The 71,018-nt window shown below is 48.0% G+C and overlaps 1 protein-coding gene and 1 long non-coding RNA gene across 5 annotated transcripts; both read left to right on the plus strand.

The window, feature by feature from the left end:
- Positions 1-5,685: 5,685 nt before the first annotated feature.
- Positions 5,686-30,860, plus strand: Gm51489. The gene is made up of 3 exons (XR_003946804.1): positions 5,686-5,771; positions 19,358-19,406; positions 30,748-30,860. It is a non-coding gene; the product is annotated as a predicted gene, 51489 (long non-coding RNA).
- A 625-nt stretch (positions 30,861-31,485) lies between these two features.
- Positions 31,486-57,281, plus strand: Klhl25 (kelch-like 25). 4 transcript variants are annotated; one of them, XM_011250832.3, is made up of 4 exons: positions 31,509-31,621; positions 46,065-46,177; positions 48,485-50,289; positions 55,846-57,281. In XM_011250832.3, exon 3 carries the CDS (start codon positions 48,496-48,498, stop codon positions 50,263-50,265), a length of 1,770 nt encoding a protein of 589 aa, XP_011249134.1. In that variant the 5' UTR covers positions 31,509-31,621; positions 46,065-46,177; positions 48,485-48,495; the 3' UTR covers positions 50,266-50,289; positions 55,846-57,281. The 4 variants fall into 4 exon arrangements, with proteins under 4 accessions (NP_083928.1, NP_001116252.1, NP_877583.1 ...); NM_029652.1 differs by lacking the exon at positions 46,065-46,177 and having other exon boundaries at positions 31,486-31,632; positions 55,846-57,278; NM_001122780.1 differs by lacking the exon at positions 46,065-46,177 and having other exon boundaries at positions 31,486-31,621; positions 55,846-57,278.
- The last annotated feature ends 13,737 nt before the right edge of the window (positions 57,282-71,018 follow it).

The raw sequence follows: 71,018 nt of genomic DNA on the forward strand, positions 1-71,018 counted from the left end.
CCAGGCGCTTGCAGGACTAGAACATGGAGCTTCCCCTGATATATCTATGCTTAGGCAATAGGTCGCTGGCCACTCAGCTCTTATATCCCATGAGGCTAGTCTCATTGCACGGGATAGAGTGAGTGTGCTTCAGCAGCCCGAGAGAGTTGCACGGCTAAGCACTGCAGTAGAAAGGCTCTGCGGCATATATGAGCCTATTCTAGGGAGACATGTCATCTTTCAAGAAGGTTGAGTGTCCAAGTGTCCTTCTCTCCAGGCAAAACGACACGGGAGCAGGTCAGGGTTGCTCTGGGTAAAAGCCTGTGAGCCTAAGAGCTAATCCTGTACATGGCTCCTTTACCTACACACTGGGGATTTGACCTCTATCTCCACTCTCATTAATATGGGTGGCCTATTTGCTCTTATTAAAAGGAAAGGGGGAGATGTTGGGAGCCGCGCCCACATTCGCCGTTACAAGATGGCGCTGACAGCTGTGTTCTAAGTGGTAAACAAATAATCTGCGCATGTGCCGAGGGTGGTTCTCCACTCCATGTGCTCTGCCTTCCCCGTGACGTCAACTCGGCCGATGGGCTGCAGCCAATCAGGGAGTGACACGTCCTAGGCGAAGGATAATTCTCCTTAATAGGGACGGGGTTTCGTTTTCTCGCTCTCTTGCTTCTTACACTCTTGCTCCTGAAGATGTAAGCAATAAAGTTTTGCCGCAGAAGATTCTGGTCTGTGGTGTTCTTCCTGGCCGGGCGTGAGAACGCGTCTAATAACATGTAACCACTTTCATTATCCTGGAACTCACTCTGTTCCCCCAGGTTGGCCTCAGACTCTGAGATCCACCCGGTTCTACCTCCCGAGTGCTGGAGGTGTGTGCCCTGACCACCCTGCTCAGCCTGCTTTCTTAAAGAATCAAAGGCCTGGTCTACAAAGTGAAGCCTGGTCTACAAAGTGAGTGCCAGGACAGCCAGGGCTATACAGAGAAACCCTGTCTCGAAAAACCAAAAAAAAAAAAAAGAATCAAAGACAGGGCTGAAGAGATGGCTCAGCTGGTAAGAGCTCTGACTACTCTTCCAAAGGTCATGAGTTCAAATCCCAGCAACCACATGGTGGCTTAAAACCATCTGTAATGAGATCTGATGCCCTCTTCTGGGGTGTCTGAAGACAGCTACAGTGTACTTAGATATAATAATAAATCTTAAAAAAAAAAGAATCAAAGACCACCAGGCCAGGGGTTACCTCACCCACAATGAACCAGACACTCACAAATCAGTCAGTAAGTAATAAATGCCCTACCGCTGAGTCTTATGGAGGCACTCCCTCACTCTTCTCCAACACGACTTTGGCTTGTGTCATAAAACTAGACATATAGACATAAAGCTATCCAGCACAGTGGGTGCTTGCACTCAGGACTTAAGAGTACTAGTTACAGGATTAAGCCAGCTATTCTATTGGAGCATCCTAGTTCTTTCCCCTGGCTGAGGAGGTGGTGAGGGAATTCATTGCCTTGGTCCTCTATGGACCTGATTGGCCCACCAGCTACTAAGTCCTCCTGAGGTGGCATCTCAGAGCTTGGTCTGTGGCATCATAGCAGTGAGGCATGTCTGTTCCATTCCTCTACTCGGTTCTTACAGCCTGATTTCCAGATCACTCCAAGGACCAGTGATCCCAAGGAAATCTGACTACACTGATTTCTACCGTTTAGTAAGGACTTCTGAGGCGTCCTGGGCAGGGTCGAGCATCCATGAGATGCTGCTACATCCGGGAAATTCTGCCAAAGGTCGCCTCCAGCATGGTAAAAGGTTGTAGGGCTGAGCAGTGGTGGCCCAAGCCTTTAATCCCAGCACTTGGGAGGCAAAGGCAGGCATACAAACATTTCCTACCCTTCTTTCTTCCTCTGATTGGCATCTGCCATCATACACTTATGTGTCAAGTGTGTTAATCTTTTATACTAGATCTCAGAGATCTGCTTGATTCTGCCTCCAAAATGGGATTACTGCCTGTACCAACACACCCAGAAAAAAAGAGGGTTAATATTAACCCCAAAATGACAGATATGGGTTCAATCCAGGCATGGGTTGGCTTCTCTTCATTGGTGATGAGCTTAAATATGGCCATGTGGCATATTTAGGACCAATAAGATATGAGGGGAGTTGGCTGAGGGGCTGTTGAAGGAGATTTCCATGTTCTTTTTGTTTTTTCTTCGGTTGGTTTTGGTGTTTGGGCTGGCCTTGAACAGAGTGTTGGGAAGAAAGTCATGTACCACCGTACCTGGCTGATTCCCATATTATTATTATTTAAAGATTTATTTATTTATTATATATGAGTACACTGTAGCTGTCTTCAGACACACTAAAAGAGGGCATCAGATCCCATTACAGATGATTGTGAGCTACCATGTGGGTGCTGGGAATTGAACTCAGGACCTCTGGAAGAGCAGTCAGTGCTCTTAACCGCTGAGCCATGTCTCCAGCCCAATTCCCATATTCTTTAAAAGGCCCTTTTTTGGCTGGACAGATGGCTCAGCGCTGACTGCTCTTCCGAAGGTCTTGACTTCAAATCCCAGCAACCACATGGTGGCTCACAACCACCCATAATGAGATCTGATGCCCTCTTCTGGTGCGTCTGAAGACAGCTACAGTGTACTTATTTATAATAATAAATAAATCTTTGGACCAGAGAGAGCAGAGACTGAGCGAGCGGGGCTGACTGGAGGGAGCGATGGAGTTTATTGGAGCAAGCAGAGGTCCTAAATTCAATTCCCAAACAGCCACATGAAGGCTCACAACTACAATGTACTCATATACATAAAATAACTATATAGTTTTTTTTTCTTTTTTTTGAGACAAGGTTTCTTTGTGTAGCCATGGCTGTCCTGGAACTCACTCTGTAGACCAGGCTGGCCTCGAACTCAGAAATCCCCCTGCCTCTGCCTCCTAAATGTTGGGAGTAAAGGCATGTGCCACCACTGTCTAGCAATAAATAAATCTTAAAAAAAAAAGTAAATAAAAATGCCCCTTTCTAGAATGCTCTGGAGATCTCAACCTTAAGTAACAAAGAAGTGCAAGCAACTAAGGAGAGCTGAAAGTGGGAGAAAGTCTGTACACACATATGCTGGGGATACACACACATATGGTGGTGATATACGCATATGTGCCAGGGACTGGGAAGGGACTGGGGGAAGGTACATTGGATGGCTTGGAGGAAAGAAAAGAAAGGGAGAGATGATATAATCTCAAAAAAAATTTTTTTTGTTTTTGTTTTTTTTTTTGAGATAGGGTTTCTCTGGGTAGCCCTGGCTGTCCTGGAACTCACTCTGTAGACCAGGCTGGCCTCAAACTCAGAAATCTGCCTGCCTCTGCCTCCTGAGTGCTGGGATTAAAGGCGTGTGCCGCCATACCCGGCCTTTTTTTTTTTTTTTTCCAGGAAAAAAAGCCTCTCCCTGCCTCAGGACCTTGGTTCAGAATGTGATGTCTGGGCCTGCTCCAGTTACCTCATAACAATTCAGGAGACTCTGGTCTCTGGGAATGCTTCAGATCTACAGGAGCCTTTAATGCTAGTACTCAGGAGGCAGAGGCAGGTAGATCCCTGTACATTCAAAGCTTGCCTGCTCAACAGAGAGAGAGTTCCTGGACAGCCAGAGCTACATAGAGATTGTGTGACAAAAACCAAACCAACCAGCCAACAACAACATAAAGCAAATCAACCAACCAACCAACCAACCAACCAAAAAAAGACATGCAGGAGTGTAGAGGGAAGAGACCGTGGAGAACAGGAGCCCAGGCCTGCGGTGGTAGCTCAAATCACGAAAGTGCTTGTATTGCAAACAAAAAGACCTGAGCTGAATCCCCAGAATCCTTGTAAAAGTGTCAAGTGTGGTGGTGCACACCTGCACTCCAGAACCGGGACAAGAGAGACGGGAGGACCCTCTGAGCTGGTTGGCAGCCAATGGAGCCTAACAGATGAGCTCTAGACCAATGAGAAAGTCAGCCTGCCTCAAAAGAGGCGGGTGGATGACAGTCCTAAGGACGGTGGCCACGGTTGTTCTCTGGCCTTTATGTATTTGTCAGGTGCACTTGTGGGTATACAGACACACATTAAACAGTAAAGAAGTAAACTCGGAGCTCAGAGCCTGCCCACACCCACTCTGCTTACTGTAGTTATAGCCTTCCTGTTAAACTGATAGACGATGCCACACAGGCTTTGTATATTAAGTCAAGCCTCCCTGCCTTGTTTTCTATTTATATTGAATAAAAATGTTAGCTTTCCTCCAGCTACCTAGAAGGGTCGCCTTCATAGGCTGATAAATAGGGTATACCAAACCAAGTAACAGTTGATAGGATTATCACAACAGAGTTCTGTATTATTTTATATGTTTTGAAAATTCTTTTGGGGGGCTGGAGAGATGGCTCAGCTGGTTAAGAGCACTGACTGCTGCCGGGGCGTGGTGGCACACACCTTTAATCCCTTTAAGCACTTGGGAGGCAGAGGCAGTTGGATTTCTGAGTTTGAGGCCAGCCTGGTCTACAAAGTGAGTTCCAGGACAGCCAGGGCTACACAGAAAATCCCTGTCTCGAAAAAAAAAAAAAAAAGAAAAGAAAAGAAAATTGCAAGAAGGCAGCCCATCTCAAGGTAAGCCCCTCAAGGTTAGGGTGTGGTTGGGGTTTTGAGAACCCCTGTTACAGCTCAAACCGGCTCCTGACCTCTTATCTGATAAGTAAAGGTGCCAGTCTACAGGACCGCTGAAGTTTAAGCTCTCCTGCCTATACCACATAAGCTCTCCTGCCTATACCACACACCCGAGAGAACGAGAGAAAGGCTCTTTTCCTCACTTTCCTGCCTGGGGTTCTCTTTGTTCTCTGAACCTGCTACACAGCAGGATGCAGATGAACCTGGAAACTCCAGATTTATGCCATATAAACTAAAGCCTCCTTGGTTTCACTTTCTGCCACTCGGAGAGCTCTAACTTTCCACACCCAAGCGCCCAAGCGCCCAAGCGCCCAAACGGCTTCTTTCTGCAACTGTGGAAAGGAACAGCCGAGCTTCAGTCTTCAAGACAATCTCTCGTACCTTTGTCTTCTCCAAAGCCAAACAAACTCAGCCTACACCGAGGATCCCTCTGGGCCCGGACAGAGCATACAGCCTTAGCAACTCCACCCTAGGCCCATGGCAGGTATGGTTCTCCGGTATGACTCCTGGGATACAAAGTGGGTCCAAGGATCTGCAGGGCAAATCTACTCCTGTATGGCAGGGGCTAGCGCGTCTCATAGAGGGAGAGTGGTAAGGTTTAGATCTCTCACCTGCCACCCTTCTAGATGATAAGGCAGAGGCTCTTCAGTGGTCTGGAATCATCCCAGAGTCTAAGCTCTGTGAGACCTCCTTTAGGAAGGCTATTCTGAATGAATCCCCGCATCTCCTCTGCATTTATGGCGGTCACAGTGAGCCCCTTAACGTAACACCATGCTCCCTTTGTCCTCTCTAGTGACAACCCCTGGTCACAGCTGTTTCTCTCACGCATATCACCCTAAACCATCTCTGTAACCCCCAAACCATCTCCTCCTCCTCCTCCTTCTTATCACTGAGTGAGAAAAAGAAATAAAGAGGAAAGGCCATGTCTGCTCTGAGGTTTGGTGGAGGAGATTTGTCATAGACAGGCACGTGGGAGAGCAGAGGCAGAGGCAGACACATCCAACAGTGTGCCGAGTGGTCATGACACTGAGTCATGTGGGGAGAAGCAAAGAGGAAGGGAGAGAGAGGAGCCAAGTACAGCAGCCAGGAGGCAAAAGGTACAAAGGGTGTGGTACCCAAAATGTCTGGATTACATAGGGAAGAGCCTCTGTGGGAAGAGTCCAGGGTAGAGGGTGGGGTATGCCAGCCACACCCTGTCATGGGTAGGGACTGAGAGATGCTAGGAGAACCTGAAGGCCAGGTCTGCTTTGAGCCTCTTGTCTGGGTGCCTGTTTACTCTCTGGAGACACCAGGTAACTGCCTCTTCAGTATCTATTCTCATCCTATCTGCCCCTCATCAGCACACTTTCAGGAGCCTTACTAGCCCAGTAACAAACCCTATTCTGGTGCCAATTCAAGCTTTACCAGTGTACAGACAAATGCATTCATGGTCTCTGCTTCCCACTCTGCTATTTCCCCAACTCACCCTCTTCACAGAAGGAGAATTCTATACTCCTCTAAGTTTCACCCAGAGATCCATGGGCCCTAGCCCTCCTGGTAGTGGCTGGGATTCCTCTGGCAGCCTCCGTGGCTCTTCAGGGTTGGCCACAGGTGGCTTGGGTCACAGTCTATATCTATCACATCAGTAAATACCATCCAGGAATCAACCCTTGGCGCTACAATAACTTTAAAGCCTTCTCTGGCTTTGTTGGGCCTACAGAATTGAAGGGCCCTTGGTTGACTAATTGCTGAAAGGGGAAGCACCTGCTTCTTTCTTGAAGAAGAATGCTGTGACTATGTAAACCAGTCTGGCCAAGGGGAAGAAATGTATTGGAGCTGGAAAAGACTCCAGGGCCACCAGAGGCCAATTCCTTTGCAGAACTCTCATTTTGGTCTCCTATGGGCCCTTGGCTCTCACACCTCATTGGCCCACTGATTTCCATATTTCTTGTAATAATGATTGTTTCCCATAGCAGATGCCTCTAATGGAATTTCCCCAGATCTCCTGCCATCGCCCACCAGTCTGAGTCCTTGCTTTGGAGCAGCATTCCAGACTACTTGAAAGTGGCTTGTACTTTTCTAGCCTCAGATAGCCCCACAGAACCAGATGTTTCTGGCTATTGCTTGATCTTCCCAGGTTCTTGACCAATATTCCAGCCATCCTGAGCCCTGACAACTCCCCCCAGTTCCGCAGGAATTATTATTATTATTTTCTTTCTTTCTTTCTTTTTTTTTTTTTTTTTTTTTTTTTTTTGAGACAGGGTTTCTCTGTATAGCCCTGGCTGTCTTGGAACTCACTTTGTAGACCAGGCTGGCCTCAAACTCAGAAATCTGCCTGCCTCTGCCTCCCTGCCTCCCTAGTGCTGGGATTAAAGGCGTGAGCCACCACGCCCAGCTTCAGCAGGAATTATTTACAGAAGAGACTATATCACTCCTGCCCCTCATCATCAACAAAAGTTTGGGATGTCTGATTCCCCAAGAAAGTCCCTTTCCCAAGGGAAAATTAAACATTTAGACAAATGTCCCTATTCCTGCAGGGACTTGAAGAAAGCTCCTGCTTGCTAAAAAGAGAGTTATTCTCCTTTTATCTGGCAAGAGAAGCTTGTGCCTTTCAATTAACACATGACTGTGGTGGCTATTAACTTGTCTTAAAGTCAATGCTAGCCTCTAGGCTCCCTCCCCTGCTCACAAACTCCCCATTTCCCCCTGTCCAATTTAACCCTGAAAAATCTTTCCCCTGGCCTTGGCAGTGTGACTGTTTGGTTCTTTACTGAGTCCAACTTCTTTCTTTCATATATATATATATATATATTTAAAGATCTACTTATTTTATGTATCTAAGTACACTGTCACTGTCTTCAGACACACCAGAAGAGGGCATCAGACCCCATTACAGATGGTTGTGAGCCACCATGTGGTTGTTGGGGTTTGAACTCAGGACCTCTGGAAGAGCAGTCAGTGCTCTTAACCACTGAGCCCATGCTTCATCTTTGGATGAGGAAATCTTATTGAATACCAGGGTCTTCCCTAGAGGCTTCCGTGGGCTCCATTAATAGATCTCCAGTGTTACAGCTCCATTGTCAGAAGGGAATGCAGGGATATATTCAAAGCTGATTTTGGACAAGACTGCCAATACTCTAGCGGTCAGGCTGTGTTAATGGTCCTTAAATAAATCCCCACCCCAAGTAGAACTTGGTAGTGTGAAACCTTGACTATCTTGCGTACACCATCTGTGCTCTTATTTTGAAGGAGGAGTAGGGAAAGGGGCGGCTCAGTGAGGCTGTTCCAGACAGCAGGTTACAAGGTGGCCATCTAGTCTCTTGGCTTCAGAACTGAAGAACAATGCCATTGCTCTTAAACTTGTCAGGATTATTTTCCCCAAAAAGTTGCTTCTGGATCCAGCATTCACACCTAAGACCCTCTTTGGCTACTTTGGAATCACTTAGCCCAGCTGTGCAGGGACAGCACAGCAGCCTGCCAGCTTCCCATCAGACAACAACTGCAGTTCACCCCACGTAGTCTTCTGTCTGGACTGGCCTCTGCAATCATCTCAAAGTTCCCTCTCTGCTATTAAAAGCAAAGAACTGAGGTCCAGAGTTAGAAGACTTGCTTAATGCAAGCAGAGTAGATAGAGATGGGGATCAAACCCAGGCTTTTCTGAGGCCAAATGCCCACACATTATGACTACGACATGTTGCCTCACAAAAATAGAAAGTGCTCGTGAGTTTCTGTCATCTCTGCTCAGGGACCACACATGCCAAGTTTTTTCTTGCATTGCTTCAATTTGAATGTATGCATCATCAAACAAGTACATATAAAAATGTACATTCTTGACTATGGTAACCTAATCCTTTACTAATGAAATCTGTACAATTCACTATAATCAAAAGCTGGTCCGATTCTCCTATATCATCCCTATCAGGCTGTCATTCCCTGACAAGGACTGGTCAGCCTGTTTTCATTCCAGGACAATATCTGACAGAAATAAGGGATGGATATATGGTAGTTAGATCACTGGTTATGCAAAATGTGCCCTCTGGGAGGACATGAATTTATTTAATAGCTTAGTCTTGTAGGATTTAAAATACCAGAGAACACAGAGGGTATGGTCGTTGGGAACTGAATTTGTAGGACCTCTGCTCGCTCTGGTCATTCCTGCTCGCTCTGGGCCCAAAGATTTATTATTATACATAAGTATACTGTAGCTGTCTTTAGATGCGCCAGAAGAGGGCATCAGATCTCATTACGGATGGTTGTCAGCCACCATGTGGTTGCTGGGATTTGAACTCAGGACCTTCGGAATAGCAGACGGTGCTCTTACCCTCTGAGCCATCTCACCAGCCCCTTTTTAGCTTTTCTTACCTTTAGGGATTTTGTTGTTTTATATATGTCTGGTTGTTGGTGGATTTAATAAAGTCAAAGCTTCAAAAATATGTCATGGGCTGATGAGATGGCTCAGCGGTTAAGAGTACTGACTTCTCTTCCAGAGGTCCTGAGGTCAAATCAGCTACAGTATACTTAACATATAATAATAAATAAATCTTCGGGCTGGAACGAGTGGGGACGAAGTGAGCAGAGGTCCTGAGTTCAATTCCCAGCAACCACATGATGGCTCACAACCATCTGTACAGCTACTCATATACATAAAATAAATAAATCAGTCTTAAAAAAAAGTATGTCAGTCCAGCACTCAAGAGGTGGAAGCAAGAAGATCAGATATATCACATTTAGGTTTGGCTGGGCAGTGGTGGCGCACGCCTTTAATCCCAGCACTTGGGAGGCAGAGGCAGGCGGATTTCTGAGTTCGAGCCCAGCCTGGTCTACAGAGTGTGTTCCAGGATAGCCAGGGCTACACAGAGAATTCCTGTCTCAAAAACAAAACAAAAAACAAAACAACAAACAAACAAAAACCTAAACAACCCCCAACCCCCAAATCAGAAAACAGGTATCTAAATTGTTATGCCCAGTTCATGAGAATCTCAGGAGACTGCCAGGAATTGCAAGTCCAAGAGAGAGTCTTTAGTATATGAGTCTGACCCAGATTGCAAGCCTTTCCTGGTTAGGAGTGTGATGATCCAGTCTAGGGGCTTGAGAAGCTTGATAAACACACACACACACACACACACACACACACACACACACACACACAACATACACACACACACACACACACACACACACACCGTACACACACACCATACACACACACACACACACACACACACACACACACACACACACACACACACATATATGTATGCATAAGCTGGGATTATCAAGCTTTGGTGTTACATGACATGATTGGGGAGGCGGTGAAGGAATGCTATCTTTCAAACCTGATAACATTTGTTTAGACAGCAGGGTGGACTGCGCAGCTGGACAGGGGCCTTCCTGACCTGGGAAAAAGAAACTCACTCCATTATCAGAGGCTGGTGCATTTTTGCAAACTGGTCTCAGCTGTCTGGGAACACTTAATTGCCTCTTTCTCATAGTCCAAGAGTGGGCTTTTTATCACTTCAAGGATATTGGCTCCTGCTTCCTTCAAGGGCAGGAGCCATCTGTACCACAGAAATGCTGATTTTTACTCACGGGAGGGAAGGGGGTGCTGTCATGAAAGAGGGATTGTAATATTCGGGGACCAGGCCGTGCTCCCATTTGTCGGCCCTCTCCAAGGGCCCGAGGCATCTATGCTGGGAAAAAGGTGTGTTTGTGTGTGTGTGTGTGTGTGTGTGTGTGTGTGTGTTTGTGTGGAGGGGAAGTAGTGCTAACTGCTCTGTCTCCATGCAGGGACAGGAGAGTACTGGATTTCATGAGCAGAAATGGGTGTATGTGTGTGTCTCTGTGTCTCTTTAAAATCAAATAACGTGTCCCAATTTGCAATCATAAATTCTTATCAATTTTCAAAATTAAAATAAAATTGAACATTAATCCTCTTACAAGTCAAGAACCTAGTGTGGTCCAGTAAATAGAATACTAACAACAAGAACAAGAAGAGGCAAGCCAAGGATGACTCAGCAGGTCAAGGCACCTGCCACCAAGTCAGATAAGCTGAGGTTCAAGGCCAGGATTCCCTTGGTAGAAGGAGAGAACCAGTTCCCTCAAGTTGTCCTCTATCTTCTACATATGTTTGTGACTCATGCACAATGATACTTAGTAACATTTAAAAACAAAGGGGGGGGGGGCAGGGCTGGAGAGATGCCTTAGCAGTTAAGAGCACTGGCTGCTCTTCCAGAGGTCCTGAGTTCAATTTCAAACAACCACGTGGTGGCTCACAACCATCTGTCCTGGGATCTGATGCCCTCTTCTGGTGTGTCTGAAGATAGTTACAGTGTACTCATATACATAAAATAAATGAACAAAACCAAACCAATCCACTTGTCTTAGAACCTAAAGTAACTTCTAAATGACTCGGATCCTCCGCACCTCAAAATTCAAGAGGAGAGGCCATGCGTGCACGGTCCAGAGCAGCCTGCAGGAGAAAATGGTATCTGTTCTCACCCGCTGTTCTGCAGTATCTCAGCAGCTCTCTCATGGACTTTGTGCCCTCCAGGATCAAAATGGTAAAAGGCTGCTACTTCCTGTTCCCCCGCCAGAGGGCAGTGAATGAAGAGAAACCGTAAGCCATGGAGCCCTTAGTGAAGAGAGTGCCTGGTAAAATGGCTCAACGGGGAAAGGTGCTCACCTCGCAAGCTGAGTGAACGGGCCTCCATCCCTGGAACTCACAGAAAGAGGGAAAGCAAGCAAGCAAGCAAGCAAGCAAGCAAGCAAGCAAGCAAGCAAGCAAGAACCCCCGCAGAGTTTCCTCTCATCTCTGCACGCACACCATGGGATGAGTGCCCACACATGAGGGAATCATGCACACACAGAGAACAATGTTTGGTTAATTAATAATTTAAAGTAGTTTCTTCACTGAAATTAAGACTCAGATTTTGGCAGTGTTTTGCAAGGTATGGAGCCTGGAAGAGAGACAGCTGTGAAGGACAGTCCCAACAAAGAGCATGATGTTCACCAGGACATGCTAGAAAGATGTCAGGCCCGGCTCAGAAATGCTTGGTACAAAATGGAGAGTGATTCGAAGTAGAAACTGTTAAAAAAAATGGTTTTCCTTTTTTTGTTTTGTTTTGTTTTTTCAAGACAGGGTTTCTCTGTGTAGCCCTGGTTGTCCTGGAACTCACCAGGCTGGCCTTGAACTCTGAAATCCTCCTGCCTTTGCCTCCCAAGTCCTGGGATTAAAGGCGTGCGTCACCACTGGCTGGCAAAATATTTTCAATAAGTAGAAAGAGCGTCCTCTGGCCACTTTCCCTCACTACACACAGACCTGAGGAAGTCACTTCTCTGGGCAAGCAGCTGAATAACATGACTCTTTTGAGCAGTGGTGGCTCAAACATTTTTTTTTTTAAGATTTATTTATTTATTATATGTAAGTACACTGTAGCTGTCTTCAAACACTCCAGAAGAGGGAGTCAGATCTCGTTACGGATGGTTGTGAGCCACCATGTGGTTGCTGGGATTTGAACTCCGGACCAGCAGTCGGGTGCTCTTACCCGCTGAGCCATCTCTCGAGCCCCATGGTTCAAATTTTTAATCTCAGCACTTGGGAGGCAGAGGCAGGCGGATCTCTGAGTTTGAGGTCAGCCTGGTCTATAGCGTGAGTTCCAGGACAGCCAAGGCTACACAGAACCCAGTCTCGAAAAATAAAAACAAACAAACGGTAGAGAATTGTTGGTGTGATAAAGGAAAATAGAAAGCAAGAACCATCTGTGTGTTCTTCACAAGAAACACTCCTTATATGTAAAGACAAGTGGAAATCAGTGGGTGGGAGGGCTTGAAGGAGTAGCTCAGGGTAGAGGGCTTTCCTAGCAAGAGCAATATGGGCTTAATTCTCAGTGTTTCTGGGAAGGAAGAAAGGAGTGGGGAAGGGAAAAAAGAGGAATGGAGGGAGAGCAAATGATCAAATGGATAGAATAGCTAGGTTTTGTGGCATATGCCTACAGTCCCAACTACCAGGGAGGCTGAGGTAGGAAGACCACTTGAGCCCATCAAGTTAAAGACCAAACTAGGAGAGATGGTGAAATCCCACATTAGAAAAGGAGAAAGCTGGCTGGGCGTGGTGGCACACACCTTTAATCCCAGCACTCGGGAGGCAGAGGCAGGCGGATTTCTGAGTTCAAGGCCAGCCTGGTCAACAGAGTGAGTTCCAGGACAGCCAGGGGTATACAGAGAAGCCCTGTCCCGAAAAACAAAAAAACCCAAACAAACAAAAAAAAAAAAAACAAAAAAAAAAAAAAAAAAAAAGAAAGAAAGAAAAGGAGAAAGCCGGGCTGGAGATGGCTCAGCGATTAAGAGCAGTCAGGTGCTGAGTTCAAATCCCAGCAACCACATGGTGGCTCACAACCATCTGTAATGAGATCGGATGCCCTCTTCTGGTGTGTCTGAAGACAGCTACAGTGTACTTATATACAGTACATAAAGTAAATAAATAAATCCTTAAAAAAAGAGAAGAGAAGAGAAGAGAAGAGAAGAGAAGAGAAGAGAAGAGAAAAGAAAAGAAAAGAAAAGAAAAGAAAAGAAAAGAAGAAAGCCCAGCGTGGTGGCCCATGCCATTAATCACAGCACTTGGAAGTCAGAGGCAGGTGGATCAATGAAGATGAGCCTGGTTTATAGAGTGAGTTCCAGGACAGACAAGGCTACACAGAGAAACCCTGTCTTGAAAAGCTCTAGAACTAGAGGGGTGGGTCAATTCAAATGGCAAAAGATTTATTTATTTATATGTAAGTACACTGTAGCTATTCTCAGAAACCCCAGAAGAGGGCATCAGATCTCATAATAGACGGTTGTGAGCCACCATGTGGTTGCTAGGGTTTGAACTCTGGAAGAGCAGTCAGTGCTCTTAACCTCTGAGCCATCTCTCCAGCCCTGCATTTGTCATTTTTAATGTGTATTTGGAGATGGCAGCAGTTTCCCTGAACCCACTGGTTTTTCAGGCGTCCCACAACTTGAAAGAACTGTGTCCATCATCCTTATCATTGGACAACCAGCATCCAAGTACCACATCTATCACTGAAAATGTGCCTGGCTTCCCACATGCCACTTATCTCAATGAACCACATGCCAATGAACAGTATCGCAGTCACACATATACACACACTCCTTACTAGTAATGAGATCCTTAAATTTTCAACTTGTAAATAACGTTCAAAATCTGTTTTTAAACTTCATATTTACGGTCAGTAGGTCAGCCTGGTCTACAGAGTGAATTCCAGAATAGACAGGGCTACCCAGAGAAACTTTATCTTGAAAAACTAGAGCCAGAGGCAGTAGTGGGGTGGGAGAGTGCTACTAGGGCTCAACAAAATAGTCAAAGGAGTACATTGATCTGGGATTCCCAGACAGCCAAGCCCCAAACAATCCCAAAGCACTCCAGGGATTCACAGCAGGGGAGGAAGTCAGGGAGGCGAGCCCCTGTGAGGCACTGCCAGCTTCTAGCTCAGAAGTAGAGAAGAAGAAAAAAAGTCTGGTTTTTGTCTACACTGATCCAAGCTGACTGAGGGCTTGCACTTATGGGAACACTCACTGGGGATCTGGGGATTCCTGAGTATTGACTCAGAACTGACAGGTTAACCCCTCTAGGTGTGAAGGAAGAATCACCCAGCAGGAAAGAAAGGTAACACACTCCTGGACAGTGCTTGGACCCTATACAAAAAGGCTACCAATAGTCTGAGCTAGAGCAACATGGCAGAGGGAGGCAGAAAACCCAAAGTAAAGCCGAGGAGGGGTCAGCACAGCCTGCTACGGAGCTATAACGAGTGGTCCGATTAGATCCAAAGTATTGAGAGTCTTCCCCACGCCCCCAAACCAGGAAAAAGATGGGTTTCCTGTGAGGACCACACTGTTACCCATGAAAAATGGCCATGAGAACTGGAAGGAAGGAATAAAGCGGTAACCATGGAGATGATGGTTGTGTTAACTATTAAAATTAAATAGGTCAATTTGTCAGAGACACCCAAAATTATATTTCTAGAGTAGAGCAACAACGTAATAGAAAATGAGAATGTAAAATGACTGCTATTTTATAACAGCATCGAATGTTTCCAAACTCATGAACCCATCAATGTTCATTGAGCAGCTTAACACTGAGTATTTAAAAAGCAAAACCACGGCCGGGCGAGGTGGTGCACGCGGATTTCTGAGTTCGAGGCCAGCCTGGTCTACAAAGTGAGTTCCAGGAAAGCCAGGGCTACACAGAAAAACCCTGTCTCGAAAAACAAAAAACAAAAAACCAAAAAAGCAAAAGCACACAATAAAGGTACTGACATTAAAGAAAACAGTAGTGGAGCCTGACAAATACAGAGGCAGATGCTCTCTGCCAACCATTGGACTGAGCGTGGGGGTCCCTGATGGAGGAGTTATAGAAGAAACTGAAGGAGCTGAGGGGGTTTGCAGCCCCACGGGAAGAGTAACAGTGTCAACAGGCCAGACCCCTGGAGCTCCCCCGGGACTGGACCACCAACCAAAGAGTACACATGGAGGGACCCATGGTTCCAGCTGCATATATGGCAGAGGATGGCCTTGTTGGACAACAGTGGGAGGGGCCGCCCTTGGGCCTAAGGGGGTTCGTGCCCCAATGTAGGAGAATTGCCAGGGCAGGAAGACAGGAGTGGGTAGGTGGGTGGAGGAGCACCCTCATAGTGATAGTAGGGAGGGGGGATGGGATAGGAGGTGTACTGGCTAGTTTTGTGTCAACTTGACACAGCTGGAGTTATCACAGAGAAAGGAGCTTCAGTTGAGGAAATGCCTCCATGAGATCCAACTGTAAGGCATTTTCTCAATTAGTGATCAAGGGGGAAAGGCCCCTTGTGGGTGGGACCATCTCTGGGTTGGTAGTCTTGGGTTCTATAAGAGAGCAGGCTGAGCAAGCCAGGTGAGGCAAGCCAGTAAAGAACATCCCTCCATGGCCTCTGAATCAGCTTTTGCTTCCTGACCTGCTTGAGTTCCAGTCCTGACTTCCTTTGGTGATGAACAGCAGTATGGAAGTGTAAACCAAATAAACCCTTTCCTCCCCAACTTGCTTCTTGATCATGATGTTTGTGCAGGAATAGAAACCCTGACTAAGACAGGAAGTTTCTGGAGGAGAGACCTGGAAAGAGGAAAACGTTTGAAATGTAAATAAAGAAAATATCCAAGAAGAAGAAGAAGAAGACAAAGAAGAAGAAGAAGAAGAAGAAGAAGAAGAAGAAGAAGAAGAAGAAGAAGAAGAAGAAGAAGAAGAAGAAGAAGAAGAAGAGGCAATAGCTGAAAGACTCTCTGGGTCCTACATGTAATTTAAATTCCCTTTAAGTCTAGATCATTTAAATAAACTAGTATTTTTTTCCTGAAATACAATATTGGAAGAATAATCTGAACTGTTGTGTAGATTAAAATAAAAGTAAGTAAAGAGCTACTGATGGTCTGGAGAGATGGTTCAGTGGTCAAGAGAACTGGCTGCTCTTACAGAGGACTCACATTCGTTCGCAGCACCCACATGGTGGCTCACAACCACATATGACTTCTTTTACCTCTTTGTACACCAGGTACATGTGTGGTACAAAAACATACATGCAGAAAAAACACCCATGCACATGAAGAAAAATAACAAAAAGCAAACAGAGAAACATGCCACAAGCCTGCTTCTGAGGGTGTCCCCGGACAAGCTAGGTGAATGCTGTGAGGGGACTTCCTTGACATTCAAGTTAAAGAGACCAGAATCCAGCAGGAGCACAGGAAGGATTTTCAGACTTGAAGGTGCAGCCAGAGATGCTCAGCCAAGGACACTTGGGCATCCTTTCTTTCCTCCATCGTGGGTCAGTGGGTGACGGAGGATGTCCTGCATCCTTATTACATACACCAGGGAAGAACTGAAACTTCTCAGCAGCCAGGGAAGCAAACTGTGTGTCTTTGAGGGACTTGGGGCTGTTCTCCTGGCACTGGGAGAGGTTACTTAAGGACCACTCCTCACAGTTCCCCCTGAAGCCCTGGCTCACTGCCTCTCAGGATGACGGGCTTGTCTTAGTGACAACCCTATGAAAGTTGCCCCAGTCTGTGTTCCAACCTTCGGTGCCAAGTTCATTATCATGTTCTGTAAGGATCCTCTCCTTTTTCGTCAACTCAAGAAAGTTCCTCAAACTGTGGGTAATGTCACGTGAAAGAGGAGGCTGTGTAAAATCTGGCAACAGTAAAAGTTGTGGGACTGTAACAGCCACAGAGTTTGTATGGAACCAAGCTTACACTGGGTCGGAGATATTCCTTGCAGCGTCGACCCATGTTGCATTAAGGATATTCACTACAGCCGGCCTCCGAGCACACGCATGCGCATTTCACAGTGCATGGACCGCTCTGCTCTGTTGCATGCTGCCGAGAACACCCCAGATCAGATCTGAGATTATTATGTGCTAGGAATCGCCGTGATTTCTTACTGTGTGTCTAATGTTTTCTGCTCTTATAGAAACACAATGGTTCAGTCACAGACAACAAAGACTTGTGATATCTTCTTACATCGTCCCACCGAGTTGGGTGATGGTTGGTTTAGGATCAGTTTGGAACACTGAGACTCACCTGAGCAAGGATCCTCGCTTGAAACAGTCCTGACTGTCCTGCTGAGGCAGGCCTGCAGAGGGTGGTGCTTTGTGCTAGCAAGGCAGATGAACAGAACAGAGGGAAGGCTGCTCACCCATCCTCTGCTTCTGTACAGCCTCCATCCCCCTACTGCTGCTGCCTCCTTCTTGCTATCAGAACCAGCGTTAACAGACTCCAGTTGTTGAGTGAGGACCAGTGGCTTCCAGGAACCTTCCATGCATTTGGTGTAGGACAGGGATTGTTGAAACATCCCTCTTTGTGGACTGAAAAACTACCAGATGTTGGTTTCTCCAGTGACACACAGCTGGGGGTGGGGGTGGGGAGGAGGAGAACAGGCTCCTCCCACTGCTGAGGCTCCCTGCCCCAAGATCCTAGAGACCACCAAGTTCTCTTCCTCTCAGGTATGAGACACGGTTGTTAATATTTAATGTAAGCCGATTTAATAAATTCATTGTAAAAATGTAACTTTATTTGTGCTTTATGCGTATGGGTGTTTCCCTTGCTTGTATATCTGTGCTGTGTACAGTGTACAGTGTATGTGGAGGCCAGAAGAGGGTGGCAGATTGTCGGGAACTACAGTTAGGGATGGTGGTGAGTTACTATGTGAGTGCTGGAAATCACCCAGGTCCTCTGGAAGAGCAGCCAGTGCTCTTAACTACAGAGCCATCTCTCTGTCCCCAGATAAATTCTTTTAACCCCTATACTCATCCTATTCGTGTGTTCCTCTGGAGGACCTGACTATACAGTGTGTAGCTATCAGAGATGTCTAAGGTTAGATTGGGTTGTGTCAGACAAACAGCACATCTATCTCACAGGTCAAACATTTGTATTCAGCTTTAATAAACAGCACAATTACATGCACACCAAAGAGTTGTTGAAAAGAAATTATTTATGATCTACTATCAGTAAGTGTTTGCTTTACCCACCTGTTTTATAGATCTCTGTACCTAGCGTGAGCTTTAGTTTGAATATCAAGTTGACACAATCTAGAGTCATCTGAGAAGAGGGTGTCAACCAGGGATTGCCTAGATGAGATATCGTGTGTACAGGTCTGTGTGGAGAGGATACTGATAACCTTAATAGATGTGGGGGCCCTAACAGTGGGAGACACTTTTCCTCCCTGAGTTTGGGTCCCGGATTGTATGAAGGGGCAGTAGTGGGCATGCAAACCTGAACTCACTGCTCTCTACTCTTGACTGCAGAAGTGTGGCCAGCTCTCCCAAGCTTCTACTCCCCCATGATGGACTGTAATCTGCAACCGAGTATAAATAAGCCCGTTTCCCCTAAGTTGATTTGTCAGGGTGTTTTACCACAGCCACAGGAAATGAAACATCTGTGGTCATGTAAACATTTCTCAGATGAGAAGGAAGGACTCGAGGCAAAGACTTAGGAAGCCCTGCAATAGGCACCTGGGCATCAGGTCTTCTGAGCACTGCTGGGAGGTTGCCCACCTCTGATGGTCTGCCTAGTAAATGGTAGAAGCCAGGGAATGCCCAGGCTCTAAGACATAAAACAATGCTCCTCAAACCGTCCTAATGCTGCAACTTTTAACAGTTCCTCAAGCTGTGGTGACCCCAAGCATAAAATAATTTTCATTGCTACCTCATAACTGTAATTTTGAATCATTTCATCAATATCTGTGTTTTCTGATGGTCTTAGGCAATGCCTGTGAAAGCATCATTCACGGAGAACTCCTGCTCTAAAAAGTTTTGCTACAAAACAACTCAAAAGGCAATATCATTAAATATCTACAAAGCGGGACACAAGAAAACTAGTCTGAGGCTGCTGAGCCCACCCTTTGCTTTCACGAGAATTAAGGGACATTTTATGACACAGGTGTACCTCAATGTGCTTTGTAGGTGAGTGCAGGTTCTCAAATGGAAGAGCCACAGGCTTTCTGGAGCTTTCTATGGCCCTGTGGGTTCCCAAAGTGGGTCTCAAAGTGGGCCTCCTCTCTTTCCTCCACCATTCCAGTCCTATTGGAAATCTGCCTCAGTCATGTCACACGGGGGAGATGTTCTCTGCCACTCCCTCCAGATGACAGAAATGTGCTTTATGCTGATGCTCAGGGATGTCGCTCTTCTGTCCCTAGGGTGGGTACCAGAGACTGACGAAGGAGTCGGGCACAGACCTGAGGACAGGTGAGTCTTCACAGTCTCCGTCCTCCTCATCAGGACTGTCCTGTCCTGAAAGGAGAGCCTGCCATATTTCAGTTCTAGTGTCTTGCAACATGGATCCTTCTCTGCTCCATGGCTTTTGCCGCACTGCCCTGTGTGTGAGTGTCTGTCTTTCTCTGTTTCTCCCTGTCTCTCCCTGTCGCCCTGTCTCCCTGTCTTTCCCTGTCTTTGTCTCTCTCTCAAGCTTGAAGTCTTCCTGTCTTCCTTGTTATTAGCACATTGACTGACAATAATATTTTTCATGATAAGTTGTCAAAGGGCCATTGCAAAAAATTCGGTAATGACCATTATTAACCCAGTGTCTGCCAGCTTTCTCAACCCTTGGCTGTTAGAAACTGCTAGAAATCCATGGACTCACACTCAGTGCAAGACTGAATTTGGTATTTTCGATGTGTCCTGCAGCCACACAGGACTTTAGACTGTACTTACAAACACTTGCTCCAGAGAACAATGTGATGAGTCCCTGCTTTGCTGAAGCAAAAACAAACAAAGAAACAAGCAAACCTTGGTTTTCCACGAACTCAGGATGGAAAGTGAGGAGTGTGCCGTGGAGGAAAGTACCCAGGAAGCTCACACAGTCATGCAGCCGCCTTAGTGGTGAGGCCGTGGGCTAATCCATCCACGGAGTCACAGTCAGAACAGACCCTGGGAGATGGTGGAACTTCAGATAGAGGGGCCTGAATAGGGGACTAGTTATCATGGCTGTTCCAAGAAAGACACCCCCTTCTTTCTGTCACTCTCTTTGCTCCCTGGTAGGCATGAGTTGAACAGTTCCTTTCTCCACAATCTTCATTACCACGATGCTCTCACCTCAGGCCTAAACTAAGGCAGCCAGAGAACCACACTGGGAACCTCTCTAGGCTCCAAAATGAGCCCTTCCCTTTTGGTCCCTCTGGTCCTTGTCAGAGTGATGGACCTCTCTCAGATGTGGGAGTCTCTAGAAAGGTTCTTTGTCCTCCCAATTCACATGACCTTCTGTGGACTTCTGGAAGAGTGAAGCTTGCTCCTCCCCCTTCTGCATTTCTGAGGGTGACAGGGCTTATTCAGTCAACCTCTGAACCTTGGAGTCAATTTTGCACAACACAGGGTCCCAGCTTTTCCAGGGATGCTGAGGGTCTGAACCCGGGTCTCCATGGTTTTGCAGCAGGCACTGAAGCAAAGGAGACAGCTCTCTAGACCTTGCCTTGCTTCTCTGGATGTTAGTACTTTTCTGTTTAAGTTTATGATGCTCTGTGGGTAAGATTTGTGTAAGATGTGAGGCTTAGGTTAATGTTTTGTTGTGTGTGTGTCTGTTTTAGCTGCTTCAACAGTGTTTTTTGTTTTTTAAATAATAATCCTTCTGCGAGAAATAATTTCAGGGTTGCAAAGAAAGAGACCCTCATTCCAAGACAAACATGCCTTTTTCTGCGAGAAATAATTTCAGGGTTGCAAAGAAAGAGACCCTCATTCCAAGACAAACATGCCTTTTGATCCAGAGGATGCACTCAGAAGAGACACAGAGGCAGTGTGTGCATTCGGTTTGTCTAACTCAGGTGGTGACTGGATCTTTTCCCAGTTGACTGAGGTCAGGCCTCACTCTAGCATTTAATTGGCTAGTCTGAAAAGATTTGGTGAGTGGGAAATGAAGGTAAAAAAGGGAAGGGTGTCACTGCCATCAGCCATCAGCTTCCTGGAATGCAGTAGGAGGCCTTGTGTAAACCAAGGTTTTCCTGGGTGGAGGGATTCAAACACTTGCATCAAACTCTTACAAGGTGATGGAAACAAAAATATCGGAATCCCTTGTTCTAAACAGGAGTTTATAGTGTTTGATAGAAGAGAGTGGGATTTGATATTTCTGCACTTCTTCCGTTGAACTGATTCCCTATCTTTGTCTAACATGGGGTGAGCGAGTCTCTGTGGCTGAGTTCCTGATCCCTTCGTGGATCTCATTGAGCCACGTCTCCTTAAAGCCAATAACTAGACACTTCCCATCCTAAACGCTGAGTGTTCAGAGCAGGGAGCCTGATTTCTCCCCCTTGTTCTTTCTTCCAGATCTGAGATGAAACCTGTTGTGAGCTTGTCATGGATGCTCTCTATCCAATGCTACTCAGTTAAGTTGCTGAGAGCTTTGATCACAAAGAGTGCTGGGTCCTGCCAGGAGCTTTTGAAAGTTCCTTATGTGGCAGAGTATGCTGATCGGTTTTGGATTATAAACAAGCCTTCCTTGTCTACCTTGAATTAACCCAACCTTGTCATGGATCGCTATCACTGAACTCTGTTTGCTAGGGTTTTTCAGAAGGCTTCTGTGCTTAAGTTCATGAGAATGTCATAGATACGTTCTCTCTGCCCTTTGTCTTACTGGTTTCAGCTGGTTTTGGAGAGAAGGCAGTACTGGACACATAAAGGACACTGTGATGTTCCTTCCTGTACTGACTATTCTTGGCTGTCACCTGGATTGACTTGAGAGTTGCCCTGGGGAGAGTAAGGGGGCCTGTGGGTGTGTCTGTGAGGCTGTTTCTAGAGTGCCTGGTGCTTGAGTCAGTGATTGAGTTGGGTGAAGACCCACCCTGACTGGGGCTGGCTCTGTCCAGTAGGCCCCAAGCTGAGGTGGAAGGAAGAGGGAGGCAGATGGCACATGTGGAGGCCACTTCTCCTGAGCAAATGACCCTGTGTGTGCTGCCTTGGTTTGAGGACCTCAGTCACCAGGTCCCTGGCCTTTCCTGCAGACTCCCACTAAGGGCTGTGGAGGCAACCTCCTGGCCCTCAGCCTTTGAATGAGGCTGACTTACTGCTCCCTGTTGTCCTGAAGGTACTGGATTGGTGGCCAGAGCCACTCACTGAGTCCTTTGTCCCTTCAGCATGGGGATGACAATTGTAGGGGTGTCCAACCTGCTGTGGTGTCAGCCAACCTAATACATCTTTTAAAATGATAGGTGAAGTTGGCCCAGCATGGTGGTAGACACCTGTAATATTAGGATTCAGGGTCATATGGATATTTCTGAGTTCAAGGCAAGGCTACATAGAATTCCAGGACAATCAGAATTATAGATAGACCCTGTCTCAAACAAACAAACAAGCCAAAAAATCACACCAAACCAAATCAAACAAACAAAGAAACCCCTAGTTTTTAAAGATACAAATGATATGTATGCATATATGGGGAAAGAGACAGACAGACAGAGTTATATAACGTATATTTTGCCAGAGAACCTGACTAACAAACTCTGTCTTGGTTCTTGGAATGCATCATGTATCTTTGGCATGCATTTAAAAAAAAAAACATCTCACAGAATTTTCCAATAAAATTATCAGGACCCAGGCAATTCATTTTTGGAATCTGTTATGCTAGTAATATGATTCTTTACTTATTACAGGACTAGTTAGATTCCTTTGCTCCGTTTTGGTTTTAGAGAAGTTGATTGGACCTTTTTTAAAGCTGATAGGTCCCTTCCACTGTAATTATGAGAGAGCTAAGGGTTTGTGGTAAGTGCTTCTTTATTGCCCACCCTCCTCATTTCTGGAGACAGGGTTTCTCTGTATAACAGCTCTAGCTGTCCTGGAAATCACTTTATAGACCAGGCTGTCCTCGAACCCTGAGATTTGCTGTCCTTGCATCGTGAGTGCTCAGGTTAAAGGAGTGTGTGTACCACCACCCCCCAGGCCTATTTTGTTGGTGTGAACTGTGATCCATGCCTTCTTTCTGCTTTTGTTGGTCTTACTAGATGTTTATCAATTTTCATAATATTTTCAACAATATAATTTTTTGTCTTATTGATTTTTTTCTATTGTTCTCATGTTTTCTTTCTCTCTGTTGTCTTAGGGTTTCTATTATTCTGTAGCGACACCATAGGGATGCTTAGAAAGAAAAGCATTTAATTTGGACTGACTTACAGATCCTGAAGTTTTTCATTCGTTATCCTCATAGCTAGAAGTATGTTGGCCTGCAAGCAGACATGGTGCTGCAGAGGGAGCTGAGAGTTACTTCCTCCAACAAAGCTCCACGCCCACTCTAACAGGTCACATCTCCTCATAGTGCCAGTCCCTTTGAGCCTACAGGGGCCATTTTCTTTCAGAAGACCACAACTGGTTTCTTTCTTTCTTCTTTCTCTCTCTCTTTCTTTCTTTCTTTCTTTCTTTCTTTCTTTCTTTCTTTCTTTCTTCCTTTCGATTTATTTATTTATTTATTATATGTAAGTATTACACTGTAGCTATCTTCAGACACTCTCAAAGAGGGCATCAGATCTCATTAATTGAGCCACCATGTGGTTGCTGGGATTTGAACTCAGGACCTTCGGAAGAGCAGTCAGTGCTTTTAACCGCTGAGCCATCTCTCCAGCCCCACAACTGGTTTCTGCTCTTTATTGTTTCCTTCAGTTTTCTTGCATTTGATGCACGCTGCTTTGTTCCCCCCCCATATAGAAATATCACCGTTTGTTTGAAGTATTTTACTTTTCTTTTGTACATATGGTCAAAGTGAGGAAGTCGCTTCTCTTCCTCTCCCATGTACGACTGGGGAACTGACCACTCAGGTCGTCAGGCTGGGTGGCAACCATCTTTAGTACTGAACCAACTCCTCAGCCCCCCAGTGAAATGTTTCATCTTCAGGAAGTCATTACAGAGTTCTGCTATGTAATCTCTGCTGTGATGGCCCGCTTGAGAAGTAGACGTTGACATGCGTCTCATTTCTGTGCTCTTTTGCCTGATAGAGATTTCACAATGTGTTTACCTTCATATCAGATTGAATATTTAAAACGTGTTCTTTAAGAAGAATTTATTTTTGAGGGGGCTGGAGAGATGGCTCAGAGGTTAAGAGCATTGACTGCTCTTCCGAAGGTCCTGAGTTCCAATCCCAGCAACCACATGGTGGCTCACAACCATCCATAATAAGATCTGACACCCTCTTCTGGCTACAGTGTACTTACATGTAATCAATCAATCAATCAATCAATCTATCTTTAAAAAACAAAGAGAAGAATTTATTTTTGAATTTCATCCATGTATCTAATAGTCTGGTCGCATCCCTTTCTCTACCCTTGCATCCTTCTCCTACCTTTCACCCCCCCTTCCTCCTTTGCTCTTTTCCTTGTTGTCTTGAAGTGGGAACTTAACTTATTACTCCCTGATATTTTGAATGCTGTCAACCTCCCGTGACTCCTTCTGCCTGCACCTCACACGTTTTGATATTTTATATATTTTTTCATTTGTTAATAGTCCAAAGTGTATATTATATTATTTGTTGTCTGTAATGTTATCTCATTCAGATGGTGACACAAAGAATTTCAGCTCAAATTCTCAACCCTTTCATGTACAAAGAGAAAAGAAGAAAACACAATACTCCTCCAAACCACAAGTGTGCATTTGTCACAATTCAGAGCTACCCTGTGAATCCCGGATGGCCAGGGAAACTGTGGGTGGGCTGGGGATGTAGCTAAGTAGCTTGCATGAGGACCTAGGTTCAAACTAAAGCACCAACACCAAACCAAACCAAACCAAACCAAACCAAACCAAACCAAACCAAACCAAACCAACCCAACCCAAAAACCAACGAACTAAAGAGGCGTAGTCACTGTGCTTGCTGTGTGTGTGTAGGCTTCATGGCAATTTGGTCTTCTTACCAGAGAGAGACAGTCCAAGGTATGTGCCAATGGATACCCTAAGTCAATCTTCTTTTGGATAATAAGTAAACACTATCTCATGAAGAGGATGCCTGCTTTACCAGTTGATTTTTCAGGGAACTGGACTTCTGTGACTTTTTAATGAAGCTATGCATAACAATCAGTTCATGGGTTACACTGTGGGAGTTTTCATACATGTATATGATGTGAGATGGTCGACTCAGGGCAATGAGCACGCCTGTCGTACAGCACGCCAAACACTTGTCATTTGTGTAGGGAACATTCAAAGGCCCCTGTTTCTAAATATCTTGAAGAACATAGTGAACGTCAATTTTTTTTTTTACTGATTCTTTGTGAATTTCACATCATGCACCCCAACTCCGCCCATCTCCCTGTGCCTTCCTATCTGCCCTCTGCCCTTGGAACCTTCCTCTCAAAATAAGTAAAAATAAAACAAACAAAACAAAACAATCAAACAACCAAAATTTTCCATGTGGAAGCTGGAGTGTGGGACACTGTGTCCTACAGTACACCCTTTTGTCCACACATCTTTACTTGTAAATGTTCAGTGCGATGAGTCATTGGTCTGGTTCAAGGCCTCTGGCTCCTGCTACACCATCAGTACTGGATCCTCACTGGGATTCCTCTCAGACATCCTCTCGCTGCCCTATGTCATGGAGATACTGCAGCTTTGGATCTGCAGGACTGGCCCCTTCATGCATTCCAGGAGTTCACGGTTGGGGTAGATGTTGGGGGTGGGGGGGTCCAACTCAAAACCTTGGATGGGGACCTGGGTGGTAGGTGAGTTGGCCAACAAGCCAGCTCTTCCACATCCACACCACCAGAGTGAGCTCTCCAGCACTGCCTGGGCTAGTTCACCCAAGGTTTTAGCCAGCAAGAGGCCAGGCCAGCTCTCTTACCTGCTGCAGGGATGAAGGGTTAGGGTCATTTGTGTTGGGAACAGTCAAAATCCTCCTTTTCTAAATACCTTGAAGAACATTGTAAAATTTTAACTGTATCCACCCCTCCCTGCTGTAACACATTACATTTTATCTCCACAGCCTAACTGATCTCACTGTAATTACCCACATAATGTGCCCGTTATGTGACATTTAATATTATATTGGCTTAAATAACATCGTGGTGTGTGTGTGTATGTGTGAGCGCGTGCGTGTATGTTCTGAAACAAAGTCTCATGTTCTCTGGGGTTGGCCTCAAACTTGTTATGTAGTGGACACTGGAATTGAGCTCCTGCTCTTCCTGCTTCTGTGTTTTATCGCTGGGATTGCAGGCATGTACCAGTTTGTATTATTATTCCTTTCGAGATTTCTTTACACCAGCTGATATGAGGGCCCCAGCACATATACAGCAGAGGACTGCCGGGTCTGGGTTCAGTCAAAGAAGATGCACCTAACCCTCAAGAGACTGGAGGCCCCAGGGAGTTTAGAGGTCTGGTGTGGTAGGGATGGGGGGTAGGGATATCCTCATGGAGACAGGGGGTCGGGGAGGAAGTATGGGATGTGGAATAGTCGAAGGGTGTACCAGGAGGGGAATAAAATCTGGAGTGCAAATACATACATACATACATACATACATACATACATAGAAAATTCTTACAACACTAAAAAATTTTTCCTTACTTTATTTTTCCTTTTTCCTTCCTTCCTTTATTTCTTTTTCTTTTGTTTGCTTTTTGGGATACAGTGTTTCTCCATATAACAGAGCCTTGGCTGTCCTGGACTCAGTCTGTAGACTAGGCTGACCTCAAACCCACAGAGATCTGCCTGCCTCTGGCCCCCAAAGTGCTGGGATTAAAGGTGTGTGCTACCACCCCTGACTGATCTAGCTTCTTTTTATTTATGGCAATTAAAGATAATTAAATTAAATATGATTTAAGCTGGCTATGGTGCTGCAAAAATTTAATCCCAGCTCTCTGGAGACAGAACCAGGAAGATCATAAGGCTCACCTCTAGGGATTCCACCCACTTCCTTTGAGTCATGGTCTACTCTTAGCCTGGAACTTGCCATCTTGGCCAGGCTGACTGCTGCTCAGCATCACATTGCAATCCTTCTGTCTCCTGGGGTCACAAACACTTCATTCCACCAAGTCCATCCTTTAAGCACATGTTTTGGGGATCAACTTATGTTTGCAAGGCAAGGAATCTGCTGATTAATTATTGCCCCATCCCCATTTCAGAATTTTTAGGACTTTAAACTAGCTGGGTGTGGTGGCATGCAGCTTTAATCCCAGCACTTGGGTGGCAGAGGCAGGTGGATCTCTATGAATTTGAGGCTAGCCTGCTCTACACAGCGAGTCCCAGGTTAGTCAGGGCTAGGTAGAGAGAACTTGAAAGACTTTAAAATGTGGGTTACCTAAAACACTAGATAGATGGCGATCTTAGTAGGGATAGAGTAGGGTGTGGTTGACACCAGGCACCTGTCCTTTCCTCTTGCACGTTAACAGAGCCCCGACTTTGCTTGAAGAAGGAAAATATTTACACAAAAGTTCACATTGTCCAGCTGCCCTTGCAGAAACAAACTGGTATTTTATTTGTGTCATATTTAATTTTGCCCTTTCTGTCATATGCTGTATAAGAGAGTTCTGAGCAGGTGAGGATCTGGGGAGAGGAAAGGTGGGAAGGAGCTGCAGGGAGCAGAAGGAGGGGAAACTGTGTGGAGATGCATTGTCTGAGAGAGGAACCTATTTCCAATAAAAAAAAAAGTTCAGCATGACACACGGTTTATTTTTTTATTGGTTATTTTATTTATTTTCATTTCAAATGTTATCCTCCTTCCTGGTTTCTCCTCTGTGAACCCCCTATCCCATCCCCTTCCCCCACTTCTATGAGGGAGCTCCCCTATCCACCCATCCACTCCCACCTCACTGCCCTAGCATCCCTCTATGCTGGGGCATCGAACCTCTACTGGACCAAGGGCCTCTACTTCCATTGATACCAGATTAGACCATCCTCTGCTACATAAGCAGCTGGAGCCATGGGTCCCTCCATGTGTACTCTTTGGTTGGTGGTTTAGTCCCTGGGAGCTCTGGGTGGTCTGGTTGGTTGATATTGTTGTTCTTCCTATGGAGTTGCAAACCCCTTCAGCTCCTTCAGTCTTTTCTCTAACTCCTCCATTGCGGTCCCCTTGCTCAGTCTGATGGTTGACTGCAAGCACTCACATATGTATTGGTCAGGCTCTGGCAGAGTCTCTCAGGGGACAGCCATACCAGGTTCCTGTCAGCAAGCACTTCTTGGCATCAGCAATAAATGACACAAGATTTATTAGTAGTACTTCAAAACCGTAAGGCCTACTGTGGCAGTTTGAATAGGAATGGCCCCCACAGACTCATGTGTTTGGATGATTGGCCTATAGGGAGTGACACTATTAGGAGGCTTGGTCTTGTTGGGATAGGTGTGAGCTTGTTGCAAGAAGTGGGAAATTGTGGGGGGCCAGCTTTGAGGTCTCCTCTGCTCAAGCTTAAATAGCAGGCCAGCCCCAATTAAATGATTTCCTTTACAAGAGTTGCCATGGTCATGGTGTCTCTTCACGGCAATAAAACTCTAAGACACCAAGTATGTGTAGCACGGAGGCTTCTGAGTTAACTGTGGTGGGCCTGCACCCCAGAACTCCATGTGTGTTGGGCTGGCTTGGCAGGTAGGGGCTTTGATAGTTGTTGCGTCCGCTCTCGACCAGCAAGAGCGACACGACCACCAGTCCTTCTAACAACAGTTTATTCAGCAAACTTCAGTCTTCCTCTCTCTTGTTTCAACTTTATCTCTCTTTACTTTATCTCTCTCTCTAACCCGGGCCTCTCACTCTTATATACTCTCAGCCCTCATCCGATACTCATGGCAGGCCATGTCACCTCACCAGGCACACAGCTTCAGCTAATCAGGGCAGCAGGGGCATGTCTCCACCAAAATGGATTCACCAGTATCCTGGTGCACCTGCGCAGCTCTCACGGTGATTGTGGCTTATTTTCAGGTGTATGAGGAAGTCAGGTGCAAGTCATAAGACTTAGCTGCAGTCCCTGGCGCCTTCTTGGGACTGCTGCCACACCCGCTCCTCACAGATAGGGGGATGCTCCAGGGTCTGTGCTAATGCTGAGGCAGATGGCAAAACAGGCTCATTTCTTTCTTTCCTGGCTTCCTCTCTAAATTCAATAACTCAATACATGTTCTTGGCTCTGATTTCTTTTTATTGGCTATATTTGCTTTTAATGTATGCCACTACCTAATTTAGGCCCCAGAGTTGAAGACTGAAACAGTGATAATGTGAGCCAGATTTCTGATGCTTGGCATGTGTAAGTTCACAGACAGTCTTAAAAAAAAATACTCAATGCTTATGAACTTGCTAAGAATCAATTTTGCATGGGAGGCTTCATCCAAGCAATAATTATATAAATGCTTTTGCTTTAGGAAATTGGCAGGGCACCTATAACTATAAATGCTGACTGTCATTCATTTAATGAAACAATTATTTGATGCTGCCCTGTCCCTTTGGAAAGTTTCTTGCCAGCACATTAGACCACCGATCAGCTCTGGCCAAGGCTCCTCTTAAATATGGGAACCCTTCCATCTTAAATGTCTCCAGATCTAGGCGGTATGGAGACACCCTCTTGAGCATTTACTGGCTCCCAAGCCCTCCATCTTTACAATAATCCTGTAGGAAAGGTTTAATGATACTCCTTCTGCCTGCAAGAACCATCCATCAGAGCATCACATAGTGGGGTGTGGTGCGGTGAGAAGAAAGAAGCCGATGGAACTTCAAGACCAGATTACAAGGTCTCAGAATTATAGCACACAGGCAGGCAGGCAGGCAGGCAGGCAGGCAGGCAGGCAGGCAGGCAGTCTCTCTCTCTCTCTCTCTCTCTCTCTCTGACATAGAAATCTAGAAAATATCCTCCCTCCCTTTTTTTTTTTTTTTTCCTTTAAGACAGGGTTTCTCTGTGTAGCCCTGGCTGTCCTGGAATCAACTTTATAGATCAGCTGGTGTGGAAATCAGATTGGCATTCCTCTGCCTTGTGTGCTGGGGTTAAAGGAGTAAGCCCCCACCGCCCAGGTCTAGTAACTCTTTTAATTAATTAATTAAATGTATGTGAGTACACTGTAGCTGTACAGATGGTTGTGAACCTTCATGTGGTTGTTGGGAATTGAATTTTTAGAGTCTCTGCTCGCTCCGGCCCAAAGATTTATTATTATACATAAGTACACTGTAGCTGACTTCAGACGCACCAGAAGAGGGCGTTCTCATTACAGGTGGTTGTGAGCGCCACTCCCCAGCTCATCTAGTAACTCTTAAATGAACTAATGGATGCGTTGGGCAAGTGTGATGTCTACTCTTGATCCTCAACTTGATTATATCTGGAGTAGCTAAAACCCAAGCAGCTGGGCTCACCTGTGAGGGATTTTTTCCTGGTTGGATCATTTGAGATAGGAAGACCCTTTTTTTTTTTTTTTTGAGCCAATTTCATTCTTTTTTTTTTTTCCATTTTTTATTAGGTATTTAGCTCATTTACATTTCCAATGCTATACCAAAAGTCCCCCATATCCACCCACCCCCGAAGACCCACCCTAAATCTGGGCACCTTCTAGCGGCAGCCTGGAAAAAGGACCTGGAAGAAGCAAGCTTTTGCTCTTTGTCTGCCCTTAAGTTTCACAGGTAGGGTCATTCTTTCATTGTATTATAGCCAACTTCTTCTGAATTCCAAGGTATACTGAAGACCAGCTGAAGCATCCAGCCTCGTGGACTGACAGTTGGACTCTCAGACGTTATATCCGGAGACAGCCATTGTTGGGCTACCCCGGCCACAGCCTGAAAGTTACTCTAATAAATTCCATATGTGTGTTGTATGTATGTATGTATGTATGTATGTATGTATAGATATAGATTTACTCTATCAGTTTTGTACCGCTGAGAGTTCTAATAGTGAAGGATATTTGAAGGGTTAAAAAAAAGTTTAGGAAGAAATTTCCACCGGCTTGACAGAACAGCTGAAGCTTAAAGTCCTCTCCCTTGAAATCTGGGAATTCCCAGTATAGACAGGGATTCGTGTCTGTAGAAATTCCCTCGCATCGAAACTAGCCGGGAGGGAAAAAGGATTTCCTTAACATAGGAGCGATTAGATTGCTGGTCTTTAAAAAGATCAACAACGGCTGTGATTCGGTAACAGAAAGAAGAATGCGTGTGATCGACAAAGACCTTCCTTAAGAGAAGCTCTAGAACAGGTCGTGTTGCTTTCTCCCAACTCTGGCCACCAGAACAGAAAGGCAATGGCCTGTCCCTTTAAGAATCTGGTGGCAGTCGCTTTCCTCTCCCCGCCCCGCCTTCCGCGGCACCGATGGCCTGGACGACCGTCCCTTTCTTCTCACGCGACTGTATTACGGGTCAGTCGACCCATCCGTCACAGAGGCGCGGTTTATGATTGGTTGCTGCGCTTCGGGCCGCGAGGCGGGGCGGGAAGGCCGGAGAAACTAGTTTGTTGGCAGCGCCCGTGCGGTTCGGCTACGGGATCGCGGCCGGGACTGGTGAGCCGGCCGGGGGCGGCGGCAGCGGCGGGGACTGCAGAGCCTGTGGGGCCGCACGGTGAGGATCAGGTCGGAACTTGTCACCGGGACAGCGAGCGATCCTGCTCGAGGATCGCCGGGCAGGGCGTAGGACCGCAGGCCCAGTTCACTGGGTCGGGGAAGTGGGTGCTGACCTGGGAGCGCCCCTCGATCGAGCTTGGGGACCCCGTACTGTTATGTTCAGAGCTCCCGCCAAGGGAATGAATTGTTTTCCAAACGGATGTTACGCGCAGGAGCGGCTACCCTCTCCCGGGAGTGTTTGATTCATTGAGTCCGCTGATTCTCTTTTTTAAAAAAATTACTATTGATCCTAGAAAGAGGAAACTGCTTGTCTTCGAGGATGCGAACCGTGCAGCTTTGTGCACACACCTAGCCAAGGTCCCCGCGACTTGCTTGTACCTAGCCAGGGCCGAGGGGTTAAACCAGGGAAGAGTAGACAGCAGGGCCTGGCCGTGTGGCCCGCAGCATAGGGTCCTTCCTGTCTGGAAAGTTGTCTATCAAGGGAGAGTGGTGACACTCCCGGAGCCATACGCCCCTACCTACCCAGGTGGTGGCCGATCTGGCAGGGCCGTAGCAAGTAGTCCACCCCCCCCTCCCCCCGCCATCCCATTCCCCTCCTCCCATGCGTTGCCCTGGCGCGAGAATTCCGCTGTGGTCTGCAAATCCCCACTGGACTAGTCTCCTTCATAGCTGTATTAGAAGCTTTTTCCTACTCGGGAATTGTGCCTACTGGGGCACCAGACACTTGGGTGCAAGTGCCTCAAGGACCTCAAAGTGGATTCTCACAGTCTTACTTTTTTTTCTTTTTTTCCTCTCCCGGTTTTAGTCTTGTTATAAACGTCAGGCCAGCCTTGAGCATGAAATCTCTGGTCCCAGTCTCCTGAGAGCTGGGTTTATAAGCAAGTGCCACCTTACCAATCTGGGAGACTTTCTAGAGACTCGAGCACAGGAAGTTGGGGGGAGGGGCGGACTCTCGGGGGCTTTGTAGTTCATCTGTACTTTGGGGAGACCAGAGGCCAAGTTGCTTTGGCCAAGGTTCATTGGGCACTAGTTCTCCCTCCATGCTCAGGGCAGGACAAGGTATGCCAGATGTCTGGGCTCTTCACCCCTGGAGTAAGACGGGGAGGGAGGGGCACTTGGCACCTGACCCTCTAGTTTGCTGAGCCTCTTTCATAAGCGGCACAGTTATGCTGGGAGGACTTTTTATGGGTGTTGCTGAAAGCTTGTGTCAGGGGACAGAGGAGGGAGGACCCACGGTGCTCTTATCCTACAGTAGATTTGGTCCCTCTAAGACAGGGTTGTGGAGATCACAGGCTTTGTCTGTGGAGATGGGCAAAGTCACTTTTGTCCCAGCCCTGTAATTATTGATATTTCAGCTGAGTCCTTTATCAGCAAGCCAGTCCAGGGAGATTGTTCAAAAAAATTGTGGAGGATGGACAGACGAAATCTTTTTCATGGGCATCGAACTGCAACTGGGTTCCTTGCGCCATGCAGCGGTGCAGGATCCGTGTGCAAGTTGTGTGTTCCACGGTGGCTCAGTTCCTGTTGATGGCATCTTAAGCCTGTGCCACCAGTGTAGGGAGAGAAAAGTAGGAAGACAAAAAGAAATGCCCCCGTGTGCGCTGTAAAGTAAATGCATCCTTCCTGTCTTAGAGGGAGGAGGGCGGCCTGGAGCAGTGAGCTTGCTATGTATGCAGAGACGGCTTTAGTCAAACTAATCATTTGAGCAGATGATATTGAGACCCTGCTTTCAGAAAGGAGGAGGTGCTGGCTCATGGATGGGGACCTTGATACATCAGTTTGCAGAACCCCAGGGAGCAGGTAACAGGAAGCTGGAGAGAAGGATGAAGGCTTCTTGGAGAGAGAAAAGGAAAGCCAGCATGAGCCTACCAAACCTTCATTCCATGCCCTGGTTGCAGCCATTTTTTCTAGCCATCCATCCACACTCTCCCAGGGCCAGCTCTAGGATGGGCAGCTGTCCAGGTTCATTGGAGGACCTGGCTTCCCAGCAGCTTCTGGGGGCTCCTGCTCACCAGCTCACTGCCTGGGCCCTGAGTTCTTTATTAGCTGGCAGTGTCAGTGTGCCCTGGGCAGGACACACACACACACACACACACACACACACACACACCCCTATAGAGCTGGCACAAGCCAACAGTGGTGGGCCACAAATGAATTGGCCGATTGAAATGCTAATGCAGTAAGTCCTCTAATGTGGTAAATTTCATAATTGAGTTGCCTTGCTGATCTGCCAGTGAATCCTTTTCGAGGCCAGGAAACACTTGGGAGCTATGTGAGGATGGCCAGGCAGAGGCAGAACTTAAGCATCCCAGCGTACAGAAACCGCATCCCAGCAGGACTTGTGATGAGTCTGCTGCTGTCTGGCTGCCACTGCAGGCTTTTTCTCCTTCTCAGCAACCGTGCCCATGCCCTGAGAACCCTCTGCTGGCACCAGCTCTAAAGACATCTGAAGCTGACACCTGCCTGCCCTGCCAGGTGTCTCTGGGGCTTGTTAGGACTTGGGAGCAGACACTAAAGGGACAGAAAGGGACTCTGAGGTTGGCAGGGCTGCCCCTTAAGTCCCTTCAGCACAGGGTGAGTGGAAGGAGCTCAGGCTCTGGTTGACCTGGGTTCAAATGCTGCCCGTGTCACTGTGAGGCCTCCTGGAGGAGGGTGTAGGTGACAACCTGCACTGTACAGCTCATCCTGAAATGGTGTCTGGCTTCTAGTGGGCTGCTCGTGCCCACCTCCCTGTCCCCTTTGCTCTGTCCTCCTGACACAGCATGGAGGTGTTAATCTCTTTCTTGCTCTTAAACCTTTCCCCAGCCCTGCCTTGGTTCCCCCTTGGATGATAAGAGGTAAGCAACTGTGTCCTGTTCTTCTAAGTGACAGTACCCTGGGCTGAGATGTGCTCATTGACGAGTGCTTGCCTGCCGTGCATAAAGCCCGGGATCAATCCAGGCAGCGAGGCTCACACCTGTGCTCAGCCCTTGGCAAGCGAAGGGAGGAGGAGCAGGAGTTCAAGGTGAGCTTGGGGAGCACACAGCACACAGCACTGTCTCAGAGAGGTGCTAGGGTATAAACACCGTTAATCCCAGAACTCAAAGTGCTGCCAGGGCGGGCAGATACGGAACAGTTAGGGATACGAGTGAGATCCTGTCTCAAAAAACCTGTTAGCTTTGTGGTTTTAGAAATCCAAGTTAGAGCTAGGTGTGGTGGTGTGGTGGTGCGCATCTTTAGTCCCAGCATTTTGACTCCTAGGCAGAGGTTAGCTGGGGCTATACAGTGAGAGCTTGTGTCAAACATGTTAACTGAGAAATTGCACTGTACTTTCCAGGAATTCATAAAATCCTGAGTCTTTTTCCATCCACACTGATCTGCCCCCAAGTTCTGTAGACTCTGTAGGGTTACTCTACTTCAGCTCAGCCGAGGCCTGAGGCTACCTCCACCTTCAGCCCACAGTAGGAGCCCTCAGACCTGGAAGCTGTTGTAGGAAGGACACTGCCTAGTAACTGTATGTAGATCCCCTTGCCACTGTGGGTTCAGGTAGATGCTTTCCAGGGTGTTCCTGTAACTCTTTCATTGTCATGTCCCAGGTTCTTGCAAGCTCTCAATGCTAAGCCTTTGTGAGGCTTTCGAGTCGGGCCTTGTGCAGGAGGAGTTGGAGAATCAGCCTGTGATAGGCAGTGTCAGACAATGCAGAAATCGAGAGCTGGGTGGGCGCTGTGGGCATCAGGGTCTTTCCTTTTTCCACCTGTAGAATAAGGTCTCCAAGCACAAGCTTTCAGCTCCCTTATCTCTGAGTGGAGACTGAGGTCTCCAAAGGGACGGGGCTCTCCCTCCTCCCTTCCAGCCTCCCCTAGTCCCATAACTGCTCCTCAGCGGGGCTGCTCTGTGAAACTGGGTCAGGGAAGCACCGGTGTAGACCCAGGGGGAGTAGGCATGGGCTCAAAGGAGGGTGCCAGGCAGATGACTCATTCCCAAGGTTTCCCTTGGCTTGTCCTGGGCAGAGAACTGGACATCAAGTGCGGGAGGATCTGGGTGACCCCCTCTCCCTAGTTTCTGGGATGTCTCCTGGGCACAGAGCCAAGGGGGAGAGATGGACAAAGAGCTCAGAGAAGCAAAAGGGATTATAGGGAGCCCAGGGGGGCAGGAGGAGGCAGAGTGCCAGGCGTTGGCAAGGATATGCCTGCAAGACCAGTTGGATGGCTCCTCCTGCAGAGCAGGGCCGTGGGAGAGCTGTGGCTGCCTCAGCACAGCTTGAGGAGGACCACATCTCCCTGGCTCTCACCCCACCCACCTCAGCCTTGTGGGCAGGAGTAGACTGCAGGGATGTGGGTGTGTGTGTGTGTGGGGGGGGGGAAACAATGCCTAGCTCTTTCTCCCCGTCCTTGTTGGTACCCAGAAGGGTCAGAACAATGATCAATCTAGGCCAAGTGGAATTAATCTCCTAATTAAGATAAAGAGATTCTCTTCTTGTTCAAACCCCAAGATGAACTGCTTGCCAGATGTGCATAGCTAGGCCTTTTTGTTTGGGTAGGGGTGAGGGTCAGGAGGCACAGAGCCCTTTTCTAGACAGCCAAGGTAGCAGCACACAGAGTCCAGAGAGAAGCTCCCCACGGGGCCTGAGAGACTGGGTAGTAAGCCCTTTTATCTGTGCACGCCTCTGTGAAAGGTGTGCTGTGCTGTTCTGAGTGGCTTGTCTTGTAGGCGACACTGTGGAGGGAGGTTGGGCTCCAAGAGTTTCCAGAGGACCTTAGCTTGTGGGGTACGGGGTTGGTAGTCAGTGATCAGAGCTTAGCTAGGGTACGAGTTATACTGTTGAGAGTGCCGTTGCCATGCAGGAGAGGAGAGCAAGTGGACATGGTTAGTCTCATTTTCCAGATGTGTCCAGTGAGCATGTTGCATCATCTGTTTTCTGCCAGGTTCTGGAATTCAGCAGAGAACAGGGTGGTTCCCGTTCTCCCGAAGTTCCCATTCATTCAGAGGGGGGCTGACAGAAGGCAGAGCCAATAAGTACAGCCACCTCAGAAAGGGCTGCAGGGAAGGTAGCCTGGGAGGTTTGAGGAAGGGGAACAGGACAGGAAGCATCTATGGAGACAAAGTGGTTGGGGGAGGCTTCTCTGGTGACATTTGAACCAGAGAGCTGTGCTAGGTAGGCTGTGTAAAGTTCAAAGGCTGGGATGGCGTGCGTACAAGGCATGGGGCCAGGCTTCCACAGAAGGTCTGTTCTGAAGAGACCAAGGAAAACATTGTGCTTTTAAGTTATATTTCTTGTATACATGAACAATATAGAAAAACACTATGGTGTGAAAGTCTGCCTCTATGCTTCCAGGTAGAGACTGTGTGTGGAGTCTGATGTTTCTGTACTCCGACCTTCTGCAATACTAGTCAGCCTCTGTCATTGGATAAAGGGGAGCTCTGTCTCTTTTCATGGCTACATATCAGTCCAACCACAGTCTGACTACCAGCATTCAGACTGCCTTCTAATGAGAAACCTTGGGGTGGTCATTTCCCCAGACATCCAATGAAGTCCTGGGAGCCTGTCATCAGGCATCGTTAAAAGCAGGTATGGCAGGTTTACATTCTATTAAAGCCATAAGCCTTTCGCAGTTGCTTATTTTCCAACCAAGTGCCTTTCTCCACATTTTTCTTCCATGCTTGATATTATGCACATTTTAAAGCTTAGCTGAAAATGCCAATCTCATTCCTTACCAAAAAAAAAAAAAAATACTGTCAGCTATCTAGTTTATTCAGGCTTTTTCTTTTGATTCGGCTTTTCCAGAAGATCAGGGTTCTGCCTGCTATTGGTCTCCTGGTCTCAGCTGGGGGCTGAATGAAGCTCCTGGCTGTGTGCACTCATCTGTGAAATGAGGCCCTTTAATCCCTGCCTAGCCCTGTTCCCTGGTTGCTGTCTTGGGCTCTGTTTGGGAAAGAAAGCATTCCTGAAAGGTCTTTTGCAGCTCAGAAGCTCTGGAACGGCTGGGAGGTACGCCTGAGTGGGAACACTTCTAAACAGTATCTTTAGTGACAAGTGGCTTTGCCTAGGTGAATAGCAGGTGGCTTATCGTGTGTGTTACCATGAGGTTCTTTGTTTTCCTGGGGCAAAGAAGCCAAAGCTGTACCAAATGGATACTTGACTGGGAGACAGAGAATGTGGAGACTGGAGACTCGAGAGGTAGATCTGAGACTGCTGAAAGCCAGGCTCTGCACATGGTCTCCTTACAGACCTTGTGACTGAAGAGTCAGGATAGCAAGGCTGTATGAACAGCCTGGATGCCTGATTGAGTGCATTCTTGCTGGAACTCAGCCCGTGCTGGGACATTTGGCCAGGCTCCTCCAGACCTTCCCTGGTGTCTGTGTTCCCTTCCTTCAGGAGCAGCATCCAAAGCATCCAGTTTGGCTGTGACTGCTGCCCTAGACCTTATAACTCTGCCCCAGAGCCGGTACCCATTAGGACCACCAACCTGATCTTTAGAAACAGACATTAGACAGAGAGGATGGGCAGGTGCCAACAGAGGGGACAGTGGGGCCCCCCAAATGCTCTAGTGGGAGGCCTCCCGAAGAGTCTTTGCTATAGTTCCCAAGGGGAGGGGGCTGAAGGATGTTTTGCAGTTACGGACCCCTCCCCAGTCTGGGTGTTTGGGACAGGGGCAAGGGAGTGCAGCACTCTCCCAAGCAGCTTTTGAGTGGACCCCAGTCTGCTGTCACCCCAGGCTTTGTGGACAGGCTTGGCCCCAAGTAGTAGTAGGCCGGGTCGCCAGGTTTCCTCTCAGGCGGAAGCACCCACAGTGTAGCTGTCTGTGTTGCAGGAAGTTGTAGTTGCTATTTTTATCAACCCAACTAGGACTTTCTTTTGAAAGATATAATTATAGGCAAAATGTCAGGGTTTGCCTGGCAGCGAGACTGAGGCAGGAGACACTGCACACCAGTCACTTGATGCCTAAAGCAGGGCATATTTGTTTGCGGACATACAGGGGGCTTGCTCAGTGACTTCTTGTGTCTACAGTTTTCTTTTCCTTTTTTTTTTTAGACTGGGTCTTATGCAGCCCAGGCTGGTCTCATACTATCATGCTTTGCAGTCAAGGATGACCTTAAACATCCATCATCTTGCCCTTACCCCCTAAAGAATGAGATTACAGGTGTGTGACCCCATTTTCTGTCCATGCAGCTCTGGCCATCAAGCCCTGAGTTCTGTGCATGTTAAACAAACAGGACCAACTAGCTACATGCCAGCCCGGCAGTTTTCTTTGAAGTATAAAAGAGGCCTTTGCTGAATTCCTCTAGGGAATTGCACGTGAAGCCAGTTGGGGGGGAAGGGGGGTGTCATGCAGCTATGGAGGGAGCCTAGGGGACAGAAGTTGGAGCTTTATTAAAATTACTGAGCTCCCATTGGATGCTACCTACTCTGCTAAGTGCAAGGCACAGAGATGAGTAAGAACTGTTGGCACCTAGTGGGTTGTCCCTTAACCTTTGGACAAATCCTCCATCTGCCTTTCCTGGTTTCAGTCTCGAGGGCCCCTAGGGCTTACAGGGTAGCCTTCCCCATCTTCAGCTTCACTCTCTGTAGCGTCACTCACTTTTCTGAGGTCAAGTGGTTTGAAAATACCAAGTGGAAAATTCCAAAAGTAAGTGGTGGACAAGTTTTACTGGGTGTGGTGGCCCAGGCTGGCTTCAAACTAGCAATCTTCCAGCCCCAGCTTCCCGGGTTGTAGGATTACAGGAGGAGACCACTACTGCCACGCTGGTCTCTCACCGTGCCTAATTTATAAGATTTGGGATCAAACGCAAGGCCTTAGGCTTGTTTAGCGAGCACTTTACTGACGGAGCACTCTGTCTTCTCAGCCTAGAAAGCTGTCGTTGCTTTGCTTTTTGAGGTTAGGTCCACCCTAAGGGCAACTGTGTGGACGTGAGGGTACGTGCGCATGTGGGTTCCTGCGAGGTGAGAGCTTGTTGACCTTGGGTGTCAAACAAGCACTGTCTACCTTGGTGGTTTTGAAATATGACCTCACGGTGACCTGGAACTTACCAAATAAGTTAGGCTGAGCAGCCAATGAGCCCCAGGTTCTACCTGTCTCTGCCTCACTAGGGCTGAGAGCTGAGAGTGTGTCGTCCCACACATGGCTTTTTTTGTTTGTTTTTTGTTTTTCGAGACAGGGTTTCTCTGTGTAGCCCTGGCTGTCCTGGAACTCGCTTTGTAGACCAGGCTGGCCTCAAACTCAGAAATCCACCTGCCTCTGCCTCACGAGTGCTGGGATTAAAGGCGTGCACCACCACGCCCGGCCACACGTGGCTTCTTAATGTGGGTCTTGGGATGCAGTTCAGGCCCTCATGCCTGCATTGAGCTCTTTATCAATTGAGCCATGATCATCCCAGGGCGATCAGCCATTGCACCTGTAACCTTGTCATGTAGGGCCACCTCTCCACAGAATAAGACCACCAGTGGGATGAGGGGCTCTGTCTGAGAATTCTGCCTGCCCAGGGCTAGTGCTGCTGGTGAACGGAGGAGCTGGCGGCAGTGATGGCAGGGGACTGAACCATTAGTGTGTCCCACTGCCGGGCTCTTGACACGCTCCAGTTTAATTACAGGATAGAAGCTCAAAGATAGGACACACGTTTAACTACTACTGTTTTCCAGATGAGAAAACCAGGTATCTTGATCAGCCTGGGATTTGGAGCTGGGGCACTTGTCACACAGCTCTTCTGTCAGGCTGCTTGAGGTTGGTGTCCCCTGCTGGGCTTGTGTGCTTTATGGACGGACCACCCTCCAAGAGCATCACTGGAGAACTGAAAATGACTCATTTTGTTTATAGATAAGGACTCACTCTTAGCTCAGATTGTCCACTAAATTAATATATAGCCCAGGCTAGCCCAGAACTAAATGATTGATTCTCTGCCTCTCAATTATTGGCAATGTATGTGTGAACCACCTGGCTTAAATGAATAAACATGGGGCCGGTAGAGATGGCTCAGTGGTTAGGGGCATTTGCTGCCCCTGCAGATGACCTGGATTGGGCTCTCAGCACCCACGTGGCTGCCCATTACCATCTGTAAACCCCAGTTCCAGGGAAGCTCATGCCCATTTGTGGCCCCCAAGGCACCAGGCAAGCAGGCGGTCCATAAACACATTCAGGGACAAACACTCATACACATAAAAATAATGTGTTTTTAAAATGTAGGTGTGAAACATACTGATTATACCTTAACATGACCAACAGTGGGAGCCTGCCGTGCAGGTATACAATAGGCCTCTGGACATGTCCGTTCTTACTCCAGTGGATAGCACTGACATGGGACTTATTGAGCATCTAGCACATACAAAGGGGACACAGAATCCCACCCTTGGAGCTGCAGACAGAGTGAAGCACAGTAGGCCACGGTGGCTGTCAGAAGCAGGTCCCTGTGCTCCAGCAGAACAGAGGGTGTGTTCATGTAAGAGACAGACAGATGCCCCTCTTGCTATGGGTGCAGTGCATAGTGAGTGTCTGGAAATGCCTGTCGAGTTGGTTTTCTCAGGCTCTACTGTGTATAAGGTGTGCTGAACAACCAAGAAGCTGGGGGTGTGAGGCAGAGGGATTGTGTGTGTGGGGGACTTGAGAGGGAGGGTGGGAGGGGAAAAAGCTGGGGTAGGCTGTAGATCTGGAGAGGAGAGAACGGGTTGAATAAGACTTGAACATCCAAATTCATTGAAGGCCTTTGAGCAGGAGAGGTTGAACGTGTGCAAGCATCTATGACTGAGGGGCTGTTTATGGGCATCCATGTATTTGCTGTAAGTATGCATATGTCTGTAATTTGAAGAGACCAGGAAATGTCAGCTGTGAGGCCCAAAGCATGGTCCTGTCCTTTGCTGAGGGAAGCCTGTCGTTTAGGAGGAGAGGGAGTTGATGCTGTGGCGAGAGACTTCTGACAGTGACAGGAGCAATGGACCTGCTGGGCATCTGAGGGCACCTGAGGGATTCCGGCAGCCCAGTGACTGCCAGGTGCTGCAGGCTGGGGGTGGGGAGGAAGAACGTGAAGAAGTGTGGGCCACAAGGCTCACAGCTCATGGTGCTTGGATGCGGGAGGTCCCGGGCTCAGCTGATCTTGATACTGACTCCAGTCCCATCTTGGGTGTGTGCGTGTCAGTTATCCCCCTCCAACACATCCCTACTGGAGTTTCTGTAGGTTCCAGAGAAAGCGTGGTTAATATGGAGGAGTTTTGCAAACCACTGTTAGGGTGAAGCTCCCTTGAGGGCCCCCAGATCAAAACAGTTTTCCCAGTAATGCTGAGGCATCGCCTGCCTTGCTAGCTTTCTCCTGGTGCACAACACAGGGAGCCAGTGTCTTCCACGTGACCCACGCACCAGGTTACAGAACCTGCTCGGTAAAGGATGCAGTCAAGGTGAAGCTGGGAATGTGGCAGAGTACAAAATTCATTGATACGGGTCAAATCCCACACTTCAGTGGCACATAAAGAAACCGCCACTGCTCAGGGAAGAGTGGCCCTGGTTATCCGAAGAGGCTGTATCTGGGTGAGACTGACGTTTTTTCATGTCCTGTAATCAGCATCACATATCTTAGCAGACTGAAGCCTACAGCAAGGAGAATTCAGCCAGTCAGCGCTGTGGAGAAAGTTTCAAATTGATTTATGGAAAGCAACTCTGCCTATGCGAAAATCTCTCTCTCTCTCTCTCTCTCTCTCTCTCTCCTCTTGCCCCCCCCCCCCCAGGAGTGTGTGTGAGTGCGTGTGTGCATGCGTACTCGCGCTCTCACGTGTGTATGAAGGTGTGTAGTACTACTTTACCGCAGAGACCCATGCAAAGGTAGCTATCAGACCCGTCGTGAGCACTGAGGCTCCTGGCTCTTTGGAGACACCTCATCCGTCTGTGGATGCTCCTGTCTGAGTGAACTGAAGGAAGATTGCTAGGACTGGAAATGTTGGGTGAGGCAAAGGGGACCTGGTTGATCTCCTAAGAGGTGGTGCTGGCTGCCTTCTTCCTTGTGCTCCTAGACAAGCTGGGGGCCAGTGAGGTGGCTGCCATCAAGCCTGAAGACCACAGTTCCATCCTTGGGACCCACATGGTTTATGGAGACCCACCAGTATCTGCAAGTTGCTCTCTGGTTTCCACATTCAATTCGTGGCACATATGTTCCCAACTCCAAAGATAAGAATACATATAAATGTTTAATTAAGAGAGAGTGAGTATGCAAGCTGAGTCTTGGAGCGTGTATGTTCTTTGGGATTGGCAACATGATCTTCATGGAAGCCAGGGCTCATGGAGACAGAAGGCAATCCTCTCCAGGGACATGACCAGTTATTTTAATCTCATTTATTGTTTTCTGCTCGCTTGTATCGCCCTTACTCCAGGAGGCTCATAGATTTTAATATCCAGGCCAGTGTGTTCCTAATGAGTCCATCTGTGGGGCCAGATTGCTGGAGAGGCAGCCTCTTTCTGAGTATCCACGAACCTGCGAGCCCTACAACCCTACAGAGTGTCTGGTGTTGTGTGTAGGGCGGTGCACTGTGCACTGTTCCTTCTCAGGCTCGCTGACTAAGTGAGAGGAAGGAAATGATTGCGTCAGAGGGGAGAACCTGAGAGAGAGAGCTCAGGTTGCTTTTCTCTGGCTGGAGTGCTCTCCATTGGCCTTGCTCCCATCTGGAGCTACCGCTGGTTATGGAGATCTGGGCCCAAGACAGTGGAGGGGAGCAGGTGGTGGTGTGTGCAAGCTAAGTACCCGCTGCTGCCTGCCCTGATGGCCTTGAGTCTGTGCTAGCTAGCTCTCAGGGCTGGAAGAAGCCTCTTTGCTGTAGGGACAGCAGAAGCATGGCAGAAGCGTGGCCTGGCACACGGAACTTGCAATACAATGCAATACATCTGTCTTTCTTATCCCAAGAATTTATCTCAGGAGAAAACAGCCACCAAAGTGATGAGACTTGGATTTGGTGTAAACATGAAAATACAAATCCTTCAAACACCTGAGAACGGATTCCGGAAGAGTCTTGTGTGAGGTGGAGGTTAAAACCGGCATGACGGAGTGGGGATAATGGCTGTGATCTGAGTCTTCATGAGTTTTCCATGGGGCTAGGTAGTTTACCTGTGCCATGTGCCCAGCCCCACTATAACCAGTTAGAAATGTTTATCTGTGGTTAATTTTACTTGTTCTTGCTGCCTCTTCCCACCCCCCTTCCCTATGCCGTTTAGTTTTTACCATTTATGTATTTTGTGTATGTGTACGTATATTTGTGTATGTGTTCATATATGCGGAGATCAGAAAGTTAACAAGCGTTGGTTCCCTTCTTCCACCATGAGGGTTCTGGGGATCAAATTTAGGCATCAGGCTTGGCAGCCAGCATCTTAACCCACTGGGCCATCATTCTGACATAAACTTGATAGTTTAGTTGTAGCCGAAGGTGACCTTGAACTTCTGATCCTGCTGCCTCTAAATTGTCTTCTGAGAATGCAGGTGCATGGTATCACATCCCAATTTATGAAGTGCTGACATCAAATCCAGGGCCATTGGTGTGCAAGCCCTCTGCAAACTGAGCTATAGTCACAGCCTATTATTACTTAGAAGAATAATTGTTTGGGTGGTTTGTAGGCATGTTCTGCACCACTTGCATGCCTGGTGTCTGAGGAGCCCAGAAGAAGGCACTGGGGCCACTGGAGCTGTAGTTCTGATGGTTCTGATCTGCCCGGTGGATACCTGGCAGCCAGTGCCCTCCCCCCCATTACATTTTAATACCCTGGGTCCATTGGTATCTGCCTTATATGAGGAAAGAAAATGCTGTCATTGTGTTTTGTATGTCTAAGAATGGACTATTTTACCCCTAAGTAGGGGCAGCACCCTATCTGCCTCTGCACTCACTTACATGGAAATGCCAGGATTCAGGGATATTGTTCTAGGGGCTGTCACCTTCAATCTTACTCATTACTGTTGCTTTGTCCTTTATGGCAGAGCTCCTGAGTGTGCGTGTTGCTCTAGGCAGGACCCAGGCAGAGGTGGGCACAAAGCATCTTGAATGAGTATGTCTGGGCATGTGGATCCAACAGCTTTTATGCAAGGCATTGGAGAGCAGCTGGCCAATTCCATACACCCTTTTGGGTTGGTGGACAACTCTGGGCAACTGGCCTATCCTGTCCCTAAGGCAGCACTTTTGGACACACACAGAGAGCAGTGACCCGAGGCAGCTCCATACTTGCCACCGAGCTCAGGATAGATATGGATTCATTACTGCTATGGATGTCTTGGGGCACAGGACACAATGGAGTGTTCCTTGTCTTAACTAGATAGAGCCTGGGGGAGAAGGGGTGTTGCTTTGTGCAGAGAGAGCAGTCTTGATTCCTGAATCTAGTGACATGCCAGGCTAAGGCCTTCCTCTCCAACCTTGTTCAGGGCAAGTATGTCAAATCTGGAGTCCAGTGGCGTGCCTTCCCTAGCCTTGTTGTGTTGGGCTCACATAGAGGTTGTAGGGACCTAAGCCAGAGACCTGGTTCTGCCCCAGTGCCTGTGGGCCTTTGGGCAAATGTGCTAAGGTCTCTGCCTGCTTTCCCAACCTGTGCAGATAGGATTGCCTTGAGGCTGAGGCCCGGGGTTAGATGGGTTAGCACACAGGGCTGCCTGCCAACATTTCTATCTGCACTGCAGGCTCTCATCTGAGTTACAGGACTACTGGGGCATATGGCAGATTACTCCTGCCTTTCTCTGGCCAGGGAAGCTGTGGGACTGGTTTTGGCCCCTGAGCTAAGAATGAAATGTGTGTCCTTCCAGGGCAGACTCTTAATCAGCAGTGCCATGGACGGGTTTTCCCTCTGACCCAGTGACTGGTGGCATGGTGACAGTTCTTTGGGTCTCTGGGAGTGACCCAAAAGTGGCGTCAGTAAGATGACGATTACCACAAGTGTGTGTTTCTGCCAAGACACTGCCATCTGAGGGGCGTTGGCTGACACAGTGTATCCTCACAGGTCCTGACCAAAAAAGGTTGTATTTGGGTCTCAGGATTAAAAGTTATACTTGAAATGCCCAGGAATGGTGTCACTGGGGGTGGGGAGTGGAGAGAAAGCCAGTGTTAGATCTTCCTTCCACAGTTACTTTTCCCTGTGTGTGTGTGTGTGTGTGTGGGCCAGCACCTGAAGGAGAGGGCGGAGCAGCAGGAGGGACGGTGGGCGGGGCAAGGGGAGCAAAGGACGAGGCCACTCGTGAAGAGTTAGCAATGAACCTGTTACGTTCTCATTTGTTTATTTTCAAAGATTTACTTCCTTATTTTATGCTTATTGATTTTTCTGCATGCATGTACACCTCCATGCCAGAAGAGGGCATCCCATCCCAGTATAGATGGTTGTGATCCACCATGTGGTTGCTGGGAATTGAACTCAGGACCTCTGGAAGAGCAGACATTGCTCTTAGCCACTGAGCCATCTCTCCACACCCTCTTCACTTTTTCTTTCTTTCCTTTTTTTTCCTTCTTTTTTTTCTTGAGACAGAGTTCCTCTGTTTATCCGAGCCCTTGCCTTTCCTGGACTCACTTTGAAGACCAGTTTGGCCTCGAACTCACAGACATCCACCTCCTTCAGTGTCACGAGTGCTGGAATTAAAGGTGTGTACCACCATGCCCGGTCTTTCTTTAAAAATTTGTAAGCACAGCATGGCTCGGTTACTTGGCACTGACCCGTTGGCCCCTTTCTGACCAGGACTCCCTGCAGGGTCCTTTGTAATATTGCTTTATACTTGCTTGGATTTCAGAGACCTTAAGCTTTTCTCTCCTGCCATGTTCTGTCCCCGAGAAGGCAGAGCTGCTGTCCTGGGAAAGGCCGGGTGAGGTCCATGTTCTGAACTGTTCCAGGATTTCCCCTCTATAGTGGAGAAAGTACCAGTCTTGATGGTGTCCATCCATGTGTGAAACTCCCAGTTCCCACTATAGTCAGCCTGGAACTTGGTTATCAATTATGGAGGCTAATGTGGGGTTGTCAGGTGCTGAGTGCATAGGGTTGGGGTAGAGCTGGGTGTGGTTTCACATGCCTGTTATCTCAGCAGTTACAGGCTGAGGATTGCATGTTTGAGGCTTGCCTGAGCTGCACAGTGAAGCCCTGTATGGAAAAAACAAAGTCTGTGCTCTTTTGCCCATTCTAAGGCATTTCTTACCTCCCTCCCTTCCTAACTTTGTGTGCAGGCAAGCTGGGGAGGTGAGCCGGTGTGGAGAACTCACTTGTGTCCTCACTGATCTATATGGGGTATGATGTCATGGGCATGCCTAGGAGAGGCTAGCACAGCACAGCTGATCTTGACGCAGTAGCAGATGGAAGCTAGGCTGTCCACCTGTTTGTGTTACAGGTCCTGGAAGTGCGAATGCCCTGCCCTGTGAGCTCAGGGATGAGTGTTAGCTTGCCTTGCTACCCTTGCAGGCAGGAACGTTTGCTGACCTGAATTGGAAATCTGTGCATTACCAAGCCCTGCTTCTCCGTTCATTCTAGACCACAGCTGTGTCAGGCTGTGTGTGATGTGTGGTGCAGGCAGGGCAAGAGGTGTGAGCCCTGAGCCATGGAACTGACACAGGGTTCATCTTATTCTCACTCTCAGGATTTCAGACTTTCCAGAAGAGCCACTTGTGGCTTGTGCCTGTGGTTCAGTCTCCAGGGGCCACCACAGAAGATGCTGAGTGAGACCCTGTTTCAAGCAAACAAAATCTTCTAATAAAAATTGGCTTAGTGTAAAATGGCACATATCCTTAGCCCCATAGCTCAGGATGCAGAGGCAAGCTGACCTCTGAGTTCAAGGTCATTCTGGTCTCAGGAAAACACAACATGTTAAAAAAAAATCCAAAATGTTTATGCAGAAAATATATAACAGCTGTTATTAACTGTAGTTTTGATTTTGAGACAGTGTCTTTTTTGATACAGGGTCTCTCTGTGTAGCCCTGGCTGTCCCAGAACTCTGTGTAGACCAGGCTGGCCTGACTCATAGAGATCCAGTTCTGCCTGTGTCTGCCTTCGAAGTGCTAATTTATTGCATGTGCCACTTTGCCGACAAGAAAGCTCTCTTTAATGTTTATGAGAGTGCTTATGTCAGGGACTGTGTGCATGAGTGTAGGTACCCAGGCTGGGCTACCTGAGAGCCAGATCCAGGAGGAGCAGCACACTGCTATTAGCTGCCGAGGGACCTGTCCAGCCCCCTTTCATAGTGTGTGGGTGCTTTGCACACATGTATTGTGTCTGTTCCGGGTTCATGGTCAGGGGGTCTGCAAGAGGCCATCAGAGGATTGTGAGCTGCCACATGGGTACTGGAAATCAAACTCAAGTCCCCTGGAACAACAGCCAGTAGTTTTAACTGCTGAGTCATCTCCCCTGCCTTCCTTTGTATTCTTTAATGTAAAGCAGGCTATGTGCCTTAATCTTCAGGGAAAGGGGGTGTCTTGTTTTTGTGGCATGGGGGTCTGGAGCTAGGGTCTTGTGGGTGTTAGGCAAGCACTTTGTACACTGAGACCTGGCTTATGTAAGTGAATAATAGTGTATGTAAAAAAAAGAGCATATAAAGGGCTGACGGTGGGAGGATCTGTGTGATGCCTGGTGTCTGGGGTGATCTGTGGCACTGGTGCAGTCATGGGCTTGTGTTTTATACCCAGCTAGATTGACTTGTTTAATGAGGGTGATCACAAACTGTCTGCCACACATTGACCTGTGTCTTGTGGGACTGGAAATATGTTCTTGCTGAGCATCACTGCCTGGGTGTACCTCAAGTACCTCAGCCTTGAAGTCCTTCCCTGCAATTCTAGGACACTTGACCTGGAAACTGCCACAGAGGAGAGGAAGAGGGTGGGGCACTGGAGTTGAGCATGAAAAGGTTTCTTGCTGTTCAGAGGGCCCGGAGGCAGCAGATTTGGTACTGATCAGTGTCACTCCCCCTGCAGGTTGGTACACGATGTCAGTCAGTGTTCACGAGACCCGCAAGTCGAGGAGCAGCACGGGCTCCATGAACATCTCAGTCTTCCACAAGGCTTCACACCCTGACTGTGTGCTGGCCCACCTCAACACTCTGCGCAAGCACTGCATGTTCACGGATGTCACACTCTGGGCTGGTGACCGAGCCTTTCCTTGCCATCGTGCGGTGCTGGCTGCCTCCAGCCGATACTTTGAGGCCATGTTCAGCCACGGCCTGCGGGAAAGCCGGGATGATACGGTCAACTTCCAGGACAACCTGCACCCCGAGGTGTTGGAGCTGCTGTTGGACTTTGCCTACTCTTCTCGCATCGTCATCAATGAGGAGAACGCGGAGTCACTACTAGAGGCTGGTGACATGCTGCAGTTCCATGATGTCCGGGATGCAGCTGCTGAGTTCCTGGAGAAGAATCTTTCCCCCTCCAACTGCCTTGGCATGATGGTGCTGTCTGATGCCCACCAGTGCCGACGGCTCTACGAGTTCTCATGCCGAATGTCCCTGGTGCATTTTGAGACGGTGCGGCAGAGCGAGGACTTCAACAGTCTCTCTAGGGACACGCTGTTGGACCTCATCTCCAGAGATGAGCTGGAGACTGAGGATGAGCGCGTGGTCTTTGAGGCCATCCTGCAGTGGGTGAAGCATGACTTAGAGCAGAGGAAGGCTCACCTGCCCCTGCTCCTGCGTAACGTGCGACTGGCCCTGCTGCCCTCAGACTGCCTGAAGAATGCCGTATCTGGAGAGGCCCTCCTCATGGCGGACGAGTGCACCAAGCTCATCTTAGACGAGGCCTTCCGCTGCAAGACCAAGATCTTGCTGAATGATGGTGTGGTCACCAGTCCCTTTGCCCGGCCTCGCAAGGCAGGTCACACACTGCTCATCTTGGGAGGCCAGACCTTCATGTGTGACAAGATCTACCAAGTGGACCACAAAGCCAAGGAGATTATCCCCAAGGCAGATCTGCCAAGCCCCCGGAAGGAGTTCAGTGCTTCAGCGATTGGTTGCAAGGTCTATGTGACTGGAGGCAGGGGCTCTGAGAATGGAGTCTCTAAGGATGTCTGGGTGTATGACACTGTCCATGAGGAATGGTCTAAGGCCGCCCCTATGCTGATTGCCCGCTTTGGCCATGGCTCAGCCGAGCTGGAGAACTGTCTCTATGTGGTGGGGGGGCATACATCCCTAGCAGGTATTTTCCCTGCCTCCCCTTCTGTCTCCCTGAAGCAAGTAGAGAAATATGACCCTGGGGATAATAAGTGGACTATGGTGGCCCCCATGAGAGACGGTGTCAGCAATGCTGCAGTGGTGAGTGCCAAGCTGAAACTCTTTGTGTTTGGAGGGACCAGCATCCACCGAGATATGGTGTCCAAAGTCCAGTGTTTTGACCCCTCGGAGAACCGGTGGACAATCAAAGCAGAGTGTCCCCAGCCCTGGCGATACACAGCCGCCGCTGTCCTGGGCAGCCAGATCTTCATCATGGGAGGTGATACAGAGTACACAGCAGCTTCAGCCTACCGCTTCGACTGTGAGACCAACCAGTGGACGCGGATTGGGGACATGACAGCCAAACGCATGTCCTGTCATGCCGTGGCTTCAGGCAACAAGCTGTATGTGGTGGGAGGCTACTTTGGGACCCAGAGGTGTAAGACCCTGGACTGCTATGACCCTACTTCAGACACATGGAACTGCATCACCACTGTGCCCTACTCTCTCATTCCCACGGCCTTTGTTAGCACCTGGAAGCATCTGCCTGCATGAAAGGCACCTTTGGAGCCCAGCCAGGTGAGCCCTCAGGAGGGCTGGAACCCTCTGACTTATCTCTGCTCTTGGCAATGATTATCACATCTCCCAGGGAGGGTCTGATGAGCATCAGGGTAATGGGATTTAGGGACAGACGGTCTGTTCATATCTTACCAGTTATGGGTTTGTCAGTGGGAGAGGTAGTGTCTGTCTTCTGTGTGCAGTGGAGGGATGAAGGCCCATGTAAACCAGCAGCCATTCTGACGAAGTGAGGTCTAATGAAGTGACGTGGCTGTTCTGATCCTCAGACGGGGCCTACCACAGGACAGGTGTCTGTGAGCCCCGCTGCTGTTGTCAGTGCTGTGAGTAAATAAAGTCATAAGAAGTCACAAGTCTGGCTGAAGGAGAAGCAAGTGACTTATCGGGTGTTCTTTGGGGAGCAGAGGCATGGGTGAGACTCTTTCTCTCTCTTTTTTAAAAAGATTTATTTATTTATTTTATGTATATGAGTACATTGTAGCTGTACGAATGGTTGTGAGCCATCATGTGGTTGCTGGGAATTGAACTCAGACCTCTATTCGCTCTGGCCCTGCTCACTCTGGCCCCTTTATTATTATTATAAGTAAGTACACTGTAGCTATCTTCAGACACACTAGAAGAGGGCATTAGGTCTCATTACGTGTGGTTGATGGGATTTGATCTCAGTGCTCTTAACTGCTGAGCCATCTCACCGTCCCCCATGGGTGAGACTCTTAAGAGACAGGTCTATATGGCAGAGAGCTTGGGAAGGGACAGCAGAGTGAGGTCTGTGTTGGTGCTGCCCTTTACTATGAGAGAGGCCAGCCTGCTAGTGTGTTCTCGGGAGTGGCCGGCATGGTTGGCTTGTAGGAGCCTGAGGTTTTATGGCCAGGTCCTAGAACAGTCAGCTTAATACTAGACCTTGTCTCCTGCTCCAGTTCAAAGTCTTTCTGGGGACGAAGCATGGCGGGGGGGTGGGTGGGTGGGTGGTGGGGGGTGAGGGGTGGGGGGGGGCGGACTCCCGAGGGCCAAGGGAGAGTGGGGGTACAGGCCTGCTGAAAGTGAGGAGGCCTTGTAAGAGGAACCTCGATTCCTCCTCCCCGCCGGCCTCCTGCCTTGTGCTCCTGTGGCGTAGAGGGCGGAGCTGGCGAGCATCCTCGGCCTGTGAACCTGTGGGTCAGCCTGCACCGGGAAGCAGTGCTCCTGAGCTGAGCCTGCCAGTGGACTGAGCTGAGTTCAGAGTGAGGCAGCTCCTGCTGAATCTCTGCAGCTTGCTTCAGCTCTAAGCACGAGCAGCTGGCTCCTGAGCAGTCAGAACGAGACTTGACTCTCCTAAGACTTTTTATTTTTCCTCCCAGAGGAAGTTAGCAGTGTCTAGGTCCTGAGGAGAGCAAGATTCAAAGGGATAATGGCATTCTACTAATTGTCTATTCCTGTCATTGGTGACCTGAATGCAATGTCACCTGTGGGATGGAGTCACCTGTGGGTGGAGTCACCTGTGGGGTGGAGTCACCTGTGGGTGGAGTCACCTCTGGGGTGGAGTCACCTGTGGAGTGGAATCACCTATGGGGTGGAGTCACCTGTGGGTGGAGTCACCTCTGGGGTGGAGTCACCTGTGGGTGGAGTCACCTATGGGGTGGAGTCACCTGTGGGAGGAGTCACCTGTGGGTAGAGTCACCTGTGGGGTGGAGTTATCTGTGGGAGGAGTCACCTGTGGGTAGAGTCACTTGTGGAGTGGAGTCACCTGTGGGTGGAGTCACCTGTGGGGCTGAGAGGCCACTCATGTCCATGACCCTATTTGCCTCTGGAGCCTGAACCTACTTCTGCCCCAGGAAGTGGCCAGGTGCCTTACCCTCTCCGGCAGAGGCTCTACTGTGTCTCTGCCCTGTGAGAGCAGCAGCTAGGCTGAGCCTGGTCCTGCACATATCGTTAGGAGCTGCTCTGCTTTGGGTTAGGCTCAGGACCTCTTGCTACTGACACCCTGTTGGCTTCTTGATCCTGGGCAGGCTTAGCTCCCAGAGTCCAGAGTCTGAGTGTTCTCATCTGGGAAAAGGGAAAGTGTTAGACACAGTTCTCAGATGCTGTGAGGTTTGTTTTTTGTTTTTGTTTTTTTTTTTTTTTGGTCCCTGGCCTGTCCCTACAGTTGTCACTCCCATGTGACTAGGACAGCTAGTGTCCTGAGTTCTGGACAAACTTTAGTCACTAGCCTCCTTTATATGAGGAAGCAGGCACAGACGGAGTCAACCTCAGATTCATGTAGGAAGCCACACTCAATCCCAGTACATGTCTTCAAAATGGCAATGAGGATCCCCACGGACTTAGGCCTCCTGAGTTCTCGGGGGCCCCAGCAGTCTGGCCACCCAGTACTTCCTCCTCCATCTGGACAGACCTGGCCTCTGTCTCCACGGCTGATCCAGAAGTGTTCCTGTTCTCCGAAGGCTCCTCTCGTCAGCTTTTCCCCACAGGTCAAGGGCAGACCCACAGCAGAGCAGCAGGAGCAGAAGCTGGCCTGTAGCACGTGCCTGGCACTTCTGGGCGCCCTCTCCACTCCTCAGCCTCCATGGCCTGTGGGATGGGAGGTGGGATGGCCCAGTATAGGAGAGGGCCAGGCACCTTAAAAGAGTCAAGGGCAGAAGGGGCCAAAACACAGCATGCCTGCTACCTCCATGTGCATTCTTGCCATGGGACAGTAGGGGAGTCACCGGTAATGCCACGGCACTAACCCATCAGCTGGTCTCTGTCCCCTTTCAATAACTGACCCAGGTAACCTACCTCTTCTGCCAGGTACCCATTAGGGAGGTCCTGGCAGGAAGTGCCACCATCCCCATCCCTGGAAGCTCCCCCTGGGCCTGGTTTTTTTAGATCTACTATGTCCATCCTTATGGGCTCCAGACAGTAGTCCCTGAAGCCCCTGCTCGGTGCCCCAGGGACTCCCTCTTGCCCCCATTCCTGCTTTCTCCATTCCAGGCACCCATTTCAAGCCTTGATGGGAACCCCCCACCACACACACACACACACTGGACACGTCCTTTTCTCTCTTTTTTTTCCTCTGAGGCCTCCTCAAAGCTACTTAAGTGAGGCCCAACTTCCCACATTCTTCTTGCTTCCCAACCAACCAACCAACCAACCAACCAACCTCTCACTGTGGCGGAAAGCTGACTCACTTTATCCTGTTAATTAATATGACTACAAAGAGACACCCAGCGTAGGGCCGAGGGCTTCCTCCAGCTCTTATGGATAGGCCTGCTCGCAGGAGAGTATCTTGGTGGTGTCCATCATGCAATGATCACCTGTGCCTGTGTCAGACCTGAGAAGAAAAAGAGAAGCACAGGTAGAGACTATATCAAGTCACGGGCAGGGTGGGGTTTTGCCAAGGCCTGCCATGTGTTGGAGTGCAGACAAAACACAGCATGAGTCTACAGAACACAGCTTGAGTCTACTGTTCAGGGTCGTGTTTCACAGATGAGAAAACCAGGCTACAGAGAGGAAATGGACAGAATTAGGGACATAGACTAAGACCTTGACGTGGAGTCGTTCACCTGGAGCCCTCACAGGAGCCAGGCAGCACGGCTCCCACCAACCATTACACTTGTAAGCATATGGAGTGCTGGGTGGGTCCTGGTATGCGCATTTTCCTTCCGTGGCACTCTCCTGCCAGCTAGGCCTGTCTTGCAAAGCTGGTGGAACACACACATGAAGAGGGACTGTCCTTTTGGCCACGAACTCACATCCCCCGCTTGCATCCTCAATCACTTGGTGCATCAACAGTTGCCGTGGGACACACACATTCCCTCCCCCCAGCCCCCACTCCCTCCCAGTCCTTGCTCTGTTTATTTCTTTGTAGTGCCATTGAGGTGGGATCAGGTGGGCCTGCAGTCTGTGCCACGGGGGTTCAGAATCTTCGAGTGTTTTAGGACTGTTAGGGACCTCAGGACCCTGCCAGTGTCTAGGACATTGAGGACCTGGGCATGACAGACCCCCTGTGGATCAGTACCAGCCTGCCTCTCGGAACTGTAGCAGTGCTGGGGGCACAGCTCAGTGATGGAAAGCTTCCACAGAGCCTCAGCACTAGCATATAGTTTTGCTGTAATGTTTTGTAAACACAGAACTAAGGAAGTTCCCTGGTATTGGGGGTTTCACTACTGCACACCAGTGGACAGGTTACATAGGTTTTGCTTCCTGCGGTGCCTGCGTGAAGACACAGCTCAGTTACGGAGCCTGTGAGCCCATGAGCCCAGGAGCACCTCTAGCCAGTCAGATGGGAGCAGTGTTTCTTTTCCTGTCACAGGCATTCCTTTCTGTCTCAGAGCCACCTTGTGGGGGAGGTGTGTCTAGACCTGCACTCCTGTCTAGCCCCTGCCAGCCCTGCAGGCTGTCTGAACTTGGTGAGTTCAGGAGATGTTAGCTTTGCCACTATCACTTTCTAGACTCAAATGCTAAGCCACAACCTCCTTAGGGCAGCCGAGGACTAGGCTAGGGTGGCCTGGGTTCAGCAGTATTAGTGATCACCAGTAAATAAATCACTGTTTGCTTCTTGCTTCCTGAACATTCTCCACGAAGCCTTCAGCGGGCTGGGGGGGGGGGCGCTATGTGTGTGGGGAGGAAGTGGGGACTGGTTCCTGAATCCTTCTCCGGGCAGGTAGATTTCCACCATCATTTCCACGGCAACTGTTGATCCTCTAAGTGATTGAGGATGCAGCAGGGGGTGTGAGTTCATGGCCAAAAGGACAGTCTCTCCTCATTAACCACTACACCGCAGAACCCTGCCCCATGGCCTGGCATCTAGAGGCTGTGGTGGATTTTTGTCCAGGTCACAAAAGAGCATGCCTCTTGTTGTCCACAGCCTGTCACCTGCCCTTCATCATACCTGTCTCCCTCCTAGCCCACAGACTCTGCCTATCTCCTGAGCCTTTTTCTTTCTTCCTTTTAAAAAAAGATTTATTTATTATATATAAGTACACTGTAGCTGTCTTCAGACACACCAGAAGAGGGTATTAGGTCTCCTTACAGGTTGGGAGCCACCATGTGGTTGCTGTGATTTGAACTCAGGACCTACAGAAGATCAGTCAGTGCTCTCAACTGCTGAGCCACCTATCCAGCCCCCTCCTGAGCCTTTTTCATCTCACTGGTCCACATTTGTTTACATTCTGAAAGCATTGCATTTCCTCACAGGGTCATTATGTTCCTCTGTTCTCCCATCTTCTCATCAATTCTTCCCATACTCCACACCTAAATAAAAATAAAGGTCCTGGCTCCTGTTTCAGTGTTAGAAGTCGCCCATTGCCTTCAGCACTTTCCGGTGCAATCACCACGTGATTGCGTAAGTCTGCAGTTTCTCAAGGGCACATGAAGCCTAGCTGCATTTGCTCCTGGGTCTCCTGTATAAAGAGGCTCCTTAGAGTCACAGACAGAGGGAGCACAGTCTGCTGGGTGACAAATGGGAGCTCTAGGTCCTGAACTGTGGAGGGCTACACGGGTAGCTGTGTCACAGCCTGAGTCCCAGCCCTGGGGGCTATTGAGTCTGGCCAGGCTGTGAGGACAGTGTGGGCTTTCATCGTCTCCCTCTGCTTTATCCCACAGACTGCGTGGTTCCTCCTGCCTGGGCCAGAAGCTGACAGCTCCAGCCCCAGGCGGCAGCAGCTCAAGCTGTCCTTAACTCTAGGCAGAGAAATGAAGTTCTCCAGCGTCACCTGTGCTCTGGTGTCCAAAGCTGGCAGCGGCTCGTGTGGAGAGAAGCGTCCAGAGGCACGGGCTGGCACCAGCAACCAACGACATTTGTGCAGAGCCTTGAGGCTGATTGTCACCCAGGCCTGGCAATGGCTACCAGGGAAGAGCAGGGGTCCCTTGGCCCAGCAGCACAGCCTTTGACTGTAGGGCTGCCTGTGGGAGGTGGGAATGTTTCTCCATAGTCTCCTGGACATCAGGGAGCATAGTCTAACTGAAGACATATTTTATAAGGGACAGAACCCCCAGGGCAACCCGGCCTCAGATGGTACCCACAAGGCTTCATCAACAGATGGTACCAGACCCCTAAGGTCAAGGGGAGATGGCCTGTGTGCCCTCTGTCAAGCACTAGCTCCCCCTCCTAAGAGGCGACTTCTGGGAAGCTTCCATGGACATAGGGCAGATGCCTGTGACCAGCCAGACACTGCTAAGAGTCCCCCAGCAGGACTCTAGGTCCCCCAGCGCTGGTAGGGGTCTGATGCTTGCCCTCCTTAGAGGCACAGAAGAGCAGCATGATATACCTGCCAGTAGTACTGGGCCTCTTTTCTGGACACCCACCTGCCTTAGTCCTGTGTCCTGCCTGCTCCATAAGAGGGCAGTCATGAGTCGAATGGCAGAGGGACTCCCACGGTCACTGCAGTTTGCACAGAGGTTGTATTGCTGTCATTGTGGATCTAGGACCAAGGCTCCCATCATGCCTGCTATCCTCCTTGGCACCAGCTGGCAGCCTGAATCCTGTCTGATTTTCTTCCTTGAGCTCAGAAAGAAGGATCCGAAGAAACTTCCCAAATGTGTTTCTCAAGGATTCCTCCCCAGTGTCTCCCCGGCATTAGGTTTTCGGAGACACTTTCTTCTTATGCCAGTGTGGATACCAGGCTCATCCCTTGTTTGTCTAGTGCTCTTGGTTTCCGGCACAGGATGGGGAGTGTTCCATCGTTGGTGGCTTCCCATTACTGCATCAGGACGGAGCATCCAGAGTGGGTTCTGATCTGGACGGAAGTGGAGTTGCAGTACAGACCAGTTTGGTCAGCCTTCAAGGTCCTCACAGCTCAGCCTACTACTGCTGGCGTAGGTGACTTAGTCACACACTGGCCCTCATCTGAGGTCCAGCTGGCTTCCCATTCCACCTCAGGGACAGTCTTGCTGGAGAATTACTGGCTCCTGGCCTGTGGACTATGCCATCTGCACTAATCGGTCTGCACAGCACAGAGGACCTAGCCATGGTGCTTGCCTGAGCATGGGTGTTGCTTTTATTAGTTTCTAACTTAATAAAAGTGCGGACATTCTTGATCTCCTTTGGGTTCTGATTCTGCCATGGCTATGTTGAGTTCTTGATCCAGAGTCTGCCTGTTTGTGTGTGTAGCCTGTGCATTGCAGGAGGCTCACCGCCCCGCCCCCCAGCCCCTGTGTTAAAACAATTGTATTCAGTAGACCAGGCTTGTGCACCATGGACCCCCCAAGGGTAAGTGCAAGCCATATCAGTGATGTGAAGCTGATCATGATTCACCCAGCCAGTGGCTGTTGGGTCACAGTACCACAAGGGGCCGTTTTGGTCCTCATGAGTTACATTAATGCCCTATGGGCCACTGTCCTCCTACCACTCTGAACTATAAACACAGGAGTATGTATGTGCTAGATAGATGGCAGCCTAGAGCAGAGCTGGTCTCCTACCTCAGCCTGAGTCTCCCACACTGTAGTCCCCTCAGATGGGCTATCGGCCTTCCACATTGTTCCCTCACTCATGTGGTCCACCTTGCCAGGATTTTTGGTACCCTTTCTGCCATAGCACATGGCATAGCATACAGCCTTGTAGTAAATGCACATTGGAGATAGAGGGCCCCTGACAAAGACAGGTTAGGTCTCAACTTCAGAAGGCCCCTGACAAGCTGTCTGTCCCCAGAAAAAGCAGTGTAGCTCTCAGAACCTCAATGGGTACACCTGTGAATGTTTCAGTGGCTTTGATGAGGACAGAGTAAGTCAAGACAAACCTGGAGAAGGGTGTGGTGGCCAAGGCCTGTAACCCAGCACTTAGGAAGCTGAGGCAGGAGAATCATAAGATTGACAGTTGTAGGCCAGCCTGGACTACAGTTTGAGATGACTGTCTAATAGATGAAGAAGCACACAGCCGGGTTGTAGAACATACAAAGCTGCACCTGTTTTCCTGGGAGGTGCTAGACAAGTATGATCCGTTCTTGCTACCCTCGATGCTTTGGCCAAGTACAGGGCCGGCCCCTGCCACAGCCCTTGCCTGGCTCAGCCTCCTGGTGTGTATCTACAGGTTTCTGGCACTGTGTTGTGGTTTAAGCAGCACCACCATGGACATCTTTGCCCAACTCTGCACTTTGTGGCAGTGCTTTGGTCTCCTTGAGATCCAAGTGTGAGCTTGGGGTCAAAGTTCACTCTAGTGTAACAGAAGAGCTAGGCTGAGGTGTGAGAGGGCCAGGTCTTTGTACATGAGGCTAGCCCACCTGTCCATTGTTTGGCACAGGCTTTCTGCCTGTTCAAGAAGGCAGCTCCCCTCTTGTTACCGACTCTCGAGTATCACCAAGGAATCATGGATTTCCAGCTGGGTCGATGGCTTTGTGGGTAAAGTGAGGGCATGAGTTCAGATCCACAGCAAGCCAGAGTCCTGTAGAAGGATGTGTCTGTAGCCCCAGCCCAGAGGTAAGACCAGCTGATGCTAGGATCTTGCAGGCCAGCCAGCCTAGACAAATGGTTAAGTTTCTTTCAGTGAGAGACCTTGTCTCATGAGACCTAAGGTTGAGAGTAAGTGAAATATATATCTTGACCTCTGGCCTCTACATGTGTACACTTGAACACACACACACACACACACATACACACACACAATTTTCTCTGTTCTTCATGAGTCTTGTGAACTGCAGATATTGGTGTCACTGTCACAAAGGGGGAAACTAGAAGGCTAGGACAGCCTTCAACGGATTATGAGACTAGTGTTCCAGTCAAAGAATGACACAGGCCTGCTGTGAGTCACACCATAAGAGACACACCATCAGAGACACACCGGATGATCCACACTCTGGATAACTACAGAAAAATCAGTGAAACAGCCACCAAGTGCAGCCTCCAGATGCAGCTCAGGATCCAACCCTATTTGTCCTTTCAGGTTTAACATAGAGGCCCTTACTCTGTTTGCATATTAGAGTTAACTGAGGAGCTTTTAAGAGCATTAGAGCTGAAGCCCCCTGCCTCAGTACCTCTGCTTTAATGGGTCTGGGATGGGGCCTAGGTAACAGGCCCCCCTACCCCAGAGCCAGAATTGTTCTTTAATCAGCAACTGAAGGGCCATAGTCCCTCTGAGGGAGTGGATACTGTGTACCTGGTGCTGGGGCCTTGGGGTTTTATATGGCAGAAAAGGAACAAAGATTTCATCTCTGTCAGTTCCCCTGCAGCCTCACAGTGGTCGGTACCAACAGGGAAGCGTCCTGATCTCTGACAGGAACTCCCTCAGGAGTTATCAGTGAAGAAAGCTTTCCTGCCCAGAGTGGCCCAGTCCACCTGAGACTTTTAGGTCACTAGTCCTTTGTCCCAGACACTCGGGACAGATATAAGAGGAGCAACATACAGGGAGGGGATGGTAAGAGGCTGGGAAAAGCAGAGCCATCTTGGGACTTCTATGGGTAAAGGACCTGAGAAGGGTCAGTCATTGTGTAAGCAAGTAGCTTGAGAGAGTTGTGGATCCATAGTGATGAGGGGCAGGGCCCGCCTAGACGCCCTGGACCATGGACCAGAGTCCTGTAGAAGGATGAGGGAACTGCGTAATGAGCTGCTTGCTGCGCCAGACCCTTACACAAGGTGCAATCACCTGGAAGCTTTGTTAGAGGAATCGGTTAAAGTCAGCCACTAACTGACAGTTTGAAAGAGAAATGAGTCCTATTTAGTCTTTGGCTTTTCTGTGTAGCCCTGGCTGTCCTGGAAATTGCTCTGTAGAGGAGGCTGGCGTTGAACTCAGAGATCTGCAGATCTGCCTCCCAAATGCTTGGATTAAAGGTGTGCAGCACCCCTCTCCCCTCCCCCTCTCACTGTGTCATTTTATAAGATTGTCTTGCAAAGTTCTAAGGAAACCACCTGTATATCCTAAATAATTGCCCAAACCTGTGAGCTTGATGACCCAGTATTTGGCTGCTTCCCTTAATCTGAGAACACGGGTGCTTAGGGTGTAGAAAGGCACGCTATAGCTGTGAGAAGTGCTCTTCCAGGAGAGTGACCCATAGGGAAGTGCAGCTTTAGGTTGGTCTTCATTATTTAAGAAGGCAAGCCGTTTCTCAGCTGTGAGCAGACACTTTAGTGCTGAATGAAGTGAGCCAAGGTCGTCTTTTTTTTTTTTTTTTTTTTTTTTAAAGAGGGCGTCAGATCTCATCAAGGATGGTTGTGAACCACCATGTGGTTGCTGGGATTTGAACTCAGGACCTTCAGAAGAGCAGACAGTGCTCCTAACTGCTGAGCCAAGGTCGTAATATATATCAGGAAGAGAATCATTAGAGAAATACCTGTCCAGAAACCGTTTCATATGGTTGAGTATCACAGCTGAGGACTACAATCCCATCTTTGAACTCTTAGAGAAACATACTGATCATTTTTACCTTTGTTGTACTTTCCTGCTAGGTTTAAGATCACATAGGTAGCCAAAATTAAATCTGTTTTTATTTATTTTTTTTAATTTATTTTTTTTGTACTGTCAAGGCCAACTGAGGATCTAGTCTTTAGAGGCCAGCAAGTACATTGATTGATTGATTGATTGATTGATTGATTGATTGAGACAGGGTTTCTCTGTGTAGCTCTGACTGTCCTGGAACTCACTCTGTAGATCAGGCTGGCCTCAAACCCAGAAATCCATCTGCCTCTGCCTCCCAAGTGCTGGGATTAAAGGCGTGTGCCACCACTGCCTGGCACTGCCCAGCTTCTTAATTTTTCTAAAAAAGATTTATTGTGTTTAGTGTTCTGCCTGCATATATGCCTGAACGACAGAAGATGGCACCATGTCTCATTATAGATGGTTGGTTATAAGGTGGTTGCTGGGAATTGAACTCAGGAGCTTTGGAAGAGCAGTCAGCACACTTAAATTCTGAGCCACGTCTCCAGCCCAAAAGTGTTATTGAAAAGGAGCTCCCAGCTGGGCGTGGTGGCGCACGCCTTTAATCCCAGCACTCGGGAGGCAGAGGCAGGCGGATTTCTGAGTTCGAGGCCAGCCTGGTCTACAAAGTGAGTTCCAGGACAGCCAGGGCTATACAGAGAAACCCTGTCTTGAAGAGAGAGAGAGAGAGAGAGAAGAAAAGAAAACGAACTCCCCCTGCATCTTCCATCTTCCCCAGTGATCATAATGTCCAGGAAGGAAAACCAGCTTAACATTTATTAATTTAATTAATATTTAGTAAGAAAACACTTCTGAAAATGTGAACATTGACTGAATATACAAAATCATATAAAGGAGCAATTCCTGGCCCCAAATGATTTCCAGACCCCTCTGAGGTGCATTTTCAAAGTTCCGATCCCCCGAGGCTGATCCTTAGTCTGTTATATCAGAATCTCCTCTCTTCAGAACCACAACTCCAGTAATATCCCTAAGCAGCCCCAGTTGATTTGCTGGGAATGCATCTGGGCTTCTCGTGGGCTTAGCCCAGGCTGGCAGCATCATGACCACACCTGGAAAACAACTCAGCTTTGTGAACACTGTTCACTGAGCTGAGCCTCTGGAAAGAGGCAGCCAACAGAGAGAAGGCTGTGGTTCACTACCAAGGACAAGCCTTCCTCCAGGGAGGATTTTGAACCCTCGACATCCTCTTGCTGCAGCAGAAGCCTGCTCCACAGTCTTCACGAAAGAACACTCAGCGGCTGCTCCTGACACCTCAGGGCCTCTGCAGTCCCGAGTAGGTTGGAGGATTTCATTTGCCATCCTTGGGGCTCAGCTGAAATCAGTGGGATCCAGAAAATACCATGTGCCTCTCTCTGGTGTGTGTGTGTATGTGTGTGTGTGTGTGTGTGTGTGTGTGTTTGTGTGTGCACGCATGCTAGATGCCTTCCTGATGCACATGAGAGCATGAACCCTCAGGCCTTCTATACAGGGGAGTTGAGTCTAAAGGTGACACTGTTCTTCAAGAGAGTGGGCAGCTTTCTCTTTGCATGAGGGGCGTGCACAGAGCTCCTGTAGTGTACACACCTCCGTTGAGCCCTGGGCAACATGACCTAAGCAGAGGACAGCATCATCAGAAGAATTTAGAGTTGACGGTGGTGGTGTGCATGGGACAGAGACTATAGACACAGTGCTCTGGGGGCCGTGAGACCCCTGGAATTTTGTGCCTTCCTCTTGGAACTGACCTCTCCCCCCCCCCCCGCCCTCGTGACTTTTGTTGAGTCCTTTATAGTTCAACAAGCAGAAAGTCTGCCTGTGATCTCAGAGGAAATAAAAGCCCCTTCATCTGTGTGTGTGCTCGATTTGATAGAAGCTCCCTCAATGGGGTCATGTGGGACCACACAGGTCTCATGACAGAATAGCAATACTTGCAAATAGAGAGCCCATAAACTAGAGCTATGTAACCTAACAAACCTGGGTTGGAGTTGGAGGCCTGCATCTCATACTCTGGAGGTGTGGGTTGCTTGTCCACGGTTTCATTGAGTGCAGCTTGGATGCCATGAGGTGATGTTGTAGCCAGTCCCTTCTCTTAGAGACAAGGTCATAGGGACAGGGTAGGGCACCAATGGTACCCAAGGTCTCTGCCTTCTTCCTGCTCCTCAGAAAGACAGTAATTGTGGCTGTGTGGTAAAACACAGAGCACAGGAAGTGGTTCCCAGAGACCTTCAGTCTCATCCTTGGTCCTCCTTGAAGAAGCTCGGCAGCTCTGGGCAGGATGTCTGAGCTGCTACAACACACAGTGCAGCATCTTACAGAACAAGAGATGTGAGGATGATGAAACCATGATGGGATGCAGGAGTGCAAGCCTAAGGAACCACAGTGATGCCCAGAGGTTGAAGAGCCACAGGCACCCTCAGAACATCACACGCCAGCATCAGTGACACAGAAAGTCCCCATCCTGCCCAGCTTCAGAGCTGTACTGTGTTCCTACTGTGACCCTCAGCGACCTGGCTGTCCCCAAGGCCTGAGGTTTCCTGAAGGGATAGCAACAGACCAGGTTTTAGGTCTTTCCACTCTTATCTGCCTGTGACTCTGGGCTTAGTCACTCATTTGTTTGTGAGATGGATCCATCTATGCTGCACAGGCAGGCCTTTCAGCCCTGGGCTCAAGGGCTCCTCTTACCTCAGCCTTCCAAGTAGCTGAGATGCCTGACATCTGCCAGGGCTTCTCCATTTGACTCTCCTCTGAGTCCTTCAGGTCTGAAAGGCTCCTGGGACAGAGTGGGCTGTTCACACCTCCTGGACAGTGAGAGCCAGGAGACATGGGTTAACTTCCATGAACTCGAAGGTAAATGGAAACCGACATTGGGAAGTGGGCCTTAACAGTGGGACGCTTGGGAATATCTGTGCTGCTGAGGGTTGCGGAGCAACTGGGTCTGTGGAGAAACTCCTAGGTATGGAGCAGCCCCTGGTTCCACATTCCTATCACTTGTCCTGCCCCACCCCGATCAGCAGCAAAAACACTGATGCCTGTCCTGTCTGCACCAAGCTACATGCTGTCTGAGGGGCTCACGCTGTCCAGCAGAGATGATGGTGGGTCAGAGGAATATAAAACGCATTTGTTCCCCTTCACAAGCTTAAAATTGCATGAAGAGATCGCTTGATACTTTCAATGCAATGAAAATCAGGGTAAGAGAATTTGGAGCAAGGTTCTCAGACAGACCCTGAGCTCTGTAAGGAGGCGATCCCTGGCTGCGGCAGAAAGGCTTGTGTGATCTGAGGTGGCAGAGACGGAGAAGATCAACCACAGCAGTGGAAGCAGCTGGGAATGCAGCTGCCATCCCCAGGAAAGTGCAGTTTGTTGAAAGCTGCTCCATCTGTCTGCAGAGCCTGGGGCACTAAGTGGAGCCACGCCCAAGGAAGGCCGGAGTGAGGAGCGAGGCGATGCTGCCCCCTACAGGTCAGCCTAGAACTGTCACAGTCTTGGAGGCTTGATGCAGGGCATCATTCCCTTGTCTGTGCTCATGTTAGTGGATGTTATGTGTCACTCCCCAGGAGCTGTCCTCCTTGCTCTTTAAGACAGGATCTCTCACGGGCCTGGGGCTCACTAATTAAGCTAATCTCATCTTGTGGGCGAACCTCAGGTATCCATCTGTCTCTACCTTCTGAGCCAAAGGGTATCACCACCAAGCCCAATTTTCATACAGATTCTGAGGCGTAAACTTTTCTGCTCGCAAGGCAAGCATTCGCCAAGAGAGCTGCTCCCCTGCCCAGTTTCCTGTCTTTGACAGTTAGAATGTGGCTTTATGAGAGAAATGTCTTGTTCTTAGTAAAGTGTGGTTAAAATAGTTAAACACAAAGAGATGTTATAGTATACTAAAAAGGTTTGCACGAACAATTACATATCTTTGACCCAAGCATGGTGGCCCACACTTATAATCCTAGGACTTAAGAAGAAGAAAGAAGGTTACCATGACAAAAAGCAGGGATACATCACAAAACACTGTCTCATAAAAGAAAAAAGTAAATATAAGAAAAATGACCTGTTTCATGTTTGAGCAGGCAAACTTGCAGCCCTTAACCTGCAACAGCGTTTCAGCCTCTGCGGTCTGAGTCAGCACCCACTGTCTGGCGGAGCGAGTGTCAGTCTTCTTTCACCACCCTCATTTCCTGGTTTAGTTTTAGAGTCAGTCTGAAAACAGAGCCGCAGTTGGAAGGGGCACACATGTCATCACAGACTGAGATTATCCAAGCAGGGGTTCCCCGGTTTTCAGACACTAGAGCAGCTTTCAGGGCTGCTAACATTTTTCCTGATCCTTTGTCCCATGAGCAAAGGGACTCAGGGTGACCTGGGCAGAGGTGAAACCTGATGGGTGTGTCCTGTGGCTCCATGCAGCATCCCTAAGTATACAGTTCACTGGTCTCTTCAGATGTAGATAGAGCAGAATTTAAAATTATAACCATTCAAATCCCATCTTACAGACAAGCAGTCCTGTAAAATGTCCTGTTTGTGTAGCTGTAGCCTGACAGTCTCACAGAACACACTTAGAAAGTCGAACCACAGGTGCCATGAGATTGACATCGGGTGTCTTAGCCACACTCCATTTCCTTTTGGGGCAGTCTGTGTTCATCAGGTATATTGGCCTGTAGTTTTCTTTCGCTTTTGATGTTCTATCTTTACCTGGTTTGGGTAGTAGATGTTTGGGAGGTCTCTCTCTCTCTCTCTCTCTCTCTCTTTCATTCTTTCTTTCTTTTGGTTAGTTGGACCACAGACCTGTCTGTCTTCTTTATTTTCTCAGAAAACAGGTTTTAGATTCCTTGATTTTGTTTGTTTGTTTGTTCCTATGTCATCAGTCCCATCTCTGGTTATTGTGTTTTTTTTTTGTTTTTTTTTTTTTTTTGTTTTTTTTTGCCATTTCTCGCCTTTGACTGGGTTTGTATTTGGTTTGTTCTTATTTTTTTCAATTTTTTTAGTTGTTTCATTTGTCACTTATTTTTACTCTTCCTAATTTCTTTTTTTAAAAACATATTCACCTAGAGTTATAAATTTCCCCCAGGACGGTGCTCAGTCCTAGAGGCTTGCTTGTGGTATGTTTTCATTTGAATTTAGTTCCAAGGAAATTTTCACTTTTTTTTCTTTATTTCTTCTTTTACCCATCCATCGTTTAGTAATGAACTGTTCATTCTGCATGAGTTCTTGTCGATTTTATTGTGTGTCAACACGTTTTATTGCCTTGTGGTCAGGTGAGCTACACGGCGTCGTCGCAATCTTTCTGAGTCTGTGAAGATTAGTTTGTGTCCCAGGATGTGATCTGTCCTAGCTTCAGTGTACTCCTGGGCATTGTTTGGTATTTGGGTGGAGTATTCTGTAGGCATCTGTTAAGTCCAGTCGTTGTATGGTGTCAATTAATTCTGATGTTTTTCTGTTTATTTTTTTGTCTAGATGACCAGTCTACTGGAAAAGTGGGGTATTAAAAACACCTACTATTAAAGGATTGAAGTTAATCTGTGTCTTTAAATCTGGCAGTAATTTTTTTAGTGAAGTTGTGTGCCCCTGAGTTTAGATAGTAATATATTTTTGAAAACGGTTCCCTTGATGAATGAAGTGCCCCTCTTTGTTTCTTCTGATTAATGTTAATTTGAAGTCTATTTTTGTCAGATATTGGTATACCGATGCCTGCTTGTGTCCTGGCCCCATTTGATTGGAGTCTTTTGTTCATCCTTTTATTCCAAGGCAGTGCCTGTCTTTAAAGCTAAGATATATTTCTTGTAGACAGAAGATAGATTTTGTTTCTTGATCTGTTCAGTCAGCCCGTGTCTTTTGATTGGATAATTGAGACCTTTTATATGTAAAGATTATTATTATTATTATTATATAATTGATGTTTATTTTATGTGTGTTGGTGTTTTGCCTGCATGTATGTCTGTGTGAGGCTGTCAGAAGCCCTGGAACTGGAGTTCTAGGCAGGTGTGAGCGGCCATGTGGGTGTGAGGAATTGAACCCAGGTCTTCTGGAAGAACTGCCAGTGTTCTTAACCACTGAACCATCTCTCTGGCCCCTAAAGTCATTATTGAAACACATGTGTAAAGTTTGCTTATTGGGTTAACTTTTGGTGCAGTGTCTGTGTTGTCAGTAGCACTTTATGTTTTGATAGTCATGACTTCATATTTCTTTTAACAATGTCTCTGCTATTATTCCTCTCTCTAGCCGAAATACAGATATAAACAAAACCCTGTTTTAACAGACTCTCTCTACGAAGTTGAGCATCATACCTGAATGAAAAAAAGAAAAGAAAAAAAAAAAGGAGGACATGACTGTTCCTAGGTATCAGGGAGGTGAAGTTTCATTGTAGATAAAAGAAAGTACATAGCCAGAGAAGGAGACAACTTGGCAAGTCCAGAATGCGCATGGCCCTGAGCTAGGTGGTGTGAAGAGAGAGAAGAGGGGCGAGCCTGGAGACCAGGAGACCAGGTGACCAAAAGGCCAGGAGGGTAAAGGCTAAAAAAGGCTAAAATGGGACTGGCATAGCCAAACTGGCTGGATTATATAGGGAAGGACAGCTGGGGGAAGGGCATCCCAGGCCTTGGGCTGGATGGGGGCAGGGTATGTCAGCCAGAGGGACCTGAAATAGGTGGGGACTGACGGTGACCAGGTCTGCTTGGATATATTCAATAGGCACCTCAGGTAGCCATTTGTCCCCAGTTTGAGACCTAACAACACCCACACTTCGGATATGGCCAATTTATACATTTACTCTGAAAATATTTTCTTCTATTAACCTTGGTATCCTGTATATGACATAGTTTAGTTCCAACGTTTTAGCAATTATTTTCTCATGCCTATAGAAATATGTCTGATAAGACGCTACTTTCATAGAGTACATTATAGAGGTTTAAGCCCTTTTATTTCTAGAATGACAGGAGTTGGACCTGTACATAAGAGTTCAAATGTCTCCATGGTATCTTTCCTCTTCATTCTGTGCCAGGAAGGTCATCGGGTTTTACCTGAACACATGGGTTTAAATCTCTCCTGTACCAACTCATCCATTATCTGTTATTTACTCTCTTTCCAGTTTCTATAATTAGAATATTTTAGCTCCAATCACAGTATGAATCGGATTAGAGATAAGCACACTAGCTATCATTCCTTTATTCACAAGTGAAAGCCACAATCCACAAAAGTAGCAACCAATTATTTCTTTTTCTCTCTTGTCTTCTGGTTTGCTCATTTGTTTGTTTTTCTTTTCTTTTATATATATATATTTAAAGACAAGGGTTGTCCTGGAACTTGCTCTTTTTACCAGATGGATGGGCCTTAGATTCACTGACTCCAGAGTGCTGGGATTAAGGGTGTGTACCACTATGCCTGGAATTAACTACATATTTAACTCAAGCAATAGCCCCCCCCCCCCCCCGCCCCCCAACCCTTGAGACCAGGCCTCTCTGTGTACCGGGGATGAACTTAGTTTTTAGACCAGGCTGGCCTTGAATTACTAGAGATCTGCACCTGTCTCTTCTTCCCAAGTGCTGGGATTAAGGGTGTGTGCCACCACTGCCCAGAATATATGTGTGTGTGTGTGTGTGTGTGTGTGTGTATCTTTATTTCCCTAGCAATGAAGCTTGGATTAACACCATCTTGCCTCTTAATACTTTAAGTAACTCAAAGGGTTCCCCTTCAAGATGGCTTTATTCTCCTCAGTTGGGCAAAATTTGTTCCCTCATCTATTATTATATTTCTCAATATATACTAATATTAAAATAATTCTCACTTCTGAAACTATAAAAATCCCAAGTGGGGTGGGTCTGAGGGCAGGCGGCTCAACCAAACCTAGTTATGGAAAATCCTATCTTAATCACCAGTTGATCACGTGGGGTGAATAATCACCATTTTTCCATGTTGCCCAGCTATGACGCCACTTAAATTTAGTCCTTTGCACTTTATTTACAGCCTCCGTGTTTATATTTCTTTCTATCAATTGCTTTATACTTGCCTCAGGGCCACTATCACAGTGGTGAAATATCATAACCAAAGCAAGCTGGGAGGAAAGAGTTTATCTGGCTTACAATTCCACAGCACTGTTCATCATTGAAGGAAGTCAGGACTGGAACTCAGGCAGGACAGGAACCATGAGGTAGGAGCTGATGCAGAGGGCATTGAGGTGTGCTGCCTACTGGCTTGCTCCTCATAGCTTGGTCAGCTTTATTTATTAGAACTCAGGACTGCTAGGTCAGGGATGGCACCACCCATAATGGGCTATGCCTTCCCACATCAATCACTAATGTGTAAAGAAAATGCCCTACAGGCTTGCCTACAACCCAATTTTATGGAGGCATTTTCTCAATTAAGGTTCCCTCTTCTGATGATTCTAGCTGGTATCAAGTTGACATACAATTAGTCAGTATGTATCTGTTTCATCCCTTTTTAAAAAAAATTATTTTATTTATATGAGTACATTGTAGTTGTCTTCAGACATACCAGAAGAGGGCATGGGATCCCATTACAGATGGTTGTGAGTCACCATGTGGTTGCTAGGAATTGAACTCAGGACCTTTGGAAGAGCAGTCAGTACTCTTAACCTCTAAGCCATCTCTCCAGCCCCTGTTTCATCCCTTTCATAATATGAAATAAAATTCCCATCATATTGACATTTTGTTGTTGTTTCCAAAAAGGACGATTATTACTGAACTACTAAAAACAAAACAAAACAACCCCCCCCCAAAAAAACAAACAAACCCAAAAGCAGTATCAAGGCTACTGCTATAGCCATGTTAGTCTTACTTAGCCTATTCTTCTATATACACTTAATTTATACTCTCTCACTGTGGTGGTTTGGATATGCTTGGCTGATGAGAAGTGGCACTATTAGGAGGTGTGGCCTTATTGGAGGAGGTGTGGTTTTGTTAGAGGGACTGTGTCTTTAGAGGGGTAGGGCTTTGAGTTAATATATTTGCTCAATAAAGGGATCTGCAACCCTATAGGTGGAACAACATTATGAGCTAACCAGTACCCCGGAGCTCTTGACTCTAGCTGCATATATATCAAAAGATGGCCTAGTCGGCCATCACTGGAAAGAGAGGCCCATTGGACTTGCAAACTTTATATGCCCCAGTACAGGGGAACACCAGGGCCAAAAAGGGGGAGTGGGTGGGCAGGGGAGTGGGGGTGGGTGGATATGGGGGACTTTTGGTATAGCATTGGAAATGTAAATGAGTTAAATACCTAATAAAAAAATGGAAAAAAAAATATATTTGCTCAAGCTTTGTCTAGTGTGACATAGTCTCTCCTGGTTGCAGTCACATCAAGATGTAGAACACTCAGCTCCTTCTCCAGTGCCATGTCTGTCTGGATGCTGCCATGCCCTCACCTTGATGATAATGGACTGAACCTCTGAACTCTAAGCCAGCCCCAATTAAATGTTGTCCCTTGTAAGAGTTGCCTTGGTTATGGCGTTTCTGTTTCTTTTTTTCTTTCTTTCTTTCTTTCTTTTTTTTTTTTTTTCGAGACAGGGTTTCTCTGTGTAGCCCTGGCTGTCCTGGAACTCACTCTGTAGACCAGGCTGGCCTCGAAGTCAGAAATCTGCCTGTCTCTGCCTCCCGAGTGCTGGGATTAAAGGCGTGGGCCACCACGCCCGGCTGGGTCATGGTGTTTCTTTACAGCAATGGAAACCCTAACTAGGACACTCACTCAATAGTTTCCCATCAACTAACAGCATCAAAATAGTTAACCACAAAGAAAATGTAAAGACGAGCTGATCACTCACCCTATAATTACCACCTTAACCCTTGCACTATGACCTATAATTAGTCCCCGTAACCAGAAGTTTAAGATATAATTCATCCCAGAGCCTTTAAAGCCTAAGCAAACTTTTTTTTTGTTTGTTAAAGATTTATTTGTTTGTTTTATGTATGTGAGTACACTGTAGCTGTCTTCAGACACACTGGAAGAGGGCATCAGGTCCCATTACAGATGGTTGTGAGCCACCATGTGGTTGCTGGGAATTGAACTCAGGATCTTTGGAAGATCAGTCAGTGCTCTTAACCACCGAGACATTTCTCCAGCCTCCTAAGCAAATTTCTAAATTTAACTTCTGCTAGCCAAGGATTGCAAGATTTTATCTTACATCCATTGAATGCAAATCAAGTGCTTGTATTAAGCCAAATCTCCCTTCTGTACTGATGGGATCTGACCCTATGAGACTTTGGTTAACAAATACCCCAAATACCCTACCATTGGCTTTAATCTACTTCTCCTCTAGAGAGAAGGGGGACAGGAGAAGCCTTGGTAAAGTTATTTTTTTTCCTACTCTTTTGAATTCAAAGTTCACTGTGATTTTCATGCCAGCTCTTGGTAAGAAGAGGACTTAAAGCTTTGTATTTAGATGCCCAGTCTGGTGCTTACTCGGACATTTTACCCATGTTCATGAACCAACAAGCTGCCT

The sequence above is a fragment of the Mus musculus genome, chromosome 7, assembly GCF_000001635.26.
Source record: "Mus musculus strain C57BL/6J chromosome 7, GRCm38.p6 C57BL/6J".
Classification (NCBI taxonomy): domain Eukaryota; kingdom Metazoa; phylum Chordata; class Mammalia; order Rodentia; family Muridae; genus Mus; species Mus musculus.

Excerpts from the sequence above, each read along its gene's own strand:
- Klhl25 (NM_029652.1), top strand. The coding sequence starts at position 48,496 with ATGTCAGTCAGTGTTCACGAGACCCGCAAGTCGAGGAGCAGCACGGGC.